Source organism: Mytilus californianus, unplaced genomic scaffold (genome assembly GCF_021869535.1).
Source record: "Mytilus californianus isolate M0D057914Y unplaced genomic scaffold, xbMytCali1.0.p SCAF_2, whole genome shotgun sequence".
Lineage (NCBI taxonomy): Eukaryota > Metazoa > Mollusca > Bivalvia > Mytilida > Mytilidae > Mytilus > Mytilus californianus.
Window position 1 is genome coordinate 79,126,472 of NW_026262668.1, and position 72,089 is coordinate 79,198,560.

Consider the following 72,089-nt stretch of genomic DNA (forward strand, 5'->3'; position numbering starts at 1 on the left):
TGTGGACAAAGTTGATAACGCGGCCCAAAAATCAAAAATATAAATACATGGTTAGATTCAGCATATCAAAGAACCCCATATATTCAATTTTTGTTGAAATCAATCAAAGTTTAATTTTGGACCCCGATTTGGACCAACTTGAAAACTGGGCCCATAATCAAAAATCTAAATACATGTTTAGATTCAGCATATCAAAGAACCCTAAGAATTCAATTTTTGTTAAAATCAAACTAAGTTTAATTTTGGACCCTTTGGACCTTAATGTAGACCAATTTGAAAACGGAACCAAATATTAAGAATCTAAATACATGGTTAGATTCGGCATATCAAAGAACCCCAATAATTCAATTTTTGATGAAATCAAACAAAGTTTAATTTTGGACCCTTTGGACCTCAATGTGGACCAATTGAAAAACGGGGCCCAAAATCCAAAAACTAAATACACGGTTAGATTCAGCATATTAAAGAAACCCAAGAATTCAAGAATAAAACCCCATTGAAATTGGTCAAGAAATAAGCAATTTATATGAAGTATCTTCTTTTGCACAATACTGTGCAATTAAATATGTCTTGCTATTGCGCAATACTGTACAATTGACAATTTCTTGCTATTGCGCAATATTGTGCTATTGGATATTTCTTGCTATTGCGCAATACTGTGCAATTGAAGATTTCTTGCTATTGCGCAATACTGTGCAATTGAAGATTTCTTGCTATTGTGCAATACTGCGCAATTGAAAATTTCTTGCTATTGCACAATACTTATTATATAATAATTTACACATCCTGTTTGGTGTGTATCTCCTACCATATCATTATCATTTGCTTTTAAATATAAATCAGAAATAACCAACTTAAAATGGAAAATTTTAAAAGAAAAAAAAAAGGAAAAAAAAAAAAAATCCCTCCCCCCAAATTTTTTGAACCCCCTTATGATTCATCACCCCCAAACTCAATCCCAGCCTTCCCTTTGTGGAATGGTACCTTGCAGTACAATTTCAGAGAGATCCATACTCTTGAACACAAGTTATTGTCTGGAAACTAGAAAAATGTGTTTTTTGGCCCCTTTTTGGCCCCAAATTCCTAAACGTTTAGGGCAATTACCCCCAAACTCAAACCCAGCTTTCCCTTTGTGATATGGAACCTTGAAGTACAATTTCAGAAAGATACATACACTTACACACAAGTTAGTGTCCTGAAACTAGAAAAATGCTTGTTTTTTGCCCCTTTTTGGCCCCTAATTCCTAAAATATTGAGGCAATTACCCCCATCATCAATCCCAGCCTTCCCTTTGTGGTATGGTACCTTGCAGTACAATTTCAGAGAGATCCATACACTTGAACACAAGTTATTGTCTGGAAACTAGTAAATTGCTTATTTTTGGCCCCTTTTTGGCCCCCAATTCCTAAACGTTTCGGCAATTACACCCAAACTCAATTCCAGCTTTCCCTTTGTGATATGGAACCTTGTAGTACAATTTCAGAAAGATCCATACACTTACACACAAGTTATTGTTATGAAACTAGAAAAATGCTTGTTTTTTGCCCCTTTTTTGGCCCCTAATTCCTAAAATTTTGAAGCAATTACCCCCAAAATCAATCCCAGCATTCCTTTTGTGATATGAAACCTTGTGGTACAATGTATGTCAGAGAGATCCATACACTAACACACAAGTTATGTCTGGAAGTTACAAAAATGCTTATTTTTGGCCCCTTTTTGGCCCCTTATTCCTTTACTGTTGGTACCATAACCCCTAAAATCAATCCCAACCTTCCTTTTGTGGTATTGAACCTTGTGGTAAAATTTCATAGAGATCCATTCACTTAAACTAAAGTTAGAGTGCGAAAACCAATGTGTCTTCGGACGACGCCGGACGACGCCAGACGACGACGACGACGACGCCAACGTCATACCAATATACGACCACAAAAATTTTTTTGCGGTCGTATAAAAAGCTGAATACTGATTTTGAGTGCAAGAAACGTGTTTCTTGAAATAGTAAATTGATAATGATTATACATCTCAACAGAGATACACTATCAATACTGGTTATATGATATCATATTTGTTTTTATATAAGATGTGTTATCTTCCCAGGGTCATGATATCAGCCTTACAACCAACAGGAAACATTCTGATAAAGTGGTATTTTAATCATGTTATGTGGAAACAAATTCAAAGAAAATTTCTTATCATAATATTTTATTTTTAATTTACTTCTACATGAATATATCACTGCATAAAAAAGATTTAGTTCCAGAATTGTCAAAATCAACTATGTACTTAATATCCACATTATACTGCAAATCAACAACTAAGATTGCTTAATACATAACATTATTCTTTTAGAGATACTAAATCTGAGAGCATTACTGAAAAAAATTAATTGTCGAAATGCTCATCTGGTGCAATAAAGTTGGTACCGTTTATATTATTACTGACATTGGGTCGATACCTCTGCTGGTGGACTGTTAGACCCCAGGAGCCAATTCTTCGATATTGTTCAAAATTCTTTGGATGTTTAAGATAAATTACGTGCTTATGATGGTCCTTTTGTTTCGGTTGACAGTTTTGACTTTTCAACTCTCCACACTACAATTCCACACAATCTTATCAAGCAAACGTTTTCTTATTTAATTAAATAGTCGTTTGAAAAAGCTGATTGCAAATTAATTTGCTGCAACTCATATCAAGCCTTATTTTCTAATGAGAAAAGTAAATATGCTGGATATATTTACTGGAGGTATGGGGAGATGATAGAAGCTGTATATGTTCTCCTTTACAAAATTTATTTACGTTTCGACAGGTAGTATGTTTTTCTATGAGCACCAATTGCGCCCCTATAAAGCAGACTTGTTCTTTTACTGATATGGATCTCAGTTTATGGCCAAACTAAGTAAAGACCCGTCTAAATTGCATTTAATTGATAGATTCATCAACACTTACCGTTATCTTGATGACATTTGTTCGTTGAATAATCAATAGTTTTCTTAATATGCTGCTGAAACTTACCCAAAAGGAACTTACTTCAAATAAATCAAAATAAACGGTAATAACCGTCCCTTTCTAGATTTATATACTTCAGGTTTACACGGGAAACTCTACTCAAAACTTTCCGACAAAAGGGATGATTTTTCGTTCCCTATTGCTAATTTTCCTTTTATCGACGGTGAAGTTCCGTTGGCACCATCTTACGGTGTTTTTATCACAACTCGATCGCTATGCCCGTGTCTGTAGTGACGTTTTGGGTTTCAATGAAAATAATTTATGTATTACTGGTAAATTATTGAGGCAAGGATTTCCTTACCACGATTCAATTTAGAAGTTTGGCTGTACCTGTAGAAGACTTATTACAAACGGAATAGCACATCCTAATTTTTACGGTGATGTTGTTTACCGAGCCCATAAATTTAGATATTCTAAAAGGTTAAAATTCAATTGTAGTTAGATCTTTAAATATTGTTTTAATCGATAAAAATATTGATTATCAGTAAATTTAAACCAAACAAATATTATTGTTGTACCCATACGTATATTCATGGTTATATAATCAGCCGATGCGTATATTTTGGCATTGCACAAGGTCATGTTCTTCTCTGACTGTTAATGACGTCTTTACACTAAGTCCATTGGATGTTGGGTATGTATTGATTGATATTTTAGTTTTAGACAAATGATTTTTTATTAGCTTTTAGTAACTGCGAGTACTCTCAGATCTGTACTGTATGTGCTTTGTATCGATTTGATGAGTTAAGCCTTTTTCCACTGGTTTTTATAGTTTGTTCTTATGGCATACTGTTACACAAGTGTCCCAGGTTAGGGGAGGGTTTTGGCGCCAGCAAACATTTTTTACCCGTCACATTCTGTGTGTGCATGTCCCAAGTCAATGGTTACCATTTGTTGCTATAAATCATATTTTTTTTCGTTTTTTTTTTGTACTTAAATCAAGCCGTTTGTTTTCTCGTTTAAATTGTTTTACATTTGTCATTTCGGGGCCTTTTATAGCTACCTATGCGGCATAGGTGTTGCTCATTGTTGAAGGCCGTACGGTCACCTATAGTTGTTAAACTCATTTGGTCTCTTAAGAAATATAAAGTACATTGGCATATTTTCAGGAAGTTGCCAATTTGCGAATAGAGGAATATTGTTGCACACAGTCATGTGATAATAACTTGAAGCAAATGAGTATACTTTCATACTAGTTAGCTAAGCTCATTTGTCGCAAAATATAGAATTAGGTTATCTTTTAGTGTTAAAATCATTTTATTGTGAAATTATAAGTTATTTACTATAAATTCGTGATAAAATACAAATAATGATTTGCTAATGTAATGATAATGAACTTGTATTGTCACGAGTTAGTTATTAATAAGGGTTGGGAGAGTATGCAAAGTGGTCTCAAAGTAAAAAAACAGGTTTATAATTTGTAAAATATAATTGTAATAAATATATGAACAATAAAGTATAAAAATCTGAAAATTACTACTTTACAGAACATTTAAACTAAACGACTTACAATTTTACAATTATAAGGACTTCTGATAAATGTACAGCTTTAGTTACTTATAAATAACTAATCCAAGAATTCAAATATAAAAACAAATATTCATCCTGAAACTTACCAAAACCTTTCCTAATGGACGAGCGTAGCGTGCGTTAATTACACTGTTAAAAAACAAATAAAATATTTTTCCATATTCGAATTCTTGGGATTTTTTTTGTTTTTTTTTTTTGTTTTTTTTTCGTAACATTGAATTTTAATGTTACTTAAATAGAAAGTTTACGGAACTATCCTTTTCTACTCGTTCTTACTACGTTTTGATGCAACTTCATATATAGATATAAGAAGATGTGGTATGAGTGCCAATGAGACAACTCTCCATCCAAGTCAAATTTAATAAAGTAAACCATTATAGGTCACAGTACGGTCTTCAACACGGAGCCTTGGCTCACACCGAACAGTAAGCTATAAAGGGCCCCAAAAAATTACTAGTGTAAAACCATTCAAACGGGAAAACCAACGGTCTAATCTATATAAAAAACGAGAAACGAGAAACACTTATGAACCACATCAACAAACGACAACTACTATATACATAACGTCAAACTATTATAATACATATATGAACAGTTATTGTCATATTTGTGTAAGAACACTCATCAATTAATGAGCAGATGAGCTTAAATTGCATAATCATAGACTGTTATTTCTGCTTTGTCGTAAATATGCGGTGGCTCAATGATAGATTTGTCGTAAATATGCGGTGGTTCAGTGATAGATTTGTCGTAAATATGCGGTGGTTCATTGATAAATTCATGAGTGCCTTCGTACCTAAAACAAATAAAAGAAGAAAACTATTAGATATAAGAAGATGTGGTATGAGTGCCAATAAGACAACTCTCCATCCAAGTCACAATTTGTAAAAGTACATCATATTGTTCTTTCCTGTCAATACCAGATGTATAAACATATTTTTCCAGTTATACGTCAGTTAATGTCGTTAGTCATATATAAATGTTGGTTGTTATTAAAGAATTTGGTATTGGTGACAGAAAGTCTATGTTAATATTACAAAATTCAAAGCCCATGCATACATACAAATACTTTAACACTAAGACACTAAGGTGACTGCATATTTAAGTTTGAAATAGAAATAAATACTACGAAAATTGTGTATCTGGTTGTAAAAATTGCGTATTGACCTATTATCTATCAGTAACTTAATCCAAAATTGAATTAAGACATCAAAAATAAAAAGAAGTTATATGATTAATACAATGAAAGCCTTTAGTTATTTTTTGTTAAGAAAGAAACTCACCATTTGCTGTCAGTTACGTATTTTCCTAGACCTACAAAACAGAGGCAACAGATACAAGGAGGTTATCAAAAATCGTAAGTCGAAAAAAAAAAAATTGCAATACTAAGCCCAAAAGTAAAAGAATACGAAAAGTGTAAAAAAAATCTACACAGAAAATTAAATATACAAACTCAACCAAAAACCAATGATGACGTCAGGTGTTCCTGAATGGTAAGTAGACCCAACTTCATTAATGGCACTCGTTGTGTTGCTCAATGAAAAGAAAATATTATGTGATAAGGCGCATTCTGTGATAAGTCATATTCGATGATGTCACAATCGAAGAAAGCACGACGGGATTGAGGCGACGACAATAAAAGCCTACACGTGGTCATATGTGAGAAACATATTCAATAATGGTCAACCAAATCATGATGGCGTCCGTTAAACTTTCGAAGCGTGATTTAACATTACCGTTTGGAACACATTGTTCAATAACTTCATTGTAAGGAGCAACATATTAAGGAAATCATGATAGGAAATATACAGGCGCCGATGTAATGTTGCTGCAAACGTAACAGCGTGTGATATTAAATGAATTAAGTAGCACATCGGAGAGGATAAAAACACGAAGAACGTCAGCAAACACCACACTCAAATGAAAAATGATGAATAGACAAATAACATTCCACATCCACTTCACATTAAACAAAACATGAACCCCATTATATTCTGGCGTGAATGTAGTTGCTCCAGAGCGGTAAGCATTTCCTTCTCCGCAAATGACAACTGGCGTGAGTAAAATCGTGTAGCATGATGCATCAATCTTCAAATATCTTATTTTTTTATTATGTTTCAAAATTAAAGACTCATAAAATGTATCGTGGGTTATCACATTTTTGAATTAGAATAAGGAACACTCATAACGACAGTATTACGTTGAACCAGTGAAGGAAAAATATGAACATGTACTGTGGTGTAACATGTTGTAGTAACTGTTGTTAGATCTGAGTGTAAAGACTAGTTAATGTATCATAGGTTAAATTTGCTTATTTTTTTTCTGTGAAAGTTACAATTACAAACTTAAGCTAATCGGCCACTAATTGATACCACTGATAAGATATTTTTCAGTTATTTAAAAACTTGATCAGCATCTGGTAATCTGTTCGTTGTTTCTTAGTCTAAATTATGTAGTAGAAATTGAGTGAAACGTAATGGTATTCTTCCCTCACGCTTTTTTGCTACACAGAGTTTTGTTTATTATAAGCAGACATAAACACACATACATCTTATTGAACTTCTTCAAAGGATGGGGTATACTGGTTAAGTTTGTCCATCTATCTATGTATAAGTCAGTCTTTCTGGCCATCCTATACAATGTGTGTCGTATTTTTATTAGAAACTACAATTCAATGCATTCTGAAATTTTGATTCAAGCTACACGTGAGTGTGCTTTACCATGCGATGAATTTTTACTTTCTGTTTACCTAATACATTTAGTTGTCCATCGCTGCGGATCGTAAAGTGGTATAAATGTTTGCTGCATTATTTTGTTTGTTTACAAGTACACTGAAATTTACTCAATATCTCCTTCCTTAAGTTTTTTCATCACAGAAGATAAATATTAGAAAAGGACGAGACAAGTTTTTCTAATTCACTTTAAATCATAATTTACCAGTGTCTTCTGAAGTGGTAAGCAACTTGTCTTTTGGAGTTTGCTTTGGTTTGCGGCATTTCAAAATGGCACCAACAACGACCAAAGTTACCAAGATAGCTAGAATAACAGCGCCTGCTATAATCATCCATTCGTAGAAGTTAAAATCTAAAAGTTATGCAAAGGAATAATTAATACATTACGGAACAGCATAGCATCAAAGTTACGTTTTGTCAAAAAATGAAAAAAATATATACATTATGTATGCACCTCTTACTGAAAAGAAAATGAATATGGACGTTACCAATTGATATAAAATGAAATGTAATATGTCAATATGAATTGTGTCAAAACATGTCTCCAGTTTAAATGATGTTGGGATACCCTCAACCTTTGTTAATGAATGGGAAATATTGAATTTTAAATATCACGTTAAATGAAGTTGATCATAAGGTCGAAGTTCAAGGTCAATACAATGGTCACGACACATGAAAATCCAGTGACACATTGCCTTGAGATGATTTTGATTTTAAATATATTATATTCATTAAGATATGAAAAGGATTGCGCAACAGGCAAGCCTATAAAAGCTCTCTGAGTCTCCATACTACATGTACAAGTTATAAATCAAGTATTTACAACTGTAGTTAAAATAATTTAATATAGCAGAAAATGCATGCTACTTATGAGCACAGACAAACAACTACATATTTACAGTGTTAATTACTAAATGTATAGTATATTTAAGTTTGTAGGCAATTACTCATTATGTATTCAAGTACCTTGAGACATGTAAATATCCTTTATAAGTCATAAGAAATAAATATATAAGGTTTGGAAGAGACAGTAAGCTTACTTAAGTGAAATAAATGAAGAAGGAAAGAAATGAAATGAAAAAATAAGCACTAAATAAAACAAAAATTAAAAAATGTCAAACAAAACGGTGAGTGTCACTGATATATTTCTGAACAGATTTGAAAATAGCAATATTTATATCATAAGAAAATAATCTGTCATCCAAAAATCTGTTTCCAAAAAGTAATAAGTCAATATGTATGTCAACATTATCATCAACAATTGAGTAAATGGAATCAAGTAAGATCTGTCTTACATTGAGATGATTGACACATATGTCATAAAATGTATGTTAAAAGCTTATGTCAAATGATTAAAATGTTATGTAACAGACACGGCTGTACGAGAATAACAGGAACAACAACATGACTTAAGGGAGAGCAATAAAAGTAGGCCTCTTTGCGCATGTTTCATCCTGATTTGATCTAGTCGATTTCCATGTAACGTCTTTATGATGTCATACGTATTAGACCTTGCCATAAAAAATCTAACCCAGACTTATCAATGTTATCATCAACAACCCGATGTTCATATGCTTGACCCGAACTTATCAATTCTTCTTACAGTCTTCGACTGGTTACTACAATCTATGATACTAAACATGAAAACCGCACATATAAAACCCATAAATAGATAGTTACATTTTCCTTCTCTATATTTTGTAAAATATCAGATGCTCAACAAAATACGAAGCTACTCTCAATTGCCAAAAAAACCTTTTGAGACCCTTACAAATCACTTCAGGCTTATGATTAAAATTAAATAAGATTGGAATGAAAAAAAAATTCTTCATGTACAAGCAAAAACTGTTGTTTATTCAGGTCTCTCTCTCTCTCTCTCGATCGATCGATCTCGAAGAATTGTATATTGGAATTCGAAACCTATGCTTAGAAAAGAGAGGCTAAAGATACCAAAGGGGTATTCAAACTCATAAGTCGTAAACAAACTGACAATACCATATAAATAGAAACGAAAAACGACCAAAAGACAAGCAGCAGTACACAGAACACAACATAGAAATCTAAAGACTGAGCAACACGAACCCCACCCAAAAAACCGGAGGTGATCTCAGGTGCTCCGGAAGGGTAAGCAGATTCTACTCGACATGTGGCAGCCGTCGTGTTAAAGCTAGCAGTTTGACCATTAAAAACCTTTTTATCCAAAATATTAATGCTTCCAATTTGCTCTCAAATAAATTTTTAAATTATTGCTTCAATACTGTCTCGCATTACAAAATGTTTTTGTATTGTATTTTTTTTGTGTGTTAAATATGATAGCATTATGTATTGATTGAAAATTTGTTTTAGTAGCATGTTTAATATGAAACAAATTCTTGGTAATAAAACAATACCGTTTGAAAACAAATCAATGACATGCTTTATTTTTCATACCATTTATAAATAAAATTCCAATATAAGTTACCATAAGAGTACAAAATAGGATTGTTTTAGTATCATATTAACATATTATCATCCTGATATACATCTATTCTTCAGTAGACATTAAACACCATTAATATTCATCTTTGTTAAATCAAATAGACTGAGTGTAAAAAGGATATATGGGATATTATACGCATAACCTTATTTTTTTTTATCAGAACTCCACTTCAGAACATTTACATATTCCACAATACTTCCTTTCTCTATATCATATTTTGTTATCAATTCAAATAAGTTACACACAGCCTTTCACTCATAAAAAAAAAAACATCAACTTGTGTGCAAATGTTCAATACTCATGTATGTGCTATATAAATACAATCATGTAGTAAACACTTATATAATACTGTAAAGAGACAAATAGCTTTTTGGAAAAGCTAATACTTGTTTAGCCTTACCAATCAAGTTGATCTTACCAATTTCCTGCTTCGTTGACTTTCCGTTTGTGTTTTTACGTGTGTGGTCATCTGAATATTTTATAAGTGGGTATGGTATACCCCTGTCAATGAGTTTGCCTGCCGGATGTGAACATGCAAGGATCCCTGTCGGTCTTGAACATTGAACTGATCCAGGATTCTCTCCATCTAAAGTGGCAAATAAATAGAAAACGTGAAATGTGAGTCCAAACGTACGAAAGTACAAAATGTCTTGCAGTTAAGAAGTAATCTTTATTGTGTGCATGCGTTATCAAATGTTTACTCTTAGAAGCATGAAATATAATTATTACTAATTATTTTTCATTAAAATAGTCTACAAATTAGTTTGTATATAATTTTGTCATATTTTGGCTAATTTATCAACTAATCGGTTTGAGCAATTTTCATAATTCAGTATATGTTCATGTTTCTCCTCTGAAACAACTGCATCAAATTGGATCAAACAATGGTGAGAAAAATGTATGGAATTTAATGCAGCAAAATTACACATTTCGGTGAACGTAAAAAACATGCAATTATTGCTTTTATTCGGTCAATTTTTCAACTTTCTTCTATGAATATCAAAATAAGGAGATATGGTATAATAGCGAATAAGAAAAATATCCTTACAGACCAAAGAACAACAGGGCTTCAACAAAAAGCAAAACCCATATAGTATAGTAAGCTATAAGAACCCCAATCATGACAAATGTGAACAGAACCAACGTTCTGGTTTATTTTAGAAACAACAAACGAAAAACAAATAAAGATATGACAGACAGCTTCATTTTATATACCTGAAACGTCATGAAAATAGACAGATTTCGGAAGAAAAAGACCGGGATTCCGAATAACATGCTGATCCGATGGTATAAAAGGTGGCAATTTTGTCACATAAGTAACCAACGCAGCATATCGAAAACTATTGGTCCTCCTGTTTAAAAAAAAACAGCTCGCCAACCAGATCGAATTATTGAAGAAACAATATATAAAAGTTCTAACTATTTCTCAATTCATAGCCATGTTCTATATTCCAATTTGTATTGTTTTGGGTGTGTCTTCTCTTTTTAACAGGTCAATTAAATCTACCAAGAATTTATTTTTAAAAGTTTATATGCATACAAAGAGGCATAGATCATACACGTATACAGGTCTTCATTTAGCCTTATTGAAAAAAAGTTTTATTTTCTCCTGTGAAACTCTGGTTTAATTGTGAGTACATTCGGCAGGAATATAACGTGCAATATCTGAAGCCCTCTTCATGAAAATTTTATTTGGTTCTAAATGAACGAAAACTTGATTGATAGAATCAAGTTTTAATTCTGAGTAATACAACAAATGAATAAGTCAATTTCATATATTTATATTAAAATAAATGCTGCGCTGATCATATCTTTCACTAGGGTCAACTAAGAGATAATGTTCATTTTAGTTCAAGTGTTTTTATTCTCTGTTACTTCTCTGTGATAGAAAAGAAAGATCTGGTTCAACCAAAACGTTACTTCTATTTTGCATAGAAATACAATATATCAGAAATTTGAATAAATATCTCAACAACTGAAGACATACAATTTTTACTTCAATGTTATTATCAAATTGGGCGTTCCATATTGTTCACTAATATTAGCCAAAGTTTAACACTACCAGTGAATTAAATAATTTTCGAATAGAATTAAACTGTACATTTTGCTTTTAAAATAGTCCCTTTTGTATATAAACTCGAATATTTTAAAGTGTTGGCATACGTATAGCCAATTTGTTGATTTATGATCACTAGAAACTAAGTCAATTACCGGTAGGTTCTATTTCAGCATAAAATACTGGTTTTTAATATTTCGATAGGAACAATACATGACTGCTTTGTGATGGATAGCAAGGATGCCGCTGGAAGTGACTTTAGAGTACCGGCGAATCCTTCATGCTTAACAGAAGATGCTACTGTCCCCTATCGAAGCTCTTGCTTAGAATTTATGAGACTTCGAACGTGTTAGTTCCCATTTTGTCTGTGTATATATATCTGTACATATGACATAACTGTACATCGGTACATTAAGATATGAGTAATTTATACAATATTGTATTATGACGTCCCAATAATAACTATAGATATTTCTTTTATGTAATAATAACGATAGAAATTAATAGTCTTTATTATTCCTCACTGTATAATTGAATAAATCTATTGGCTAATGAAAGATCACGTGGTGCGAATTCATTCGGATTTTTGTCCAAATAGGCAGGGTCGGTCAAATTGTACCGTCCGGTGAATAATATAAAAATAAGGAGATGTGGTTTGCCAATGAGACAACTATCCACCAAAATTCAAATGAAGTGGATGTAAGCAATTATAGGCAACCGTACGGCCTTCAACAATGAGAAAAACCCATACCGTATGGTCGGCTATAAAAGGCCCCGACATGAAAAATATGAAATAATTCATTGACAAAAATAACGGCCTAATGTATAACAAAACAGTTTACGAAAAACAAATATGACAGACATGAACCAACGACAATCACTGAACTACAGGCTCCTGACTTTGGACAGAAACATAAAGAATGTGGCGGGGTTAAACATGTTTGTGAGCGCTCAACCCTTCCCTAACCTGGACAGTTGTGTAACAGTACAACATAAGAACAAACTATAAAAATCAGTTGAAAAGGCTTAACTCATCAGATGGATACAAATAGAAATACATCTAACAAAAACATAAAGTGGGCGTGGATGGGTACTTATACATCCCAAAAACCAAAAGACACTAAGTACAGATCTGAGAGTACTCGCAGTTACTGACAGCTAGTTCAAAGCCAATAACTACTAATAAAAAAAATAAACACGTCATTAATAGTCGGAGAAAAACATGAACTTGTGCAATGCCAAACTACAAGTATCGACAGATTGTGCAGATACCGTGAAAGTACATATGTGTAATATTTAATATGGTTTTAATTCAATGATAACAAAATCAATATTTACACCAATAAAAACAATATTCAAAGATTGTTGAATAGGTAACCTTTTAGAATAAGTTTATTTAAAAGATTGATAAGTTTACCCGGATCGTATCTAAATTTCCGGGCTCGGTTTACAACATCACCGTAAAATTTAGGATGATAACCCTATTATTCACCGCCGATGAATATTTATTACAGGATTATTCACCGGACGAATATTTTTTTCATTATTTGTTAATAACATAAGTAATACTTGATGATTTTTTTTCTAATTGTCTTTTTCCAGAGGCCAAATTGAATGCCAGCATTTGTTCGGTATAATAAAACAGTAGAGGGTTAATGCTTCATAGTCTCAACACAAAAATGTGTATAATTCTATTGCTTTAACCTTTCATTAAAATTGTAAATTCTCACCATTACAAAAGAACCACAACTTTTCCCTGCAGGGTTTCCAATAGCTACCGTATACATAACACATTCCATCAGGCTCTATAAAAAGAGTACGTACATGCATATAAATTGTTATTGTTCAAATGCTTCATGTCAGCATTAAGAACTTTTTTGTTATTTTGAAAAATCCGTTTCCATTTAAACTTTTCATATACCTTTATAATTCTACAAAGAACAAAATACAAATGAAAACAAATCAAATTTCCTTAGAAATGGATAATATTAAAATTTTATCGTGGAACTGAATTGACCAATAGTTAACGCAAATATCAGTTTCTACATTAAATTATTTTCTCGTTGATAGTTGGAAGTAGCTATAATTTACAACATTATAGAATATCTTTGTTTTTAATACTTACTTTCCGAACCTAAATCTGGATCTGTCTGTTTTCTCTTATACCATACGTCACAATTGGTTAGCATGCACCTATTTCTTGCTAGCATGGCATCTGATAAGTTTGACAAAACACTATTGTTTTTGGAAGCGCAGTAATCTAGCGCGTCAATGTAGTCAAATGTTTGGTTAGGTAGGAATAACAGGCATGAAATACCTACAATATATAATGCATTTTTTACTAAATGAATCTTATATATATATATATGAATACCCATTTAAACCAAACATCTTTCTATAATGTAAAACGATAGAAGTATACTTGTAGAAATATGATTTTGTTTTTCTATATAAATGTTAAGATGGAAAACCACATGTTGTTCCAAACAGATGTAATGACTTTTTAATAATGGAATGGCGGCTGAAAAATCCAATATGATGACTTGGATACTGAAATTGTAGGAGTGTTGGAAATAACCAATATATAATGTATATTAGCTGTTTATTTGGCTCCGATTACTCTGTTCTACGTCTTTTCTCTCGTGATATAATACATTTGTACGTAGTTATAAAATTAATAGCCAAACAAACTGCTGATTTTAATCAGATTGAAAAAAAGAGAATATCACCAATAAAATATTCAGCCGGCTCGAATTTAAAAAAAAAATCATATTTATAATAGGTTATGGAATCATCTCTGAACTTTTTGCAGGTTTTAACGAACAGTCTTCAGACATTAAAATTACGGATCAATTTATCTAATTACACAATTTCTCGTTATTTCAGGTCTCGTTTTGCCATTGGAAGAATTCTTTACTTGTTTCTCGTAAAACTCGTATAACTGTTTATACCATATATCTTCAAATTGAAAATTTTCTGCAGTAATTTAATTTAACTGTTACCCATTTTAACAGGTATATGAAATGAGATATGTGTCCTTAAAAAAAACGAGATTATGGGATGAAACCAAAAATGAAAGAGGAAAATATAAAACAGAATTCTTACTACCTGACATTACAATCATGAAACTTTGCTATTCTAAAATTTGAAGGTAAAAAATATCGTCCCAGCTGTACACTCTTCTTTGTCAAATTAATTTAAGTAAGACTTTTAAAACTTAATCTTGGAATTTGTTGTTATTGACGTAATGACCGTCAACATGATTTCAATTTTTAACAGGGATCAGCAGCAAGAAAGAAGATGACATTTGCCACGAACTGAATGTGTATATTCAGAAAACTGAAATGAATGATCAATATCTTTGCACGTGGTTCCTCAATTATTTACCAAACTATAATTGTAGGGTTTTTTTTTCTCTCTTTTTCTCCGTCACCGGAGGATAAAAATATTAAAGATTGAATTATAACTATTTTCTATATACTATTGTTTCAAAAGACATTCTGAAATAAAATATAGTATCATGGTCATGTATTTAGTTTTCAATTTTATTTTCAATGGCTTGTTAAAAAACTGTATGTTTTACTTGGGTGATATATTTTCATATAAATGCTGAAAATGCGTAACAAACTATCATACCCTAACACAACATCTAATTTAACTTTTTCTACAATAATTGATCAAAATAAAAAAAAAAAGAAAGAAATAAGTAAAATGTGTTGTCTTTTAGATATACAAGAATCTATAAAACCAACCTTGGAAAAAAGAAACAAATTGAATCCATGCTATTTCCATATTTAGACCTCTAATTCTGCCGATAGAATATGTCTTGGTACAATATTTGATCACACAGGAACTATACAGTAATATTATATAAAATGCATCAAGTCAAATCACCAACAATTAATAATTGTTGTTTCCTTTTCGAAACGGGAAGTTTTTAATTCAAATAATACTATTATAATAATTTCAACGAAATATATTGTACAATTTCCGTTATAATGTTTCAATTGAAAAACTTAATTGTTTTGTTCTTGTGACTCTTATATCCATTTGTTTCACTTTCACAAGATATGGATGAACTTAACAGAGACTTTCAAAAACTCTCCTATCAACACCAAATCCGATAAAAAATAAAAAAAATAAGATTTAATTAAGGACAACCACTAAGAAGATTACTGGTTTTGGACAAACACACGAACATCCGTCTTGTTAAACCCTCCCTCCGTTTACTCTCTTATAGAGGTATAGCAAAATGTAAACATACGAATGTACAATAAAACCAATTCAGAAAAAGCTCTTATTCTATAATATCGATATAGAAATATTACCAATATAAGTAAAACATTACTACTTAAAATCGTAGTAAAAAAATACTCGCAGTCACTGAAAACAAACTCTAAATCGTACATATGTTTATATAGAAATCGTGACTTCGTACACTTTTATATCAGAGTCTATATGAATAGAAGATTAAAGATACCATACAGCAAACACATGAACAGTATGTTAATACACTATCACGTAAAATTCCAAATCTTAATAGTCAAAAGTTCAATACAAGGAATACAAAAAATTATTCTAATTTTTTTTCAAATTAGGAATAATTATTAACCTCCAAAATACAAGAAAATTTTTTTTTACAAATTCTAAGTAATGAATAAATAATCTTCATTGAATAGATATAAGAAGATGTGGTATGACTGCCAATGAGACAACTCTCCATCCAAGTCACAATTTGTAAAAGTTACCTAAGATGTCACAAAAACACGTGCATATTAGAAAAAAAACTGGGAAACATAAAACCAAAAACAAGGAAATAATGAAATGTAACGATCAAGGTAAGCGAAATTTATCAAGTTTATCCAGAACTTTGGGTATAACATTTCCGTAAGAACTTATATAATATCAAGTTCAAAATGCTAGGATTTTGTTGGCAATTGGAATACCTTCAGATTGATCAATTACATTTGTATGTTAAGAAAAATCTTGGTTACATAGAAAGCTTATGTCGTAACCAAAAATTGAGATAAAAACCTCAGCGTGAAACAAGATGACGACTTTCATGCATAACCCGATTTATTTTACCATGCCCTCTTGTATTCATCAACATGCATCCCTTAAGTCTTAATATAATCCCTGTCTTACAACGAAGTCCGTGTTTGTTCCAAGACGAATACTAAGTTTTAGTATTTCTCTTTCCGTCCTAAAAGAATCCCCATAGGTTCCTGTAAATGAATGTCTTCTCTCAATTCAATCGCTTTTTATATAACTTTATTACTATTCATATATTTTGGTAAGGTTAATGTCGTTCAATCTTTAGTTTACTTTCGTGTACTGTTTTGTGTGTTGTTCGTCTTTCCTTTAATTTGATCATTTTGCTGTCTGTCTTTCGTCGACTTTTTTTTATTCCTATTATTTGTTTCTTATTAAATTTTTTTCAGCATTAAGGCTTTGCTCTTTGTTTATTTGTTGTCAAGGTGCTTTCTTTTATTTTTAAAGTTTATGACAAGATTTTGAAACCAATGAAGAAGAACTAGTAATTACATAAACAAATGACTGAGATATAATGGATGAACGAGGGTGAATGATATCTGCTGAATATAGACCTATGGGGAATTTATTTTTCAGGAATGGAGTCAATTACCTGAGGTCAACACAATAACTGTTGGTTTGTATTTCCACCCGACCTACAGTATTATAATTACGGCCAAAACGTACAATAAAAAAAACCAAACCTAACTAGTTTAAATATTCCATTGGTATCTTCCCCATCCAATAGTTTGAATATTCCATTGGTATCTTCCCCACCCAATAATTTGAATATTCCATTGGTATCTTCCCCAACCAATAGTTTGAATATTCCATTGGTATCTTCCCCACCCAATAGTTTGAATATTCCATTGGTATCTTCCCCATCCAATAGTTTGAATATTCCTTTGGCATCTTCCGCCTCTCTTTTAACAACCTTGATTTTTTTCACCACGTGACAGCAAATCCATGTATTCTTTATTTGCCATACCATATTTTATGTGTTCTAGTGAAACATTTTTATTTCTATTCTGAGACATTCTATTTAGTATTGATATGTTTTATCTTTAAGTCTATTTAGTATTGATATGTTTTGTCTTTAAGTCTATTTAGTATTGATATGTTTTATCTTTAAGTCTATGTAGTATTGACGTGTTTTATCTTTAAGTCTATTTAGTATTGATATGTGTTATCTTTAAGTTTATTTAGTATTGATATGTTTTATCTTTAAGTCCATTTAGTATTGATATGTTTTATCTTTAAGTCATAACTCTCCTCAAGTATTCAAGTAATTATATTCCAATATTTAGGTTTGATTTGTTAATGTTTAGGTCAACTGCTGACATAATTTATGAAAAAATGTCAACAAGAGTGTATATATATATATATAAACAACACTGCGAAGAACATCTAAAAACTCTTACTGGCGTGTTCAACACTCTTTTGAATAGCTGCAAAGAAGATCTAACATCGGACAACTGTGATGCTATCAATGCTCGCCTTAGATCAAAGCTACCATACAATCCCAAAATTTTAGTGAAAGGCAGAAAAGACAATTCCGCAGGGATGGCATTGAATACATGAATCCTTCTTTACCATCTGTGGAAAAGAAGAAAAGAGTACGACGCTTCAAACGTAGGCCACAAGAGACTAACTCACCCTCCAATATTGTGGTCAATCTTTCCAAACACCAGTTGACGGAAGCTGAAACATCTCTTCTCTTGAGATGCCATAATTTCTGTCCTCTACCTGACCCTATCAATGAAACTAAATTGTCGGAAAACCTTGACAATTTTGCCAAAAGTCTCCACATTATTATATTTCGCGTCGAAGGAAAATAACAACAGAAGCTCGGATAGTGACTCAGAAAATTCAGAAGACGAGAACAATTATAAATTATCAAAAAAAAGTACTTGGATCCCTAAACCGAGCAAAAATGCCACCTTGGAGTCATTTATTGACAATTTTAAGTCGGACATGATTAGAAATACCAGGAAAAAACAATAAACCTTTTGACAATCTTACCCATGAAGAACGAACTGCACAGCCTAACTTACGATCCAACGACAATGTCGTCATTAAACCTGCAGACAAAGGCAGTACAGTGGTTGTCATGGATAAATCTGCCTATATTCAAGAGGCTGAACGACAACTTGGCGATGCAAGGTTCTACCAAAAACTAGACTCTGATCCTACAACATATTTTAGCAGAGAAATACCTGATAGTTTGGTAGAAATGCACGACGATGGTTTCATCGATGAAAACACTCTTGAATATTTGAAACCAGAAAATTCAAAACCGGGCAGATTTGATCTTTTACCAAAAATTCATAAGGCCAATAACGCAGGAAGACCTATTGATTCAGCGAACGGTCATCCGACGGAAAAAATCTCGGAATTCGTTGACTTCGTCAACATGTTGAAGACTTACCATCTCACATCAAAGACACAACCGATTATCTTAGAAAAATGCAGGCCTTAAATCCACTTCCCTCCGACACGACACTTGTCTCTATGAACGTCACCTCCCTCTACACGAATATTCCACATGCAGATGGCATTGATGCATGTAAAGTTTGGGATTCCCGACCAGTAAAATATCCACCTACTGAATGCCTGGTCAAAATGCTCACGCTGGTACTAAAGAACAACAACTTCACCTTTGATGGAGATCATTATCTACAAGTTAATGGAACTGCTATAAGTACAAAAATGGCTCCATCATATGCCAACATATTTATGGGCAAATTAGAAAAACAACTCCTTGAATCTTCAATCGAAAAACCGCTTTCCTGGTTTCGATTTATAGATAATGTGGATATGAAATGGAATAAAAGTGACGAGGATTTAGATACATTCATCACTCATGCCAACAACATACATCAAAGTATCAAATTTACTCATGAGAGATCTAAATCCAAAATCACCTTCCTCGATACTTTCAGCTCCCTTACAGATGGCATTATATCCACAGACCTATATTCTAAGCCTACTGATACTCACCAATACATGTCCCCTAAAAGTTGCCATCCTGCTCGTTGTACTAAGAGCATCCCGTACAGTCAGGCAAGCGAATATGTTCCAACACAGAAACAACTAAAAAACGACTGAGTCAACTCGAAACCCGCTTGAAGAGAAGGGGCTATAAACACCGAACTATTCAAAAAAGTTTTCAGAAAGCGGAAACTATTCCAAGGAGTAAAACTGTGAGAATACAAAGATAAAAAGAAAAATGAAAGAACTCCATGCGTTCTTACTTACCACCCATCTCTCAAAAACAGCTTCGATGTCATTCGTGAGTTTTGGAAAACAGTTGAAAAGAATTCCAAATTATCCAAGATTTTTCCCGAGCCCCCCCCCCCCCCCCCCCCCCCCCCCCCCCATGATAGCTTTTATGCAACCCAATAGTCTGCAGAACCTGCTGGTGCGGGCTGACGTGTCTGATCATAGGATTACTTCTGGAGAATGTCGTTCGAGTGATGAAAAACGCTGCAAATGCTGCCTACATATGCATCACTCATCAACTTTTCACAATAAGGCAATCGAAAATAACTATAGGATATTTTGCAATGTAACCTGCAAAAGTATGAATGTTATTTACATTCTAGAATGTTCGGTTTGTGGCCTCCAATATGTTGGTGAGTCAAAGCAGCCTTTCCACAAACGCCTCAATGGCCATAGCAGTGATATCTCTAAGATAGTCAGCATTTCAGACAGTCGGGTCATAAATATGATGACTCCCAGTTAGTCAGCATTTCAGACAGTCGGGTCATAAACTTGATGACTTTAACCGCATGAAAATCCTAGTGATTGAACAGAACATTCACTGGAGTGATGCCCAGCGACAAGTTCGTGAAAGCTTTTGGATAAAGGAACTAAATGTACATCATCCAAACGCCATTAATAAGAAATACTAGCAGTTTTATTTTACACTCATTTTGGGATGTACATATTCACAGTCACGTCTATTTAGTATCGAGTTTTGTTTTATATTATGATGTTCAAGATTTGGGATTAAATCAATAGACCAAAACTTACCTGTATCATTGAGCTATTTTTACACATACAATTAGTATTGTTAAAATTACTGACACTGACGAAGGCTATTTGTTAAGCCGAAATATATGTCAACACGATTTTAAAACATCATCTACGTATATTACCAACTTATATTAGTACCGTTGTGCAAATCTTTAGACTTATATATACCCCCGTATATCGGGTTTTTTTCGCGTGTGTTAAATTTTCGCTTTGTTCGCGGCATCTAAAGAAACGCGAAAATTTGACCCCGCGTAAATTTCCCTGAATATTCCTTGATTTATCGCTGTCTAAACGTTTCACATATTATACTGTTAATTGTCGAGTTTACACGAAATTGATATGCAAACTCATTTCACCCTAAAGGTGAAATTACAATATCTTAAAAATCAGTCTTTTGTGTTTCGGCAGATCACAAAAGTGTGCATCATTAATTGAGATCTCTGTTTTCATAATAATTAAATTAACTAATCATACATGTCATCCCATTGTGACAACACAGCAATCAGTGACATGTCCAAAAAAACGTTACGGTAATTAGCGACGATCAATTGAGTGTTGTCATAACTCAAACCGTACGTGTATTTTGGTTTGAAGCACTCGTATTTATTTGTTATCGATTCTCTATCAGTCAAACAAGTTTATGTTGTTTACATGTACATCTTTAACAATTCAATATGGTGATTTTTTCGCGTGTAAAGCCAACACGAAAAAAAACCCGATATACGGTATATATATATACAATATGTAAAAAAAAAATTTATATAAAAACATATTTATAAATTAATCAGATTTGAAAGGAACAATCTGTTTTACTGCTTTTTTGTGGTCTTAACAATATTGGAAGGTCTTAATCAAATGAATTAATGCGGTTCCGGTTCACAACAAAATTTTGAATTCCTTGTTTTCCTATGTTGTTTGTTTGCAGTTCGATTGGCATTTACTTCGCATCCTCTATCATTGCTTTGTACCATTTTCAAAAATCATTACAGGGACTTTATTATATAGACATTAAATGATATTTTTAAACATCCGTTGTCATATATATATTTTTGAAAATCAAACATCCTGTCAGTTTTACATGTATAATCGGTGTGGGCATGGTTTCCTGCAGGAAAATTATTTTTTACGAGGTGACCTTGAAAAAAAAATACTACGTCGCTGTACAGGCATGTTTAATTTCCATAGAAAAGAATGAAAGTGTGTCACAAAGCAATTAATCTAGCATAAGATTTTCCTGTATATTAAATATTCTATGAAGTACGGCAACCTATATCAGAGTGTAGGACGGCATGGAGGGTAACTACTCTGAGATTTGCGTTCTGCTAGCATTCTTTTTAAAATATGTAATACATTGTTTATTGATTTGATTAATATTTCAATTGGTTTACATGCATTGAGTCCGTCAAATCAATAAGCAATAATAATTTGTGTTTTTGTCATCTTTGATATCGTTAGGAGTAGATTGTTTTTCCTATACTGATTTATCTTGAACGTTTTGTTAGTTCACTGGTCGAAAGTTGATACTAAAAGAACCTAGTTTTATCCCTCCTCCTAATTCCAGTGGCCGTCCTAAATCAGGAACCTCATTAATGGATTTCTTATGTCAAATACCATTGTTTTTTTATTAGACAAATCTGGCGTAGAGGGCAATTGTTTAATTGCTTCTGTTTAATTTATTCACAAATTTTGTAGACTCCGGATGATTTGGGGCTTGACATATTGTATGGACATTTGTTTTTTATTTGCTGTTTAAGAGAGGCTAGAAATACCAAAGGCATAATCAAACTCATAAGTTGACAACAAACTGACAATTCTATGGCAAAAAAACGAAAAACGACGGAAAGACAAACAACAGTGTACAAAACACAACATAGAAATTAAGGACTGAGCAACACGTACCTCACCAAAACCGGGTGTGATCTCAGGTGCTCCGGAAGGGTAAGCAGACCCTGCTCTATTAATGGCACCCGTGTTGCTCATGTAAGTACAAACCCGGTGATAAGTCTAATTTGGTAGGTCACATTCGAGGAAAAAAGGACAGGATTGTGTTTACGACAATTGGAACATATTTGTCGTCATCTGTGAAACTGACATTCAATAACGGCCAGCCAACTTGTGATGGCGGCCGTTAAATTTTCGAAAGAATGATTTGTATGAATGTATGTTGCCTTCTAGATGTCTTGTGTGTTGTTTGTTTTTTCGTATTGCGGTTGTCTCATTGAGTGTGCATTATTGTTTTTCTATTTACAGAGGATATTATCATTTAATTTATTTCAGTCTTATATACATTATTTTGTCAAATTTCACACAGAAATTGAAATTTTAACAATATTTGATGTTGATAGTGAACTGAATGATATTTTACGGAAAGACGTCTTATGGGAAATATTTTGACATTTTGAAGGTATATCGGGCATACTTAAGATGAATAATTTCTTTTAAAAAATCTACAAATACTCATGAATTTCTAAATATTAGTTATTGTATTTTACTGACGCATAAAACATATACAACATAGAAAGTGACTATCAACATAAGAGCATGGAGCTTATATGTAGTACCATGATAAAAATAATTTCAAAATCATAAATATGTACATGTATAGCTGTTCAGATCTCCCAAAAAGATGCCAATTGCAACCACACAATGTCAAATCTGAAAACTAGTTGTAACTTTACAACTTTAAGACTTGAAAGTTTTATTTAGATTTAGCACATTGATTAATAAATCAACGTTAGTTTGTTAAAAAAAATAGTGACTCCTTTTTATTCTTATAATGCACAAAAATTATGCGCAAATAAAATACAACTGACCCAATGTATCCGTTACACAAACTTTAACAATTGTTTTCATCGGAAACGTCGGAAACAGCACGCCTAAGTTAAGCTTTCGTCGCAGGCAAGACAAACCCAACCTGAATAGATTCTCAATTCTATTCTTAAATGTCGGTCAAAAAATTCCATAAATAAATGTCAATAAAGGTTTTACTTTATGGTGACACAATACGCTAGTATATATAAAAAAATCATGGAAGTTTTAGAAAAATAACGTAAACAATCCTGTTCATTGACGAATCGTGTTCATTTTTGCTTAATTTGAATCCTCTGAAAGTCGCATTTATAATATCTCAAGTTACTGTAATCACGGAAGTAACGTGCTGTAATTAACAACCCATTACAAAATGAACACATATTTTGCATATTATACGGATAATGTTCATGTTGTTTCTTTGTTCATGGTAAAATATGATGACATTGCATAGCTATAAAGAATTATCTCATGAAGAAATACTTCATTAGAAAATGAATGTTGTACTGGATTATTACTGTTATTGTGAAATAGTATGTAGTATAAGCCTGTGTGAACCTCATTACAGATTGATTTATATTATTATAAGATGAAATAACCGAAAATCACGAAATCACGAAAACTTTTACCCTATTAGTGGCGATGACAATTTAAAGTTTGTTTTATACAGGAGCTATAGCATGATGTACATTTTGCTGTAAATTTATAACGATAACTTTCTTCCAGACCTTTTTGTATTGTTTACGGGTGGTAAATATATTTATTCCATTTTCATTTTGATTGAGAAACATACATTCGTGTGCATTTCGAATTTGTGTCAAAAATGTATATAAGTACACGGGAAAAGAAAGCACATTTAGATGAAACGATTGGGTATATAAGTGTTTTTGTTAAAAATCCTCATATGAGTTATGTTGAAACATGTTTAAAGTACATTTTTCTACAAACTTAATGGCAATGATAATAATTATTAACATCTCTCGATAAGGCATTGTATACTTTAAGTGTTAGCACAGAAGTATCCAATCTGATAAGAGGTAGACAGACATATATTTACTATACAAATAAAATACAAGCAAAAGAAATAAAACCAGTCACCTTATAATGTGTTTTTTATTATTTGATTGATGTTAATGATAATAAATACCGCAAGTCTCTAAGTGAAAGGGAAGATACAGCATGAATATTAGACATTTGATTGTAATTTGCCAAATACTTATCTTTACATGTAGCGGTAAGCAAAACTAAAATATTTAATATTTCGTATTTAAATTTTGAAAACGATGGTGTTCAATTATTTTACAATTTTTATCACATATATTTGTATATCATAATGTGTATAATCGTTTTTATTATTGTTGTGGTTTTTCTGTTTTTATTTAAGGGGGTACTTGTATTAGTTTTGTACTTATTTTCAGTGAAATATCCCCCTCCCCCTTTTAAACACAATTGCTTTAATATATTTGACAACGGCGAATAGGATACCGTATGCCAAACCTGACATCTAAAATATGTATTGGGAAGTATTGTTTTATTTGTAGTTTTAATGCACCTTCAGTTTGTAAGTGTGTCGAATAACTTTCTCACTACACTATTATTAATCGATGTGCTTTTGACCTTCTAGGTACTTATTCCACAGTATACTATTCTGGTGTCGAAAAGAAAACATTTTATGATGCTGAAACAGCATGTCAAGAATTTGGCGGGAATCTTTTGAGTTTTGGACAACTATTCGTTAAGGCTTTGTTAACATGTCAACAATATGTATACGTTTGGAATGGGAGGCCAGTTTATAAACAATTACGTAAGTCAACGTACACATTAATTTTCAATATTATTTTTTAAGACAAAATTAACCAAAAATGTCAACGTTTTATGAAATTCCATGTATGGAATAGGCATAAACATGATTTGCACCAACACAAATAAATTATCTACTATAAGAAATTAAACACTTTAAAAAAATTAATTTTGATTATTGAAAAAAAATCATTAGTACAACATTCAAAACATTTCATGTAATTTCATGTAGATTATAAAGATGCAAGTGATTGTTTTAAGTTTAACTGTTATTTAGACGGTGTCCAAAAACGTTTATTGCAAAATGAATGTAATAAAAAAATCATTTGTGAATTTCATATTTCGAATATTTTAGAGGGATGTTATACGGGAGATGCAAGCAAGAAAACTCCAACAGATCTTCGGAAATCCGATAAACGCATTGCCATATGTGCTGATTTTTGCATAAGTGACAATTTTACTCACTTTGGAATAACTGTAAGTGCATTATGTAATCCTTGAACAGTTCATTAACCGATCTTTTTTGTGTTTGTTATTCAGCTTTAGCAGCTTGATTTTTTCCTCATAAAAAAGTCTGCTATGTGTCTCACACATTCCTCGAAAAAGGTTTGTTTTAGAAAAGGAAACACTTAAAACATGGTAACATAATTATTTTTGACAAACGTCTGTAGGCTTTCATGCAGTAAAGACCAATTCGGTGTGTCAAAATTTGTAATTCAGAAGTTAAAAATTCAAGAGAGATAAGTATATTTTTATTCACATTTTGTGTTAAAATATTTCACGGGCATAGTTGTCACACGATCCATTGTAGCACAATTAATGTTGTGAATTTCAATAGAACTGACAGGAGGTTCAGATGTTTATGATGTTTTACTTGTTTTAAAAATAAGTAAATGTGTTGGAATTGTCAATGAAACAACTATCCATCAGAGACTAAGGGATGTGGATGTTAGCAACTATAGGTCACCGTACGAGAAAAACACATACCATATACATGTAGTAAGCTTTGTGATCGCTCAGCGACCCCCTCCCGAACCTGGGATAGTTGTGTAACAGCAAAACATAAAAGCGAACTGTTAAATTCAGATCGACACGAAGAACTAAAAAAAAAGAACAAGAAGACATGAAGCACTCAGAACCAATCAAGGAGTATAATCTTGGTATCTTTGGAGAGCTTTTACTATAGTACTAAATTGATTACCTTTAAGAATGATTTCACTGTACACGTTTAAACGATTTGCTTCTAAATTTATGGGATCTGTAAACACCACCACCGTAAAATTACAATGTGCTATTCTGTTTGTAGTAAGGTTTCTAAAACTACAGCCAAACTTTAAAACAAAACCTTTGTACATATAAAATAATTAAATGAAATATTAAGTAATTTATTGAAATGAATTGTACATAGATTACGTTCATAGAAGTCTAAACGTCAGTTCGGACATGGGCATAGTGAACGAGTAGGGAAATCGTGTTGTAAATGTTTGTATACAGTTTCCCGTATGAAACTGATATATCCAAATCTATCAAAGGAAACTATTGTTGTTTATATTAGATTAAGTCAGTTCGCTCTGGTAAATGTAATTAGAGAATTCTTAACTATTCAAAACAAAAATTATATCAAGGTGATGATATGCGATATTAAATTACCCAAGTATTAATAAAATGAAATTTAGACAGATATTAAACATAAATTGTGATTCAAAACAATACAGGAACAAGTCTGTTATTAAAGAACATAATAAATAGAATATAGGGAAACCTTCAACCTGTCAATAAACTTTATTGCCGAAACGAACATTGATGCTGTCAAGGCAAAACAGCCAGCAAGCATGACTAGCATATTTACCTTTTTCTTTGTAGAAGAAAGCCTTTTTTGAGTTGCAGCAAATGAAAAGTTGCAATCAGATTTTTCAAAGGATCATTTGATTGGATAAGAACATTTTTGTTTGATAAGATTGTGTGGCAGTAAAGTGCTGAGAGTCGAGAAGTAATAACTGTCAATCAAATTTATAGGACCAAAAAAAGCTCTTACTGCAATTTATCTTAAACATCCATAGTGTTTTTAAAATGCAAACATAGTAATTTCCTTTTTTTCCTTTGCTTTTTACGAAGTTGAGCAAAGACGATGTCCAACTTGGCTTATAAATTAAAATTTATGATGAATGCCATCGGGTGTCTGGACGTCAAAATGTAATGCCTCATGGAGTAAAGAAGACCCCTATCGTTTTAAATGTCACTAGGTCAAAAGTCAAAGCAGCTAGTTATAGATTGAAATTTAAGGAAAAGTTTGGTTTCTGGATGATTTCTTTATAACCATCAGTCCTTCATTAATTTTTAACTAACTTGGTTTAATATTAATTTCGTTTTTTTGTCATTTAAAAAAAAAATCGTATGCATTTAGTTTAGACTAAAACATGAGAATATTGCAAAAAAAGTGTAACAAAAATACCGAACTCCAAGGTTAATTCAAAAAGGGTGAAGTCCATAAAAACTGACAAAATCAAACGTTATCAACAAACGGAACGAGTGAAAAACAACTGTCCTATTCTTGACTTGGTACAGGCATTTTCCGAAGAAAATGGTGGGTGAAACCTGGTTTTAAAGCTAGCTAAACCTCAAACTTGTATGGCAGTTGTTTAGAGTTCCGTTACATTGACAAAATTGGTCTATCAAACCCAAACAGATATAACATTAGTTTAATGTGACAATAATATGGATCAAGCAGCCAAAATTGTGTAAATATACATCACAGACATACATCAGAACTGACTAAAAATGTATATACAATTCTTAAATTTATATACACAAGAATGCTCAAGTTGAATTCAAAATATGATTAAGCTCTTTGGCTTTTGTACATTTTAGTACAGATTATATCATGAATACCGTCTTACCAATGTCCATGTGCTTAGTAGCTTCTTTAATGTGTTTCGTGTTTTACGTACGCGATGTGTAAGTGTGCGTCACTGCTTTGTTAAATTTGAGGACTAATTTCATTTGTAATATTATGTTTATAAAACGTTTATTTAGTACTTATGTAGTGTAATGTTACAATATGATATTTTCAGACAACAGAATGCTTTTGTTATGAGCTAGGAGACTTTGCCAGTCTGAATAGATCCGCCTCCTGTGACGTTTCAGTATGTCCAGGGAACTTATACGATATGTGCGGAGTAGATCGTCATCAAATTTTGTATGAGAAAGGTACGTTTGTAGTATATTTTCATTTCTGATTCAATTTAATTCGAAGAACCATTTCTACTGATTTTCAGGCAGAAATGTGTATAAACGTTCCAAATTAGATTATAGAAACCCCTCTTCATTAAAGCTACGCTAACACTTACAATGTTTATAATTGTCTCAAGCTAACCTATCTTTTATTTCAAGTGCTTCCAATTTTTGCAGGGAATATCAAAATAAAAACGAAAATGATCAAGAAGTAGTGTCGTTTGGTTTCTGACTAATTTATGAATACCTCACACTGCCTTGTTTTCATATTTAGATATTAAAGCAAGTGTAGATTCCTAACATGTCTGCAGTTTGTTTTATTTATTAAAAAAAGAGACGAAAATAGTAGACCCAAGTTGACTTATTGAAAATCTACTGGTATACTTCCGACGAAAAACTTCAGTGTTAATTAACTGTGAATTTCAAACAAACGAAACTCCAATAACTACTAGTAAAAGAATGGAAAAGGAAATTTATTTCAATCGGTTTTCGAATACCTTCGATGTCAAGAGTTTTCTTCAGTTAATATTATTTGGAATCATCCACAAGGTATAAACAAGACTAGACATGGAATAAAAAGTAAGCATGCAAAGAAATTATTTCACCAAATACGCACAGACGGGCATGTAAATCGTTAAACATTGTCAGGACCGATCGATCCTTTGAAGGAAGAGACTACAATGATATATGGTACTATGAATGAAAACCCTTTTTTTATTTTTGTAATCATAATTACATTCTTTTTTTCTTTATTCAAGCCGTGCTGTGTACTAGACCGGTTACGTTTGGTGGTTTTTTTTAACACAGTAGCGACATATTATTTGGAGTATTACTCTTAAAAGCCACGTACCTACCGGCGAGGAAGTACAACTTAATTTATAAGTTTTTGATTTGACCTGGCGTGATTAAAACTCACTGTTTCCGCACTCAGGGAGAATATAGTACAAATAGACCAGCGAAGCATTTTGATGCAGAAGATAAGATATCTTTGTTGTCATGACACTTTGTTTTGATACTTAGTGAACAAAAAGTAAATACCATGATTGCTATAATATGTATTTGGGCTACGAATGTCCGAATTTGTAGGAAATCCGATCATTATTTATGTACCTTCAAGAAGAATTGCGTCGATTGTCTGTGCTATCAAAAGGTATCTCAGACGACGACAATTAGGGCTGTCCAAATATTCAAAACCTTTTTATTGAAAGTGTACCCCCAATTAACTTCTCATCTCTATTTACTTAATACCATTTCCCGAAAAATGTAATCAATACTGAAGTTTATACAAGCAAATTCTTAATGTGTCAGATCGGAATTAACAAATATAAAATGTGATGCACTCATCAGATGCGTAATCTTTTATAGATAAAGAGTTTGATATAGGGTCATGTCATGCCAGGAATGTTCATACAAATGGATATAGTCACAGATTCATTGGATATTGCAAAGAAACTTTACCATATCTTTGTAAAGGTAATAAGATTTGATAATTCTATACCATTCTAGTATTTTGATGAGGTCAAGATATGTATTTTTTTCTCTCGACCAAATAAAAGAATTTACGGTGTAATATAATATTTTAGACATCAGAACAATAAGTAGTTCTTCTAATATCGATACACTAGACTATATTTGTCGAATAGTTGAACATTTCAAGCACCTTATTCATGTTAATTTTAAGCCTTATCTCCTTTAAACACATTTTTTTGCAAATTAAAATAATTCATAAAAGGTACCACATCTTCTTATTTTGCGTATTTTTCTTCTTTATTTTCATCTCTAAATTGTGCTAACACTTTCTTGTCAATTTCAGTTGGTGGTTCAGATGACGTCAGGTGCTCTTTAACCGAATCAACGCCTACAGTTATTACTTCTTCAACTGACAATACCGATACAGTAATAGTCAGTATGACTGTGGTCGATAATTCTAAAATTGACCGTAACACCACAGCAAGTGATAGAAGTTCTACTTTATCAACGTTAAGAAGTAAAGTGACTAATCAAGCCTTAACTAAAACAAAAGAATCTAACAAAAAAGGTAATCTATCATTCTATTATAGATCCTAACGTCTTGAATATTTGTATAAAGCGGTCTACATATTGGAAAACACAAACATAATAGGGTTTCTGTCAGTGGTAATGAGAAAAAAAAAAGTATTAACAAAAATACCGAACTCCAATGTAAATTCAAAAAGAGGGAAGTCCATAAAAACTGACAAAATCAAACGTAAGACTATATCAACCAAGGGAAGGAATGGAAAACAACCGCCATAAATTTCCGATACTAAACCAATCTCATCAAGTTATTCAGAATCAGATTGATTTTCCCTGAAGCATTACATATTTTCTACTCTGCCTTGTTGGCAAGTACGGTCTTATTCATGCTAAATGCATTGCATTACTTTCAAAAATTGAACACAGACTAAATTTCTAGCTCCCAAGCTCCTATATGTAGTTGAAGAAAGGCAAATAATCAATCATATTTCGTCATGCTCACTTCCGGTATAAAATGAGGTAGTGCTGCGCAGCTGCAACCTTCAGTGTGCTTGCGTCGCTAGCAGAGTTTGGACGTTGTCCATGAGCGACCATACACACATTTCAAAGTCAACGAAGTTGATTTTAATTGATAAATAAAATATAAACTATAATTTTATTATAGTTTAATGACAATAATTTTCATTTATATATATATTTTTTACGCTGTAAAAAATTAAAATACGAAAATTTTCTAGATACGAAAATTACGTCTAACTTTGTCTAGTGCAAAGGGAGAGTAAACAGATGGCGGAGTAGCTGATCCGCAAAAAAGGATCAGATAAAAATGGTCATAAATCCATTGTCGATGACAATATGGAAAAACAGGTAGCCTCAGATAAAGGCAAGAAACTTGAAAAAAATAAAGGTAAAGCTTCGGTAACGAAAAGAAGCCAGACAAAAGGGATCGAGTCTCCAATTGTACCTTCACCACGTGTTGACCGTGATCAATCCAATACCCAATCTGCCAGAACTGGCCCTAGTATTGATAGCAATAACAATGAAAACTCTCATATTGTAGCGATGCTAAAAAGTATACATGAAACACAGAACATTCAGGATCAAGAGATTAAAAATCTGTCCTCTACAATGATAGATTATGAGAATGATTACGACGAAGAGTACGAGGATACTCAATATTATGATAATGATTATGATGATATATATGAAGACCATGATCAGGTCAATGCCCCACCTAGCAAGCGTCAGGCTGATGACAATAGTTTGAGTAAATTTGCTTCAATGTCAAAACGAATTAAGACTCGTGAAACACTAGGTGCTAAAATTGATGGAACCCTTGCTGATAATGTTACAGAATTGTTTCGTTACGGCATAAATGAAGACCAGCTCGTCGAACTGACAAAGGACGAGAATATTCCACGTCCTAAAAACTGTGAAAGGTTAGCCACTGTAAAAACAAACCAGCTTATATGGGATATAATATCACCACAAGCACAATCTGTAGAGAGAAAAATGCAGGTAATACAAAAGGCTATAGTCAAAGCTTCTACCGTGTTAGTAAACACTGTTAACAAAATGGCATCGACAGATGAAAATAACAATGCTATAGATGAATGCAATGACGCACCAGCTATACTTGGTCATGCTAATAGGAAAGTTGACATCACTAGACGTGAACTCATGAAACCTGAAATGTGTAATGAATGTATACATTTATGTTCACATTCAGTTGAATACACCTCTAACCTGTTTGGAGATGGTGTATAAAAGAGAGCCAAGGAGATTGAAAACTGGAGTAAAATCAGTTATAAAATTCAGTCTCGCTCTCACATACTTGGCAACAGGTATGGAGCGAATTACATTGCAATATAATGCATTATATTTCAATTACTTTGACAAAACCATGCATAAAATTACAATTACAATTACATGCATTTATCAAAGTAATGCATTAAATTACAATATCATTTGCAAAGTTATACATTGAATCACACATTACATTTGTAAATTTTATTATCAAGTGAAAAGAAAAATCAAACATTTTTTAAACAACATGAAGTCACAAAAGATTCTAGTATATGCAGTAACTGTTCCATGTATTGAATTTAAGCATACATGTAAAAAGTCTATTCAATACGACTATTACATTTTAACATCATAAGGGTTTTTGAAGGTTTCATCCTTCATGTGCATTCTATGTTTCAAGGTAAACATCCCTGTGTTTTCTCTAAAAAGAAATTACAGAGATGAAGTTTAATACTTATTTAACTTAATGTTACCTTTACTTTCATAAATATACATTTGTTTTTTTTTTAATTTCAATCAAAATATTTACCGAGAATTTCTTTCCTAATTATAAAATAAACATAGAGCTTAATTTATGACCAAAATGTCAAAATGGTGAAAAGATTGATTGTAAAACAAACTAATTAGTGTTTTATGACAATGTTCAATTATCTGTAATATCTTTAATCATGATCTTTAGAGAACAATGGAACACTTTTACAGTAATGCTTTTCAAATATCAATCTTTTTATGCAGGAAAATGTATGAAATAAAATGAAATAAAAAAAAGAACTCAATCTGATATGTGTTGTGTTATCTATTTAGAATTGTAATTTGGTCATTCTAGTATTTATACCAATTTTTTCAAGTTCTACCTGGGGCAATGCTTAATCTCCAAATTCCCTCTGGTGATTTATGTAAAGTGTGAAAAATAAATATTAATTAGAAAATCAATATTCAAATGATTATGTTCTTAGTTAATCAAGAAATCTTAAATTCTGCTTTAGTTAAATCTCCAACAATCTGTTAAAGATGTATAGTATGTGAAAAAAGTAATGCTTGAAATTACACAACTTTTTTCTAAAGTAATGCATTAAATTACTACAATTACATGTAATGCAAAAATTGCTGCATTACACATTACATGCAATTACTTGGAAAAATGTAATGCATTACCATGAAACATCAACAAATATATTCATGTCATCATTGAAGCACTCCACAAACAAACAATATAATACATTCATCAAAAAATGGTTTATCTATTGTGGTAAAAGGAAGATTAATCAATTTCAAGCGTCTATAGAAAGTGTTATCGAATTTTTTCGACTTAGGGCATAGCAGTATCAATACAGTAAAAGGCGCTTTGTCAGCACTTGGACTAAAATTTGGTTCAATATTAGTTAGCCAGCATCCGTAAATTATCAGATATTTAAGAGGAGTGTTTAATCTTCGTCCGTCACGTCCGAAATATACTTGCATATGGGATGTTCAGATAGTATTGAAATTCTTAAGGACATTATCACCAGTAGTACTTATAAGTTTAAAAGACTTGACACTAACGCTAACTATGCTGCTTGCTTTGACAAACGCAACTCGAATTCATTTAGTTCATATGATATGTAAAAATAATGTAAATAAGTTAAAATCAGAGTTTGTTATTCAAAATTGACGATCTGGTTTAACAAAGTCGTCAAGGCTAAAAGTAGCCAGTTATAACTTGTAAAGCTTATCCTCCAGATAGGAGATTACGTGTATTTACGGTTTTAAAAGAGTATATGTTTCGGACTAAAAACAAGACTTTTGATAAGCTATGTGAAACCTCACAAACATGTTACTAAAGACACACAGGTGGTCCTTAATCGTTCAGGAATAGACACTAAGACATTTGGCTTACACAGTGTTAGATCGGCCTCTACTTCTGAAGCAAAATTTAATGCCGTTCCAAAGATGAAATCTTAACGAAAGCAGGATGGTCAAATGTCAAAATATTTGCTAATTTCTATGATAAGAAGATTGTGAAAGATGGTTTTGCAGAAGGTGTACTGAAGCAGTACACAGTAAGCATTTTTAATTCTGTTACTTTCTTTTGATTGAGGGATATTTTTGTTAAATTTCCTTTAAAGTCTCATTTCATACCAGAACTGAGCACGACGAAATTAAATTTCTAAAATATAACGAGACTTACCTTTGTTGAGTTGTAGTTTGATTGGAGTTTTATGAGGCATGAGACTCACTGAGGTATAAAATATCCTCCCTTCTCACACTGTTGAGAGGGAGTAGTAGTTCATAATGTATTTTATTTCGTCATGCAGTTTGTTATTTAGATGGTTATAATATACTTATTAAGAACAATATAACACAATTTGAACTGTATTTATATATTAATGCATAAAATTCAACAAAAATCTTTTCCAAACTGAAGGTCGCAGCTGCGCAGCACTATCTTATTTTATACCTCAGTGAGTCTCATGACTCATAAAACGCCAATCAAACTTCGACTTAACAAAGGTAAGTCTCGTTTAATTTTAGGAATCAATTAAGAAGATACAAATCAAGGTAAAAAACTAAAACGGAAGGAATCTCATAAACTCATAAAATGAAATTCGACCGGGTGCCTAGCAGGGTAAGTGTCTCTCCCTCTCCTTCACTTTTAAAAAAAATTAAATATGCTTAACTGAAGCAACAAATAACACATAACGTTGCTGGTAACCTGTGTCTACATTGTTATTTAAACTAGTCAGATATTTGTCTCCAGCAATTCTTCAAACACATATACATACATTTTATATATGTAAAAGATACATATACTAATTTTGATATTTTCATCGTTTCTATCTGTTACAGATATAATCATTGGCGTTGCAGTATCAATGGCTTCTTTCTTGTTGTTGTTCGTCGCTTTTATATATATTAAAACTAGGTATGATATATGTATAAAAATAAAAAGGTTCGGTATGAGTCAACTTGACGTTGATGTAAGCCACTATAGGTCACCGTACGTCCTTCAACAATGAGTAAACCTAATACCGTATAAAAATCCGACAAAAATCTAGAAGAATTCAAACGAGATATCATTTTTTATTTCAATTAATTGGAATTTTAAGAAATTATTAAACTAATCAACAACACATAGAATATTTATGTATAATCTTTTCGTGGATATTTCATTAAATGTCATATTTGCATATCGTCTGCATTTTAACAAAATTTAAATTTTTATAAGAAATGCGTAATCAATTTGTTTATTCAACGGAAACTTACAAAAATGTATAGGTTGCATATTTATCAAAAAGTGCATATTTCAAGAATATGCTAAAATGAAAATGTTGTTTTCTTCATAGATATACCTGCAAAAAAAAGAAGAAAAGGAAATGAGATGCAAACTATTTAGTCAATGTACAAGCAGTTTTCAATGTACATAACATTTTAAACAATTTACATTAATTTCAGGAAAAAGAAGACGAAGACAATGGAATCGAGTGACAATGCAGTCCCAAACGTATATTTCACGAACACAAAAGAGGACAGCGGAGATATATATTATACTTCAGTGCAATATAACAAGTTCTCTGGATCATCTGAAATCAATCCATTCAAAGCTAGAAATCAAATGTACGACGAGGAATACCTAGTCTTCAATCAACCTACAATGAATGATTGAAAATAAAATAAAGCAAACTTTTGAGTTTTGTACTGTTATGCTATGTCTGCATCGTTTTATCGTGTCATTCCCGTAATAACATTATTCTGGGGGGATTCTACATTTCAATTGTGAAAGTACAACAAAAAACATGCTATTAAAAAAATCATTTTGAATACTTTCAATGTAAAATTCTTACAAATGGCAAATCAAAAACATATATAGACGAAAAACTGACAACAAACATGATGACCATAAGAAAAAAACAAGAAAAGACAAACAACAATCCACAAAACATTACATTTGTACACAAAACACTAAAGATTGAGCATAAAAATAATTCAAGTCATAGGGTTTTTCTACTATGTGAAGGAACTGTGTGTTACGAATTTATACACGATATCTCTCCCTTTTAATAAAGCTGAAAAGGTACAATTAAAGTAAATATAAACTCCAAACTTTTACTAAGTCTTTTATAGATACTAAAACTTTGGAGTAGGGGCATTAAGGCCCGGTTTTGGCCCAAGAAAATAAAATGTTTGACAACTATTTCAAATTGGCACATAGTGTTTGGAAATGCATAGAGTGAAGAAATATAAATGAAAAAACATAAGATTGCTTATATGATGACGTCACAGTTACGTCATAATATGTACCGTTTTCATGAAAAAGATGAAAAATGTAGAATTTGTGCAATTTTCCATCGTTATTTCCATTACGGAAACATCGTGCGCAGCCAAGAAACAACAAAATAATTTAAGAGAAGCTTTATTATAACTATTGAAATAATCTCACCAAATATAAATTCTTGGGTGCGCACATACTTTGCCAATCTTAAATATACTTAGAATTTGATGAAAAACAAGGAAATTCCAGAAATTTTATAAAATATACAAATTTCGTCATGGTTTGTTGCCATGGTAGCTCGTTTAATGTGAAATTTGTTTTTATTTTCTGAAAACCTTGTACCTTAGTCTAGTTAGGACAAATTTAAGGATATGTATGATAACTTTTAAATTTGCAGTAATATTTGGGCCAAATAAGGAGCTTATTGCCCCTGCTCCTTTGGTTTGAAAGTTTGGCTGTAGCTGTAAAATTCTTATTCAAATGGGATGTGACATCCTAATTTTTACCGCTATGCTGTTTATAGAACCCATAATATCAAAAAACGATCCTCGTAAAATCATTGATCCATTGAATTAACTTATTCACAAAGTTACCAATTAAACACCGTAGTAAAATATTTTTTATCGGTACTGACATTGATTTTAATTCAAAAAGATGAAACATAACTAGATTTTAATTGCTATACATATAAAAAGAAAGAAGATGTGGAATGATTGCCAATGAGACAACGCTCCACCACTTACAACTATAGGTCAACGTACGGCCTTCAACAATGAGCAAAACCAGTACCGCAAAGTCAGCTGTAAAAGGCCCCGAAATGACATATGTAAAACATTTCACAAGAGAAAACTAACGGCCTGATTTATATACAAAACAATGAACAAAAAACAAATATGATATATAGCAACAAATGACAACGAATGAATTACAGGCTCCTGACTTAGACTTAGGAAATGCACATATAGAATGTGGCTAGGTTAAACTAGTTTGTTGGCGCCAAACCCTCCCCCTAACCTGCACATTTATGAGTTAATTGTTTCGAAAGAGCCTTGGTAAAAATAACTGGGGAAAGCCTTTATAAATACAAATGTCAGGACAGGCAGACAAAACAAGGAATTTGACAATACAACATATCTGAATGTTCTAATCGATAGTGTTTACTTATATTTTGGCATTCCATAAGGCTATGTTAAGAATGTTTATGGCGTCTGTACACTAAATCTGTTGGATATGTACCGATATTGATACCTTTGTTTAGAAATTTTTTTCATTAGTTGTAATTAGCTTCTAACTAGCTTTCAGTTTCTGCGAGTACTCTTATATCGTTGCTTTGTGTCTATTGTTTTTATGTTCGTAGTTGATTGTGTTCCGTTTATTGAGTTAGGCCAATTTGCAACTTGTTTGTAAACTTTGTTCTGTGTTGACCTATTACACATTTTACCTGCAGGTTACTGGAGGTTTGAATACTCACTTACATATTTAACCCTGACACATTCTTTATGTGCCTGTCCCAATCCAAGAGCCTGCAAATCAGTGGTTGTTTTTGGTTCATGTCTATCATATTTGTTTTTCGTAAAGTTGAATTGTTATAAATTAGACCTTGAGTTTTCTCGTTTGAATTGTTTCCCATTTTGTCATGTTGGATATTTTTTATAACTGGCTATATGCATACTTCACCTGCCATGCAAGTCCACACTCAGTCAAAATGTCAAAATCATGAAAAGGACACAACCGGTAAAATTACAGTTAAAACGACTATTTTCACTGGTATCTAAAGATTTCAGACTGCAAACACATGTCGCTATTGAGTTGAAAGCACAGGCATATCGTATCAGTCAACAAATTCGTGATGGTGACGGTAAAAGCAATGAAGTGACGATTTCAGACGTTCTTCCTGTTAACGTTAACTCTGTTGAAGAAGTTTGTGTGTAAGCAGCACAAACCTGATAAGGAATCCGTATAGTGTGAACATGCACAACCGTAACGTATCAATTGAGGTAATTAAACGACATACAATTGGACAGTTTGCAATCGTCATTCTGTGTCAATGTCGAGGAAAAGATCAAGATATGCATCATACCTATATCTAGTAACACATAAAAAGGGACAATGTTTTAACCAATTGGTAAACAGTACAACAATAAAGGGAATGCTCATGACTTGAATGTAAAACAAATTCCAAAATTTGTTCAACTTTTCATTTTTGGAGAGGGGTCAGATGTACCAACAGTTGCCGAGGTCCTGTCAAAGGACCTCTCAAATAGGAGATTTAAAGAAAATATTCTTGATGAGAACATTTGCAAAATATCAAGTTGTGAGAATAATTGAATCACAACCAGATTTGGTTAATTGTTTCGAAAGAGCCTTGGTAAAAATAACTGGGGAGAGCCTTTATAAATACAAATGTCAGGACAGGCAGACAAAACAAGGAATTTGACAATACAACATATCTGAATGTTCTAATGTGCATTACCAGTTTTTCATCCAGTAGAGGATATTTTAAGAATAAAGGATTTCGAAATATAAAGAGATACAGACATGATACGCGTACACTTATAGAGTAAATCGAAAGAAAATATTGTACAATATCGTCTATGTACGGAAGCCGATAAGGGTCATTCAAAAAAAAAAAAAAATGTATGTCGTAATTACGACATAGTATGTCGTAAGAACGACATCGCTATGTCGTAATAACGACATATTATGTGGAAATAACGACATCGCTATGTCGTAATAACGACATATTATGTGGAAATAACGACCTCGCTATGTCGTAATATCGACATATTATGTGGAAATAACGACATCCTTATGTCGTAATAACGACATAAGGATGTCGTTATAACGACATCTATATCGTAATTACGACATCGCTATATCATCTATAACGACAACCTTAGAATTGCTACTTTGTGAGCATCGACACACTATGGGAAACAACATTTGCATCTTTATTTTAAGAACCACTTATCAGAATTGAATCAAACTTGATATACTTGTGCACTATAAGGTCCTATTCAAGTGTTGCTTCTTAGTTACCCATTGGTTAAAACACATGACCGCCAAGGGACTTTGAAAAAATCAATGTTCAAAATCTTCTTCTCAAGATCGCTGAAATGACTGAGTTTAAACTTAGTATAAATATACAGTGTGTACCTAGTATCCAGGTCCTTAAAAAGAGTTTTTACGTTTTGAGCTGATCCGAAGTTAAAAATGGCCACCAGTGAGGGCAAAGTTTGTATCAAAACCATATCGTAAACATATTCATTTTTTGAGAATGATAACCACTGAATTTAATCAAACTTAATTAATATTAAAGTTAGTTACTCCATATGTCTGCACATAATAGAACTTTATTTCATGATCAAGTCTAATGGGACCCATTGAAATGGTGAACGATTCAGGCTTCTTGGAGCCTCTATTTATATTTGGCATGTATGTAGATCACATCAAGAAGAACTATGTGTGCTATTGCGATCGCTTGTCGTCCGTCGTCGTCTGTAGTTACCGTTAAACTTTTATTGAAGATTACAAAAATCACAAAATGTTGATAAAAGTTTAGCCGCCGTCGCCGAAAAATCAATTCCTTTGTTTAGTTATTTTTGACGTTCATCGCAGGCGAGGCAAAAATCTGTTATTTCGCTATGTGGTCTATTTGTATAGTATTGGGGAAATAATTGCATAAAGTTCGAGATTGCACGTGAGTTACGTAAGCGCGTAACTGTTTTTTATATCCTGTGGTGTTTGTCGTTGATGAAATATGTTCGTTGTTGTTCTGCAATTTACATGTTTTGCGACTATTACTACACTGTAGTATATTATTTGTTTGTGCGTTTCTCTGTGATGAATGTTCTTGCGTGTGTTTGATCTGTATTTCTGTCATGTAGTGTTATCATTTCAGCGACATTTTTAACATTGTCATAAAGCGGGAGGTTTGGCTAGCCATTAAACCAAGTTCAATCCACCATTTGTTCTTAAAATGTCCTGTACCAATTCAGTAATATGACAGTTGTTATCAAATAGTTCGTTCTATGTATGTTAAGGGTTTATTTTTGTTCACTTTAGTGTTCCTATTGTTCGTTTATTTTCCTCTTACAGTTGATATGTTTCCCTCGGTTTTAGTTTGTAACCCGGATTTGTTTTCTCTCAATCGATTTATGACCTTTGAAAACCGGTACACTACTGTTGCCGTTATTTAGTAACAGTGTCCATGCTGTTGGTTGCCGGTCAAAATCGACGGACTTCAAGTGATGACAGTACATGTAGCTATCCCAAAAAAATGTTTTAGAGGACACAACTCAGGTATGGGTCAAACTGATCTTTCTGAAATTTTCGGCATAGGTCCATTTTGTCATGATGAACCCTCAACAGATTTGAGATAAATGTAACGATATTCGAGACATTATCAAAAAACTAATGTGTGACCATTATGTCCTATTTTTTCAAGTTAATAACAGCGGCTGTGTTTTTAAGGAGTCGAAAATCAAAGCACGCCTTTTGTGAAGGAAACATTTAACAAGGAAAAATCAAACTAACTTTTAAAGAATTTTGAACATTAGTTTCAAAGGAAATTTTTAAAACACGCTTACGACAGACGACGACGGACAACAAACGATGGCAATCGCTCGCATACCACTTCGAGCACGAGACACAACTTCTTTAGGTGATAGGTGAAGGAAAATCTTCTCCTTAAGAACTACCAGGCCATATTGGATCAATCTTAGAGAATTGATGATCCTTATATGATGAGGATTAAATATAAAAAATGAAGATGTGGTATGATTGCCACAAGAAACCAAATGACACAGAAATTAACAACTATAGATCACCGTACAGCCTTGAACAATGAGCAAAGCCCAAACCACATAGTCAGCTATAAAAGGCTCCGAAATAACAAATGTAAAACAGTTCAAACGAGAAAACTAACGGCCTAATTTATGTACAAAAAATAAACGAAAAACAAATATGTAACACATCAACAAGCAACAACCACTGAATTACAGGCTCCTGACTTGGGACAGGCACATACATACAGAATGTGGCGGGGTTAAACATGTTAACGGGATCCTAACCCTCCCTCTAAGTTTGTAGGAATAGTTGTCCTGGGGAACATTGGTTTAAAGAAATTTGGGTCCAAATTTTAATACAGGCTTCAATGGGGAGGACGCTGTAAGAATCTCATTAAGAACTAACAGTAGCAATGCAGTTATAATTTGCATCAAGCATCAGTAGGCCATTAAGATGCTATTGTGTACAAATGAAGGTACATAGGTCCATGGGTCTGAGCACTAGGAGTCCAAAGTTTAACATTGTTTTTATTTGGAAAAGCTTAAAATTCATCTTCTTCAGAATCTGCAATGGAAATGCAGTCATATTTTACACGAATCTGTACTTGCCAAATATAACTAGAGGCTCCAAGGAGCCTGAATCGCTCCCCTGTTCAACTGGGTCTCATTTGACTTGATTATAAAATAAAGTTCTAGTATGTGCAAGTAACTAACTTTAATTAAGCTTGATTGCATTTATTGTTCATTATTCTCAAAAAAAAGATGAATTTGTTTACGCTACAAACTTTGCCCTCACTGACGATCATTTTGAATTTTCTATCGCCTCAAAAAGTGACAAAGCTAGGTTGTCGTAATTATGACATAGCGATCAGGAGCCTGTAATTCAGTGGTTGTCGTTTGTTGCTGTGTTACATATTTGTTTTTTGTTCATTTTTTGTACATTAATAAAGCCGTTAGTTTTCTCGTTTGAATTAAATTCTTCAACATTTGTCATTTCGGGGCCTTTTATAGCTGACTATGCGGGGCTTTGCTCATTATTGAAGGCATTATGATGACCTATAGTTGTTAATTTCTTTGTCATTTAGTCTCTTGACAATCATAATACATACTCTTTGTTTATATATATAGCGATGTCGTTATAACGACATAAGGATGTCGTTATTACGACATAGCGATGTCGTTATTACGACATAGTGATGTCGTTAAATTACGACATGCTATGTCGAAATTACGACATAGTTATGTCGTTATTACGACATGCTATGTCGTAATTACGACATAAATTATTTTTTTCGAATGACCCTTATCGGCTTCCGTATCTATGGGTATCATTACAGCTTTTTGTCACCATAGGCTGTTTCTCCGTTTTTATAGACACGAAGATCATAAAAGCCAGTTTCTAAAGATAAAATACATTAACAAAGATATCTATTTTATTAACTGGGTCAATATCCCTAATGCGCCTCAAAGTGAGGTACTTAACTATAAATAGAAATAAAAAAATACCTGTATATAATGATATTGGACAAAATTCTATTTTTAGTAATTGACTAAGCTTTTTGTAGAGCAAAAGACAACAATAAAAGTGTAAAATTTTTGGAGTTATTATATGTTTATAAAGAACTGAATTTCCAGAGAATTTAACTGTGTGAAAATAGGGACTTTTCACATGCTGAAGCAGCAATCACGTTGGGTCTTTCGCATCTTCGCTAGCCAAGGGTTACGATCCACTTCCCTCCTCTTCACCCTTGGCAGAATAAGCCAATATTTGTGATAACAATGTTGCGTCATCTATCGGTAGATAAAAGTCACGCCCATTCCTAATACATTATTCTTGACCAATGGTAGCACTTGAACTCTTCAATTTGGAAGTAAAAACACGGTAGCGTCTAGATTCTAGACACTTGGTAAAGCAGGAAACGAAAATATACGTTGACATTAATGCATTTGTGCAAGAAACATACACAGGAACTTCTATTAGTTGATTAAAAACATTCAAATTGTCACTAAATATAGTCGTATGTTTAGGGATGTAAAGACTTGTTGCACAATAAGCACGTGGCAATTGTTAACATACACTTTCTACATTTACACGTGATCATGTTATAGGCGCTTTTTGATTGGATGCAGTGAGTTTCGACTGCAACCAATGAAAATCATTACCTTGTGTCTCTGAAATTCTATCTCAATCCGCCAAGGGTGAAGAGGAGGGAAGTGGATCGTAACCCTTGGCTAGCGAAGATGGGTCTTTCGGGGTTGCCCAATTTGTGAAAAAAATTATTTCACTTCGTACCCCTAAAATTGAACCACATCTGTGAAAATGTCTCAGCTTCGAAACAAGCCATCATACATATCCAAGATTACGATATGGCCAGAGGAATGGAAGAAAAGGCTACCATTGTCGCCTACCTGAAATGAATTGCGCATCTTGACCTCATGATCTAGTATATTTAATGACTACCTTCCAAAACCTTAAACATCCTCATTTTTATTCATAGATAATTCATATCAGACACCAGTATAGAAGATATTGCTCCTTCAACATGGCATAACTCATTAAAGATCTGTCAAAATTCGGTTGAATTGAATTTTTTTTATAACTAACAGTTTACTACCTTGATGATGTGTTTGCTTTAAATAAGCATGAATTTTCAAATTATAATGCGGAAATTTACCCATGGAAACTGACTTTAAAAAAATCTTATATAAAAAGTAATGATTAACTAGATTTGCCGTTGCAAGCAATAGCGGATGTCACCCTTTCCCCATTGCCACTAAGCGGCAGCCATTCAAAAAATTTCAAACAGTGAATGCACATATATGCTTGGCTATACATCTTTTTGTAAATTTTCAGAATATTAGGAGCATTTTTGAAATTTTACACATATTTGCTATTTCCATGGCAACGGTGGCCATTTTGGGAATTGCAAAGTCAAAGGTCTTATCTACACTTGCCAGTCAACATACATAATAAGTTTCAGTAATTTTGGAGCATTTTGAAATTTTGGACGTTTTTGCTGTTTCCATGGTAATAGTGACCAATTCCAAAATTTTAAAGAAAGGTACCCCATTGGTACATGAGAGGGAACATACCATTAAAGTTTCACTGGGTTTTACCTACCATATTAAGAGAGGAAATGCTACTTAAAGGTTTTTTGAGCATTTTGACATTTTTTGCATTGTTTCCATGGTAACAGCAGCCATTTTGGAAATTCCAACGCCACATACCACATCTACAAATGTTGCTCATCATTACTGTGAAGTTTTATCAAGTTTGAAGCATTTTGAAATTTTTGAAATTTTTGCTGCAGTTTCCATGGCAACATAGTAGTTTCAATCATTGTCAAAACCATCCAAAACCTGTTTATAGTGGACAACTTCATTGTATCAAAATTTGATGATTTTAAGTTTAAACATACCAAAATAAATCACCAATCCCTAAAATTTTATTTTTCACATTTTTTCCGTTTCCATGGTAACGGCAGTTCCAATGATGCACTGCAACTCGAAATTGTGTGTTCCTCATTATAGTATACAATCATCAAGATTGGTTCCTTTAGCTCCAAAAAAACTGCCGGACAAAAAAGTTGGAAGAATAAGAATAATAACTAGATTTACCATTGCAAGCAATAGCGGAAGTCACCCTTCCCCCAATTGCCAATAAGTGGCAGCCATTTCAAAAATTTTAAACGGTGAATGCACATATATGCATGGCAATGCATCTTTCTGTAAATTTTCAGAATATTTGGAGCATTTTGAAATTTTCATATTTTTGCTGTTTCCTTGGCAACGGCGACCATTTTGGAAATTCCAAAGTCAAAAGTCTTATCTATACATGCCAGTTAGCATTAATATACAGTTATATTAAGTTTGGTGCATTTTGAAATTTTTGACATTTTTTCTGGTTTCCATGGTAACAAAGAGCATTCCCAAAATTGTAATGACAGGTGCCACACATTGGTACATGGGAGAGAACATACCATCAAAGTTTCAATTGATTTGACCTACCATTTTAAGAGAGAAAATGCTACTTTAAGGTTTTTCCCATAGGATTATAATGGGAAACCTTTCCCCAGTTTCCATGGCAATACAGAAGTTTCGATGATTCTCAAAACCATCCAAAACCTGTATATAGTGGATACCTATGTTGTACAAAAATTTGATGATTTTTAAGTTCAGGCATTCTCAAATTAGTCATCAAAAACAAAAAAAATATTTTTCTCATTTTGCTGTTTCCATGGAAACGGCGGCCACTTTAAAGTTACAAAGTTTCACTGCAACTCCACTGATGGTGGTCCTAATCATGCTCAACAATCATGAAGATTGGTTCCATTGCCTCCGAGAAAACTGCCGGACAAAATTAGGTGGAAGAAAAATAATAATAATAGGGAAAAAGAAACAGAGGAAAAGCAATATGTCACCCGACATTGTCGATCGGGTGACATAACTAGATTTTTAATTGCTAGCAATAATGGATGGCACCCTCGTTCCCCAATTGCCAGGAAAACTGCAGCCATTTTGAATTTCAAAAGCCAAAAAGGGCATCTACACATTCCAATAAACACTATTGTAAAGTTTCATTAAGTTTGGAGCATTTTGAAATTTTTGACATTTTTGCTGTTTCCATAGTAAAGGCGGCCATTTTGGAAATTACAAATTCAAATGGGACATCTGCATATGCCAGTCAATATTTGTGTGAAGTTTCATTAAATTTGGTGCATATTGATTTTTTGAACATTATTGCTGTTTCCATGGTAACGGCGGCCATCTTGAAAATGCCATATCCCGATTGCAAATCTGCACATGCTGGTTAACATTATGGTACAGTTCCATTAACATTGGTTCATAAAATTCCGAGATATAAGCTGGTCAAAAAAAGTGGAAGAAAAATAATAAACAGAAAAAAAGAAACGTAGAATAACAATATGTCACCCCAACTCCGTTGAGGGTGCCATAATAACAAAGAAACAGAGGAAAAGCAATATGTCACCCGACATTGTCGATCGGTTGACATAATTGATTAACTGTGACAACTCTTAGATTGGTACGTTTTGTCTTTTGTCTTTTTGTGTTTTTGATTATTTATTTATTTTTTTGTAATTCGATCTGATAAGTCAAGCTCATTCCAACTGATTTTTACAGTTTGTTCTTATGCTGTGCTGTAACACCACTGTCTCATGTTAGGGAAAGGTTGGATGCTCCCAAAATAACTTAGATCAATCTTAAATATCACGATTCATGGTTCTTTTAACTTTACTTTTCCAGTTAACCTAGTAAGCCATTTAATTGAAATGTAAATTAAAAACTAAAGCATTTTAAGATTTAATCATAGAACCGTAGTCATATATCGTAACAAATACCAATCTCATAAAATGTACATTATAACTTTAATCACACGGATCATAATGCTAAAAATTATAATGCAATTGAATTTTGAATACTCATCTTAAAGTTCAGTATCACCTTGCTCTATGTTACTGTCATCTAAATATGTAGAAGTAAATAAATGATTATTTAAAAATACCAAGATAAAAGGGCGACTGACACACATCGCTTTTACGAATTCTTTTTTAGAATGTTCTTTAAAAACAGAACTTATATATGACGAATTTAAACAAGTCACAACAAGCAAATCTGACAACAAGATATATATTCTGTGTGTTTTATTAATTTGAGTGAAATATGTTTTTTTAGTTTAAGCAAGTATTGATTACTCGAATAATTTTATATTTTTATCTTACTTGAAATGTTGACATTTTGTATTGATTAGTAATTATACACATGGGCTTGCATCTGCATTCAAAAATTAATATGCTGCAAGAAGTTGTGCAATATAAACGAAACAGATTTTTTGTGTTGTTTCTTATAATGCTAATTTGGCGATCTGTGATTTGTTTCTATCTGTCATAGTCTTTTTTCCTCTGTCCTGAAAACATCGTATTTGTCCAAACACAATTTCGCAGTTGGAGATGTTTTAGGGTAAAAGTATTCACATGTACTGGTTGACTATGGGTTTGGTAATATATTATGGTAAGACAAGTGGTATTTACTAATCCGTTATCATAATGGTTAAAGTCTTCTCACTGACTATAACTTACTAGATTTCATCGAATATTTAGGGCTTATAATCTAATACGTCCCAATAACCTATGTGAACATCCTACCTATGTAAGTAACGTTAACATTTGTACCATTAGTGACAATTTTACTGGACTGTTTATCTGTATTACCATTTGGATAAGTGACAGGAAATGTGAAAAGTGATGATATTCACTAGCAAAGGTGGGGAATTTTTTTCTGTATTTTTGTCTCTCTCTCGTCATATTTACCCGAACATCTAACAAAGTCAGTTATATTCTTAAAAAACTGTTTATTACCATCTCTCACTCTATCACTATCTTTTAAAAGGAATTAATCTTGTAATTATTATAGTTTTACTTGTGAACTACAGTTTGCTTCCCCTCCTACAGATACAAGTGTGATCTAACCCCGCAATATATGGGGTTCTGAACCAATTTCGGGTAATTCCATCTAAACTTGGATGTTCTGTTCGCCATCTTACTTGCTTTTAATTTAAGGGATAGCAGATTTTCCTATATTTCAGAGTTAAGGTTAATTTAGTAAACGGATGATGTGTTTTAAGTTTTAGTAATAATAATTCCATATGTCAATCAATGAAGGTTTAGCAACTATATGAATAGACATCAATGGTAGTGAGGCCATGTAATTGCAATTTTTATCGAGATGAACGTCTCTAAAAGGCTAAAACTTTAATAAAATTATGACAATATGACAACGAAAACAATTTAGAAAAATAACAAAATAGTTAGCGTCTTAATTCTAAGATTGATAGGTGTTTGTTGTTTGCAGTCGAGTTGCAAATATTACATTCATTTTAAGGACGGAAACATGGGTATAAAAAAGGTATTAGATAAACAAAAGAGCGGTCAATTTAACTGCATCTGCGAATAAAAGCTTACAAATAGTCATCTATGAGTCCTTCTTGGGATTGGCGGGCTCTGGTGCTGTATGTGCAGAATATAGGTCATTTACCAGCATATATATTATTCTCAGATAAGAGAGATGTATGACAAGTGTAACTGAACGTACGTTTGTACCATCAACATCATTGTACATAATGTGATGTATGATAAATCCATTAGTCTTCAAATGGTAAAATCTAGGTTAATTGTTGATCTTTCAACCACCTGACATATTTTTAAAATGGTTAGTTATAATTCTATAACTGTTTATTTGTATATAATATAGATATCTTTGATACATATACATGAAGAGGTATGGCGTTCCTTCTGATACGAGATAAGATTTTACTCATATGCATTTTGTATAGTAAGTATTAAGTAAAATTATATCATTGTTATTGCTGATATATATGTTATTGTCATGCACAAATAGTCCGTTTCTGTAGGACCTGATTTATAGAGAGGATTCAACAACGTTCGATGTGTAAATTCTCATTATATTTTCAATATATTAAAACAAATAATTTAAATCCATGCATTGATGACCATTGGCGGTCCAAGGGGCGTTGGAACCCCCATTTATTTTCGATATTTTTTTTATTCTTTATCTATTTAATTTTTTTTCCTAATTACGTGATCGTTTCATTGTGTTTCGTATGTTGAAACCCTCCCGCCCCCTCTTTTTTCTGTTCAAAATGGCTGGATCCGCGCCTGGATGATGTCATTCTATTATATAGGTTTGATGATTATATATCTGTAATATATTAAATTTAACTTGCAATATATAGCTAGTGGCAAGCATTTTTCTCTCCCTTTGAATTTGTTTTAGTGCTTTAATTTGAATATACTAGCCTAGAAAAAATAAACAGTTCCACAATAAAAGTTGTGCATCAAACAGTACATGATTATAAGACCAGCGGTAGAAACATAACAAAATAATTTAATGCCCCCATCGAACACACGGGTAAATTATATATCACTGAAAAAAGAAAAATTGTAAACTTTCAGATTAATGATGCCGTAAGCCTGAGAAGTGGTCAAAATTTTGCATGATGGGGGTCAAAGGTCAATAATTGTATATTTCCAAATAAAGTCTAGGAATCTGATGTACAGTAGTTGTCGTCTGTTTATGTAGTTCATACGTGTTTCTTGTTTCTCGTTTTTATATAGATTAGACCGTTGGTTTTCCCGTTTGAATTGTTTTACACTAGTTATTTTTGGGGCCCTTTATAGCTTGCTGTTCGGTGTGAGCCAATGCTCCGTGTTGAAGGCCGTACCTTGACCTATAATGGTTTACTTTTATAAATTGTTACTTGTATGGAAAGTTGTCTCATTGGCACTCATACCACATCTTCCTATATCTATTAACTGTAAATATCGGGTTAAATTCAGGACTTTAAAATATATTGTAAAATCAGAGGACATAATTCTATGCAGCATGAAACCTCTAAGTGATACCAATTTGTTCTTAAAATAACGTTTTTTAACGTTAAAATTGACGTTTTTCATTAGCTTAGAAATTTTATTTATTTATGACTTCATTTTGTTTCCATACAAAGATAACCTTGAACTTTGATTATACAAATTTACATAAAAATCGTGCAAAACTTTAACGTCAAGTAAAGGGGTGTTAAAAATAATTTTATTGATTTCAGTCCCACTGGCTATTTTAGTAAGTTTTTTACATTTTCATTTCACACAAAGCTGTCTGTGATATTTTTGATGTAACACCAAAATATATTCGTATAAAGTTGTTTTTTGTATTTGTATTTGTATTTGTATTATATTATCGTTTTTTAGGCGTTTTTTGACGTTCGGAATGTGACAATCGCACTATCAAATCAAATGGAAAAAGATTTTGTGTCCGACTAACAAAAATGTATTGAAAACAGAAAATAACTGGATGTTAAAAAAAATTTGTATAGTCTTTATGATGTTTAAGACTTAAATAGATCAGATAATGAAGCATCATCATTATTATCATCATCATCAATATCTGTTAGTTGTGTAATGATATTTAGACAAAGGTCTGATGCTTGATATTGACAAAGTTCAGTACAGGACAAATTCTATTCAAAACACACCTAACCCTTACTATACATCAATTTTCTATGCATGTGCACACCAAATCTTGAAGGAAATCAGATGATATTTGACCTATAAACAAGACCGGTTCAAGACCAAACTTTCCTTCTTTCCAACCAAATTGTAGACGCGACATAATAATCGACTTGGCTATATGCGCATTTATTCATACTTTAGTTTGAAAAGAAGACCGTAAGACGTGTTGTTTAAATGCTGCTTCACAAGAGGGAAGTCGGACCAAGCTAAAATCTTTACAAGTAGCCAATTTAACACAGAACCTCTTCAGATTGTTATGGCAACGTTTGGACTTTCCCTTCGGATCATAAAGCCTTGCTATCAGTCTGTAATGTAAGACCAATTTACAATGGAGCAATTACATTCATACTCATTGGGACTATGCTTTCTGAAAGCGACTTGCATTTTTTGCATTTTATCTACAGAAGTTGGATTTTGGTTTTCAACGGCTAGAAAAGATTTTTCATCTTTTAACCAACATATAAATTTGGTCAGGTTGTGTGGCATTGATTGAATTGACAATGGAGGAGAACATTCACAAGGCGACGGGTAATAATAATTTTTTTAATTCAAGGCTATGCATATCACGTCTTAAAATATATTAGCAGCGGTGTGTATAATCTGTTCTTCGCTTATTGTATTTTTGGAATCTCTAATTTCCAAATCTAGCCCAACTATCTTGAGTTTATATTTTAGCTGACTTGCAGCTTTGATGTCATCGCCGATAGATATGAAACTGCTGATTACGTTGTTCGATTTACCCTGACCTGGTTGTGGTTGTATGATGATTGAATCGCCGAAATAATTCGACAACCTATTTTGTAATGTATACGTTGTGCATTTATCGGCATACTCCTTCGGAAGCAAGGCACGAAATTTTCATGTAACTAAGGTCGATATTATGAAAGCCTTATGCTTACCAATCAGTTCAATTCTGAAACGAACTTCACAAATGCAGTATCATGGTCAGATGATTATGTTTTCACTTTTTGGGGTGTGTTTTAATAGATATTCAGTTAAACAGGCCGAATGATAAAGGGCATTTTCATTAAAATTTTCATGTAAAACCTTTGACTCAATTTCATGATCCGAATTATTTCTGGCTGCTTCTAGTATATTTTGCATTCTGTCTTCTGATTCCACTTTGTGCAGTCTGGCGTCGTTTTTGTAGGTTTTTATGTTCTTACAAAATATACAGTAATACCAGTCAGATCGTGTTGTAATTCTAGAAGTGCTTGCAGGAGGTGAATTTATGCAAGCTCTATCGTTTTTTTCTCCGTTTCCATAACTTTTTGTTTATAACGAGTAAGATTTTGCTTACTGGTGTATGATTTACAACAAGATCTATGGTATTTTACCTCTATTTGTTCCGAAATGATGTTATTAATAGAAGACAACTCTTTGAATATATCTCATCCTTCCGTACTTCAGTAGCTTCAATAAAACTTACTTTGCCCTTGTCAGTGAAAATATAATTTTTTCTTGGGGTTTTAGTTTGACAAATAATGCATTTCCTTCTCTAGGCCACAGGCACTTGTCTCTGAAAAAGATTTCCTTAAGGTATATAGGAGAAATAAATCAGAGACAAGTGCCTGTGCTCTAGGCGCTAGTTGGGGAAAGTTTTAAAGGATAACTTACATTGTAACTGTGACATTTTCCGGAAATTTTTAACAACAGATCTTGAAGAATTTTTAACGATTAATGAAACACAGAGAGTGTACACAATCATAGAAAACAATATTAATTACCTCTCTGGTTGTCAAAAATAAAATAAAAAATAATGAAATTAAAATCAAAGCATTTAACAGAATAGTGTAAAGACAGAAATACCCACTAAAAGCGATCTAAAATAAACGATTTCAATGTGAAAATGCTAATTGAAATTTGGCTTCCACAGTGATAGAACTGAACGGATTGAAGATTAAATGAAAATAAAACTTTCGGACCACAATTCCAGATTTAAATGCATTGTGTGACGGATTTGTGTATTCTGCTTAAATTATAAATTTCTCGTTAATAGAATGAATAAATGTTTCAAATGAAAGGTGTTTTGTATAAAGTATATATCAAAGTGTATTTATATGCAAAATAAATACTTATGAAGCTAATTGTTATTGTCCTGTCATAATTGGAAACAGGTGAATTTCGTATTAACTACAGCTAATGAAATAAGTTTATAAAATTTGAATTGTAAAGATCTAAAAAAAATAATCATCGTCTCTTTTTGTCATTAATGTCTTCTTACATTTGCATGATTGAAAATAGCCGTGATTTTGTGATTCGTAGTAATAATTAACATTTTAGTGTATTAGTGATTTTTGTTTTATTCACTACATATCGCAAAAAAACAACATTTCTAAGGAAATTTGACCATACGATTTTCTTACGGCATGTTTCAAAAAAAATAAGTTAAACATTTATTCTTTTATTTTAAATAATTGCAAGGTGTGTGTTCTTTAAGTAGAGGTAAAGGGTTAAAATCATAAACTGTCAAACAAATCATTACATAAAACGAAGAGGCAATGTTCCATTTTATTCTTAAGCCAACTCATTTTTATCAAAGAATAAGAAAGAAAATTGAAAAGTATTAAAACGTGCGTTTTAAAATTGAACATTGTTCTATTATAACAGTCACATCTTCAAATTTGTTTACAAAACTTAACTGAGATTTTGTTTTTCTAGACAAAGAAAGTTAACTAAAAGTTGAATATAAAAAATCCTACGGATGATGTAAGCTATAACAATAATTATCAAAAGTATGAAATTATTTTGAAATACACATATTCAAATTAAATATTAATTAAGAAAACAGTATAATATCAGAAAAATTTAGTTTTACTATTATTCAAAACTAACTTAAATTTCTGAAAGTTTTTCGGTAGTTTTATTTGAAGCACAATGGTTTAAAAATATGAGATCAACAAAGTAAACTGTTATGTTTAGTAATTATTAACCCTGATTTGACCTCTAGTTTCAGATGTAAGCTCAACAGTATATTACTCGGAAAGTTTCTCCAGTTATTACGACGCAGAGTCCCACTGTGCAAGTTTTGGAGGAAGCATGCTTGAATACGGGCAGCTATTTATTGATACAGCAAAAACATGTCAATATCTATTTGGAGGTATTTGGACTGGTACACCGTTTTATAGAAAAGTGGGTAGGTACAAATACATAATATTAGTGTTGTGTTGTTGGATATGTTTTTTTTTTATAAAACTATTCATTTTATTCTGAAATAGATTTTTCTTCCTATTGAATCTGATTTTCATTTTGCGTTAATTAACTTAATCAGATATTATTTTAGAAATAAATTTGAAAAGACGCGATCGTTTTTAATTACCAAGGTCAATGCAGAAGCATTTATGATTTTTCAAATTTATTTTAAAACGATGCCCCCTCATTTTTCTTTGTTTAAAGTGTTTTTCGTGGTTTAGCTTTAGTGCCCCCCCCCCCCCCCCAAAAAAAAAAAAAAAAAAAACCAAACAAACAAAACAAAAAAACAACGTAGAAATCATACAAAAAAAAGTCGAAATACAACTATCCAAAAAATAAACCTACGTTTGCTAGTTAATTGAAGCATACCATCATCTTTCTTATCAGCTATAAAGAAGCAAACCTCTTTTGGGGAAATTCCTTGTGACGAATGTGACGTAATATTCTTGAAAATATAACAATGTGCAGTACTATCAATAACGTTAAGTGTTTTTAAAAAAGATATGGTAATCTCGTAAGGTCGATCGTTGTAACAGAGTCTATAGCCAAGTCTTTTCTGATGTTTTTATACGGCAGACTGTATATACTCATTTCGTGGTAGAAGTTGATTTTTTCATTCGCAGGTGTGGAAATGCAAAACTAAAAACAATTGCTATCAATCTGAATTTCATCCAAGATTTTTGGCAATATCAGTATATATTCATTTAAAGTGAGCAAATATAAAAATAATTGCCAATGAGACAAATCTCCACAAGAGACCAAAAGACACAGAAATTAACAACTATAGGTCACCGTACGGCCTTCAACAATGAGTAAAACTTGTTTGGGACATCGACCATAAGTATATTGAAACATTGAATAGCACTGTTATGTTACTCCCTCAGGCAAATTTGACCTTAGATTAGTTTGGTTGTTATTAGTTATGCCCTTTTTGGTCATAAAGCTCTTCAACTGCGTTGGTTCTTTTACATCTTTGGCTTTCAAATATTCGTCTTTGAGCGTCTTTTGAACATATGAGGTATGTTATTTGATAGATTCATAAGACTTATTTGATTTTCAATTTCAACTGTCTTATCATATATTCTTCTTTTTTAAATTTCACTTTTTATCCTACATTGTGAAGTTAAATAGAGTCGGGGAAGAAATGCATTTAGATTAAGGGTAAACATATAGTTTTCCATCTTAACAAGGAGAAAGAGAAACTTGTATGGTCTGTTGGAATAATGTTTGGGATATTTATTATTATATTTGCGAATGTAAAAAATAAAACAATAGAAATTTATTTTTGAAAATAGTTTCTCTGGTTCTTAGCCGATTTATCCTTTACATGACTTGTTGAATATATTTATTTTATCAACGTGTGGTTGGTTTGATCTCAGTTCTTCATTGGTCAAAATTCAATTATGACGTCAATGTTCTTGCTTTCTTCTGAATTTCCTACTGTGACCTCACGAAAAAAAGGCGACCAGGCCTGATGAAGTTACATAGAAAGAACACATTTTATTGCAGATCATTAGAAAAGAAGGATAAATGTGTCTGCATATCGTCTAAAAATCATTAAAGAAACAGATTCTACCACCAAATCAATGCAATACGATATTTCTCATCTTTCGACAGTTGAATTTTGAAAAGAAAATTTGCTGTATAATTTATAATTTTTTATCCAAAAGGTAAAAATGAGGTAATTTAAGTACAGGCAATTTCAATATCATATCTGTATAGTAGATTTTAACACCTATATAATGTATTGTGTGTCATATATATACCGAATTATACTTCTGTCCCGCGGTTTTCTGATGCTGAGATTTTTTTCGAATAAATTATTAAAACTATTAAACTATGGCTTAGACAGTAGGAAAGTGGAGTTCTTTATCTTATCTTTTAAAACTTTATGACATAACTTACTTTTTACTATTTCAAAGTTGTCTTCTTTCATTTGTACATCTTGTAAGGACAAAATATAATTATATCCAATCACTAGCATAGTGAATTGGTATGGTTAACGGATTTGTTCATGCATGTTTTAGCGACTTTTTTATATTTCAAAAAGATGATGATCAATGTAGAAATGGGATTTGGAACAAGCAAACACAACCTGAAGAGCAGACAGAGGATAAACATATAGCTGTATGCGCAGATTTTTGTACACATGATAATTTTACATACTTTGGAATTACGGTCAGTACTGCTATTTTGTACTTTCAGTACAATTCAAAAGAAGTATGAAAATGTTAAGTTTTTTTTTATTCTCCGTTTTAGAAGTCTCCTTTATATACTACTAGTAAAACATCGTCGTTTTTGATGAAATGATGCAATATAAGAATGTACAAAAAATCAAACCAAAATTGAATATTCAATTCTACAAAAAACAAATGCTTAAAGAAATCTTAATAATTTTTTCCCCTGTAGAATATAAGATGTATAATACTTTCCCTTAAAGAGGCATTAGCTACGAGATTTATTTTATTATTATTTTTTTTAAATACTATCGTTTTTTGTTCAATCATTAATGAAAGTGAAATTGTGAAATAATAATTCGCTTTTAGCAGCCAGTTTGGTTCAATTTTGTTAAAATAAGCTAAGAAACTGCGCTGCTGAATTATTCACTTGTAAGTAAATAATTTGACCTCATTGAATCCGTATTCATGTGACCTTCAATTTAACCCCTTAGCTAGAGACGGGTTACGAATAACCCGTGCGTGTTCAGCTATTAAAAGAAATAGAATGTCGACATTGAAAGTGAAACAAGGGTAAACCATTTAGTTAACTGATTCGATTCACAAAAAAAAACTATTTCTTATACAGGTAAAAACGGTGATTATCATATTTTTTAACCTATAATCTGAAATCAAACAGACCTAGAAAAATCCAATTGCACGTGTTCGCTATCTATTTTTATCTTACCTCCTATACATTTCTAGGAATATGATTGGTTGAAAGCAACCGCGTGTATACCGTGTATATTCCATATTGGGTTAGTAGGGTTCCATATCGGGTAAGTAGGCGGGGCTTATTTCAATACACGGCTAGTAGTGGTGTTACGTCCCTTTATAAAAACAACACGGTGTTGAGGAAAAATCTTAAAGGTTTCAACAGACGAAGAAATTGATGATGAACGATTGAAATAAATTCATAAAACACATTTAAAGCTGACAAGTTGTTATTGTTGGCATTTGTTTTTGTATAGACCAATGGAAGAAGGTTGTTAATACTAACGGTATTGAAGACTTGATCACTTTGATAGGCCACTAGTCTAAATACCACATGTTAAGATAGTCGGTAAGATGAATTCGTTACATAGTGTGCTAGTGACCTAATACGATATATATGGGGTCAGTAAATTCCATATGGGAATTCGAGCTTCGCTCTCACACCATATGGAATTTACTGACCCCATATATATCGTATTAGGTCACTAGCACACTATGTAACTAATAATATCTATATTTATGTTTATATCGGGTTATATGACCGTCGACAGACTTCGGAGGTCACCTCGATGGTTGTGATTAGATGGCGTCTAGACTAAAATACACACGAAATGCTGATAGATATTATCGAGTCCATGCATCGTAAATTGTTTATTTTCAACTTTTTATAGTTTGGATATACTATTTTTAGTATGTTATAAATCAAATATGTGAATTTTAGCTAAATCGGTGAACATGAATTTGACAGCTGTTGCCCCTTTAAGTTTGATCACTACATACAAACATGTTTAATTCGACGAAACAAGACAAATACGAAAACCGTTTAGCAACATTTCTGATTGACGTCGCTCAAATGCATAAAAACATATTTACAGAGTTACTTTTTCATGCAGACAATGAAGCATGCTAGTATTTTCAGATACAACCAGGTTCAAACATTTTTTCAAAATATTTTGATAATGTAGAACGACGGTTATTTCGTTGTCATATAAACGTTCTAACAAAAGTCATCTGCAATGTTCGTCCTTTACATCAGACGTAAATATTGATGACAATTATAAAGAAACTTAAGGAAGTAAAGAATGAATATTATCTTAGTACCAGCCGATAACACATCAAACAATGTTTGACGTAGGTATTACTTTAGTATTAATTAATGGGTGTTTTTATAATGGACCTGTTATTTGTCCTCGGTCAGTAATAATGGCCTCGGAGGCTGTAATGTCCCTCGGCGTTGCCTCGTGTCATTACAGACATCCCCAACCATTATAACAGACCTTGGACATATAACAGGGTCAATTTGAAAACACCCATTTCTTAACACTTTTATTAACCAAACCGTCAATGTGTAATATTTGACCAAGCCAAATCCCTTTTTTTTGGTGGAGAAATTGTATATATATATATATAATTATACCAAATGAAATATTAAAAAGAAACTTTAAAAATGATGTGATGGAATAATTAACATGTAAATGTAAATATAGTTTTATTGTTGTCCTATTCAAAGCAGTTTATGGCAAACAAAATACAAGATTTTATTCTGGATTTTAAAACTCAAAATTAAATAATTTGATAGAATATATTATGTAATTATTAACTTGATAACTGGGTCAAATAAGATAAGACATTATTCTATGGAACTTTCAATTTCTTGATGTTTGTGTTTCCCAGAAATGTATTTGAATTGATAACAACTGAAAATCCGTAATAGCCCTGGGCTGATATGCATACAACTACTTAAGTTAAAATTTGTTCCGAACGGACGGATTTTTCTACGTGTCCTACGATAAATTAGTACTACGATTGAATATCATAACTTAAGTGGTTTTATGCATATCAGCCCTGATTATTCATAAAGACCCTTTTTTCATAATGGCCCTGTTTTTTTTCATAATGGCCCTGTTTAGTTATAATGGCCTTGTATTAATGACCTGTTAGTCTGTAATGAACCATTTTTGCCTTTATTAATAAAGGGGCAGTTTCATACATAATGCACTAATCTGGTTGATAAATCGGCGTCTTGCATAAAAAGTGTTTTAAAACTCTTTTGACCAATTAATCAGAAAAAGACGTATTGAAAAACACTGAATCGAACAGAACACCTTCAAGTATCAGGGCACGATCACAGTGTCGTGACTATGTACTTTCCTTATGTAATGAAGCTTCGTTCTTGGAAAAACTTCAGAAAAGGAAGAAATAAATTTCTGACAAATTTATAGACAGAAATGTTTTGGTACAAAATGGAAAAAATTAAACTAAAGTATACTACGAGAGGGACAATATCAACTTGCCATAATTGCTTCTTTTGTAGTTCGAGTGTAAGATACATGTATTATCTTTCGCACTTTTAACTGCCATCGGATTAAGTTGTAAAATAGTAAATCTATAAAATCTTTGGGTATTTGAAATAAAGAAACATTATATTTAAGAATAATGAAACATTTTAAAACAAGACATATTCAATTTAAAACTAAAACGAGAGTTCATAGAAATATCCAATCTTAAACGAGAGTTCATATAAATATTCAATCTAAAACGAGAGTTCATATAAAGCACTTTTCGAATTATGGTAAAAGTTCCCAATGTCACTTTTCTTCCGGTTATATTTATATAAAAGTAAAATATAATGACAACATAGTAATATAGATATGATTGGATATTTTCGAAAAGAGAAAACATTAATATTGTTATCTAGGTAATGATTTTCTTTCACCATGTCATCCTAATAAATGTATTTACGTTGATACTGAATTCTATAAAGACTAAACTGTATAATGCATATCGAAAACGTGTTAGTAGTCTATTGTATTTATTGTCTTAGTAATGGAATATCTATTCGTAAACAAATTATTAAATCGCATATTATTGGTATTGCAGATTCTCTTAATGTATAATTAGGTGCAGACAGGTGTAGTTTCTCTTCAATTTGCCTATGGAGTATCGATAGATACCAAAGGTATATTCAAACTCGTAAGTCGAAAACAAACGGAAAAAAGCCACTGCAAATGACAAAAATGACGCAAAAAAAAAACAACCAACAGTTTACAAAACACAACATAGAGAATAGAGACTACACAACAAGACCCCCTCGAAAAAAAAAAAAAAAAAAAAAAAAAAACCGGGAGGGGGGTATTATATATATCAACAATTATTTCACCATTTCACAGCAACACTTGTTATTGAAGACTGCGCAACAAGAACCTCCCTCCTCCAAAACATTAAAAAAACCAAACAAATAAAAACAAAAAACAAAAAGCCAAACCGGGGTTATAATGTTTGTCAACTATATAGTTCATAATTTCAGAGCAACATCTGTTACTGTTATGATGAAATTACTTACAACAATTTGACCATCGTCGGTGACTGTCAACCAACACTTTGTCCAGGAAATTCGTTCGATACTTGTGGAGTTACTCCAAACCCAGTTATTTACCAAAAACGTAAGTGTAGTTGTTCAACCTGTTGAAAAGTAATCTTAATTATTTTGTTTATCTTTTCGTAACACCTGAGGTCACCTCAAGTATTAGATTATGTTCCTGTTGCTGAGCCTTTTACTTTCTGTGTAATGTTTTATATGACACTCGTTTGTCCTTAATATCGTCTCTCCCGTTTTATAATTTATATGTTAATCTTGAACTTATTACGAGTTTCTGTGATCGTACGTATACGTAAATATTGCATATCTACTTAGTTATTATATTAATAAATATCATATTGTAGGCTAATGAATCACAAGTGGGGTGAAGCATAATCCAAGGAAACTGAAACAAATTACTTGTTGTAAGCTACTAATAGGGTTTACTCTTTATATATGTAACGAAAAGTTAATGTTGTGTTTTGTGTACTGATATTTGTCTTTTCATCTGATTCTTTTTTTACCATGGGTTGTCAGTTTATTTTCGAGATAGGAGTTTGAATGCCCCTTTGGTATCTTTCGCCCTTCTTTTAACAAAAACTCCAGACAAATCTCCAATATAAGTAAATTACAACCCCATTGTTTAAAAAAATTAAAGTTTGAGATTGTGTAATTATTCAAAATTGCACAGAAGAGAAGTTGACAGTTGTATTGATAAATGCAAACGCAAGTACGTTTTCAGTAATAAAAAGACCAAAGGTACATTCAGATTCTTATTGGCACGAGATGTCGAAAGTTCAGTTCAAAGATAGAGAATATCGTGTCTTACTGTTTTCGATTAACGTCATTAAAACAATTCCAAAATGTAACTGCAAAATATCATTCAAATATGTTAGTAGATTAGATTAAGGCTAAAACTACTGAAACCGAAACTCGAATTTGAGATTGATTATGTTACAGGGGCTTAAACTTAGTAAGTAAGTAAGTAAGTGTATTGTTTATTATAGTGACATGTGTATAGTAATATTTATTTCAACTTTCATCAGTAGGAAATCTAGTGACGAAATATTCCCTCCCCTGTAAACACTAAAACTAGATCTTTTCAATGTTTGTCCCATTTTAGCAAGGACGCAATCAATTATAAATTCACGGAAAAACATTCTGGTAAATAGTGAAAATAGAAATATGTTGAAATAAAAAAAACCTTCCATTTTATGTTATTATTTCCCTCCTTAAATAGCAAACGACGAGTATAGTAGGCTATAGGAGCTTGGTGAAAAATCGATTTAAAATGGTGCTATGCGAATAAATTCCTAGAGTACCAACTTCAATCTATTTTTCAACTGGCTGTATACCTCTCTGGAACATGCTCATTATCCGTATATATATGCAGCTAGATTAGAATAAAATCAGGGGAAAAATTCCAAAGGAATCAATTGATATACAGCAAAAATTAAAACTTTTGAAATTAGATTACTAAGCAAATTCAAACGGACCTTATCCCAATGTAAACATTGAATGTGAATAGATCAAGAAGACCGCAAATCCATCTACAAAAATCGAGAAGATCTTTTCTTAGAATTGTATTAAGATAGTAAAAAGATACCTACTTTATAAAAATATTTTTCTTTCATTTGCTAACCTGCACAGACAGACTTTTATATTGTTATATTCACGAAAAGACAATATTTCTATATTGAATGTTCATGTGAAAAGAGCAGACCGGTGTACTCAAAAACTTATATGTGAAAAATTAGTATATTTTGGAAAATTGTAACATGCTAAGGACTTTGTGGAACACTCCGAAAATTGGTGACCCGAAAGATCTTTTGATTTTTGAGTTTCAGTTTCACAAGCTTTTAATGCAATTATCTCAATAAATACTGAACATAAAACATCGTGTATTTGCATGTATGTTTCCAATAACACAGTTTCATATTTTCTTTAAAATTTACAATTGTTATTTAGAAATAAATTTTGATCAGTATCGTCACCGGCATTGTTTTATTATTGATTCCTATACACATATATAATCAAGCTGCTCACGTTATAACTATTGACCTTACATTGTCAACAACACTTCTCTACGAAATGAATTAACTAAAGGGTCGATGTGACCAAAAATCCATAAACTGGAATTACAACTTTCAAATACTAAATGGATACAATCGAAGATTATGATAGAGTATGGGCAGTACGTGAAAAATAAGACTTAGATACTCTTTCAAAACTGAATTCGTTGATACAAATATTGATAAAAACATCTGGTCTATGAAGACTACTGCTATATCTATATTTAGATACTCAAATGTTGCTAAGCACGTGTCCTTCCTCCATGTGTTGTAACCCTCATAGACAAAACCCAACCAGTTATAATTATTTTTTGTTTGCCATTCACGTTGTCTAAACTGCTAGATAAAGGAATTAAGTGTTGAAAATTTACTTGGAAACCCAACATTTAGTACTCTTCGACACTTACTAAAGAGTAAATTGCTTTGGAATTTCAACAAAAGACGAAGAACTCTATGCTTACCAACTTTTTCCTATATACTTATAAGGCGGATTTCCTGCAGGATCTTCAAGAAAAATTTAAAGAAGCTAAAATGTTTACTTTACATTCCGATTATAGATGATGTACTTTCACTGAATAATTCAAAGTTTGGTGACTATTTTGACAGCATCTATCCCAATAAACTCGAAATAAAATCTGCTTCATATCTTAACTAACCTCTAGAATTTGACAATGAGGGTCAATTAAGAATGAAACTTTACGACGAAACAGATGATTTCAATGTTCCCATTGTGAACTTTCAATTGTACTGCTGCAACAAACCAGCAGCGCCTATAGGCGGAGTACATGTACATATTTCCCAGTCCATACTATTGCTGGGCTTCCATTTCCAATATTGATTTCTTTGAAAGCGCTGCTTACCATAACATTAACGATACTAATTTTAATGCAATAGATATAGGCATTCAGCAAAAAATGTCTCTTCATTGATGCCCGAGACCCAAAACTTTGAAAATTTAAAATGGTTTGGATGACTGTTATGAAATATCTGTGTCAAAAATGACCACGGATATGTCCCACTTGTCGTAACAACAATTATGTTCTCTTTTTCTCGATTGTGACACCACCGAATGAGACTTATCAAAGTATTTCGATTGCAATCAATAACACGATGGTTTCAACTATTGGTGCAGAACAGTAGGTACGTACCGTTAATGCGATTGGAACAAGGACTGCTTTCTTTTGGGGGCACCGAATACACACACAGATTTAAAATTCATGCATCTACCTTTACGATAACACAAGTGAACAAATTTATATAAATATCAAACTTGCCGAGACCAATATACCTGTTTTGCTATACAACTATTTTTTTTATGATTTGGCAGTGTTCCCGTTGGGTAATCGTAATGATATGTGACAGTATGAGGATTTGATAATAAAGGTATATTTCCATAAACTAAACACTCTGAGGAACTTGTGTTATAGAAAAATATACGTGAATATTAACTAAATTATTTTAACCTGCAATATTCAAACATTTTCTCTCTTAATCAAGAAATATGAAGTCTGGAAGATCTTTTGAGTCAAGCCTTTTTCAACTGATTTTTATAGCTTGTTATCATGTTGTGCTGTTACATCACTGTTCAAGGTTAGGTGGAGTGGTGGGCTCCCGCTAGCATGTTTAACACCGCTGCATCATGTATGTACCCAAAGTCAGGAGCTTGTATTTCAGTGATTGTCGTTTGTTACTGTTTATGATATTCATTTTTTGTTTATAGTTTTTCTTACATAAATAAGGTCACTGGTTTCATTGTTCGAATTGATTTACACTTGTCATGTCGGGGCCTTTTGTATCTTGCTATGCGGTATGGGTTTTGCTGATTATTGAAGACCGTGCGGTGACCTATTAGCTGCTAACTATTATGTAATTTGGTCTTTGGTAGAAAGTTATCTCATTGGCAATCATACAACATCTTATTATTTTCATAAACTCTTGAAAGAATAGACTGAAACTGATACAAAATAAGATTATTAATGAGTGTCATTATAGATATCTTACAATGAAGGATTGACATGTATTGATTGGATACTTTGGGTACTGAAACAGCAATTAATATATTGAGAACTGTTATTAAACCCATTTGAAACATGTACATTTGATAAGGCTGCCAATAAGATCCTTTTATTGTTTGACTGCAAAAGGAAATCACGAATTCACCAATATTCCAACATAAACTTTTAGCTACCTCTTTACAAGCATAACCGAATAACATGATAGTTCCAACTACGTACTGGCTTCCTAAGCTGCACAAAACACCTTACAAATATAAATTTATTTCGTCATCAAACCGTTGTTCTTCTACTAAACTGTCTTTTATATTTACTAGTACTGGTACAATCAAAAATCTAGTAATACATTGTTTAAATAAGGCCTTGATAAATTGCATGCTCATATTGGTGATTTCGAATCTGTTCAAATTTTTGATTTTCAACCACTAAAAGAAAAACTCACATACCTAATTAAATGGGCATTTAAAAAGTCAGAATGCGAATATATATGTTCAAACCCTTTTAGGTCATTTTTAGTAACAGCAAACAAAAGAACTATGTCAATTGGACCTGCTTTGATATGATAACTGCACTTGAATTTTTACTAAATAACATTTTTGTTCGCTATGGAGATTTCGTATATCGGCAAGATATCGGAATTTCAATGAGGACTAGCTGTGCACCACTAATCATGGACCTGTTTCTGTATTGTTACGAGTTATAATTTCTGACTCAAATCAGCAAAAACCCATCGAAACAACATCTGATACAAAAATTTAATGACACTTTTAGATATTTGGATGGTATATTAGCTCTCAATAATGACGACCTTAAATATGTACACTCAAGAGATGTATCCTGCTGAACTGACTTTAAATAAAGCTAATACTAACAACGAATACTGCCTTTTTCTGGATCTTGACATCTATATCTTGAACGGGAAGTTTAATACTAAAATTTACGATCAAAGAGATGAGACCATCTTATGGTGTTTATATATCTCAACTTGTTCGATTCGCTCGTAGATGTAACAACGTATTTGATTTTAACGAAAGAAATCTCTGTATTACTGAAAATTTACATCAAAAACTTGTCAAAACATTCACTAAGTTTTATCGTCGGTACAGGGACATCATTCGTAAATATAAATCAACGTGCAGACATCTTATACGTTCAGGTATTTCACATCCCTGTTTATATGTTAATATTCTATACAAAGCACACAATTGTCGACATTCACCTCAAAAGCTAACCAAACCTTTAAACAGACTTATTTAGAAGGGATATAGTTACGATACTGTTGTCAGGTCATTAAAGGTGGCATTTTTTTTAGTTAATATTGATTAACTATTGGGTCTTTGCATCGGAAATAAACACATTTATTCTAAACCAGTTGTTTGCATGATACGCGTTATGTTCTCGTATATTTTATGATACTATGATACTAAACCCCTTACGGGAGGGATTGTGCTTGATTTCATATGATGAAGACATAATAATTCAATCAGTTTAATTGAGGTCTGGAGCTGACCTATCAGTAATTGCCAATAGTCGTTTGTTAATTTATGCTGATCATTGACATTTTGCTTAGTTTCTTCTGTTACCTATTCTAACAACAGACTCGGACTTATTTCAAACCGTGTTTTACTGTGCGTATTGTTGTGTGTTTGTTTATTCCACATCGGCTAGAGGTATACGAGGGGGGGGGGGGTTTGAGATCTCACAAAACACTATTTTTGTATTTTTGTACTCGCGAAAGTCGCGAAAATTAGTTGGTTTAGAGTAACTGTTTACAAAACTTTTAACTTTTCGAAAAACTAAGGATTTTCTACCCCAGGAATAGACTACTTTAGCTGTATTTGGCATAATCTTTCGGAATTGTGGGTCTTCTATGCTCTCTTTCTTCGTACTTGATTAGGCGTTTTAAACTTTTTTGATTAGAGCGTCACTGATGAATCTGACGTACACAATTTTTATCCTGGTATCTATATTGAGTTTATTTACAATATATTTTACAGAAACAACCTTTACCGCGCTTGAATGTGTGACTGCGTTTATCTATGGTTATGGAATAGGACAATCATTTATAACGGGAAATTGCACAGCTGAACTTTCATATATATGTAGAGGTATTATTTTATTATATTGTTTATTTTACTGATATTCCAACAGAATGTTAAATTTTCACCAGTGAAGTTTTTAAGTGTTTATTTCACCTCGCTTTAAGTTTCAAAGTGGCATTGGATGTCAAATTTGAAAAATAATCATCGTTTCCATTGTAAAATGTGATTAAATATTAGGAAAGAAGCCTTTTCTCAATAAAAAAAAAATTTTCTGTTGGCTTCTCTGGTGTACCTTTCAAAGCTGACTTCTGTTTAATAACCGTATATGTTGAGCAAATACGCACTCTTTGTCCAATTGAGGTCACATCATAAGTTGCATGCATGTTTAAAAAAAGTACCATCATCAGCGAAGTTTTCGTTAGCTTATTTTGACAAATTTGAACCAAACTGACTGATAATAGCGAAACATTTTTTCATTTGTTCCATTCATTTAAATGATTGAAACATACATGTAAACAAGACTTACTTTTAATTTGTTTTAAAAATTATGCTGTCGAATTCTTAACTAATGCCGATTTAAACCACATTTGTGCTTTTGATAACTATGGTGTTCATGGGATTTATTACAAAAACATGTTTTATAAGTAATTTAATTTCGTTATTTGTGTGTATTTATGCATTTTTTCTATCCTTTTTTTAATTGGCATTATTTGCTGATATTTAATGTGGAAAAAAATCATCGCTTTTAACATAATTGGACCTTAAATTCAAAATCATCAAAGATACCTGGCTTTTGATGCGCCAGAAGTTCACATAAGATTCAACATTAGTGCTTGAATTAAAACAGTTGGAAGTCCAACTCAAAATACTAAGTTAAAGGGCATTTAAAACCAAAATATTCCGAAGATTAATGCCAAATCTTACTTAAGTCATATATGTCGGGGTAGAAACACCTAAGTGATTTGAATAGTTCAACATTTAAATTTATGACCATACACAGGACTGCTGAGTCCTGGGTTGGTGAAACCATCGGGAACTTCAACCAGCAGCGCCATTGACCAGATTGTTTTAAACTTCATTAAAGTTACCAGGCTTATCATTTGGTACGCCAGATGCAGTTTCCTCTCCATAAGACTTATCTGTGGCGTTCTAATCGAAGCATTTGGCACGCCAAATCAAACACCAAGTTAAAGAGCATTGAATACCAACAAATTGAAAAAAGTGATACAAAATTAGGCTGAGGCCATTTATGTGTGGAGTAAGAAATATATTTGGGTAAAACATAAACCGTTATTTTTTTTTAGAAATTTGAATGATTTAGATAATTGATGTATTTCAGTTGGTGGTTCTAATGACATTAAATGTACGTTTGATGAACTTACGGTAACGACCGAACAACATCAACAGCAGACATCGTTAATTATCTCGACAACTGAAATACCTACAACGGTTGCAAAAGATACACAAGAGGGTTCTAAAATCTTTGACAGGTCATCAACGATGGATTACACCAGTGTAGCAGTCAATAAGAAATTTTCCAATCTAGATACAATACATTCAACCGTGAAGGCATCATATACATCCTCTCTTACTGAAAATATTGATACGAACATATACCATACAACACAAAGTGCCAAATTAGGGCTAACTGAAAATAAAATATTTTCTACAGTAAAAGGTACGAGTGAGAAATTATTTGTTGCTTCTACAAAGAATGAATATACGGAACAAACTACAACAGAGAAAGTAACTAATGTTGAGAGCGAGACATTTTCGAAAGATACTTCTCATGTCTCAAATCCGCTTTCCATCGATACTTTTACAGTATTAACATCTTCTGCAGATGATATTTCAACAAAAGTGACAATGTCATTTTCAAATTCTTTGTCAATCACTGAAAGCCAATATGTTACGTCAAGTCAATCCACAACGGAAGGCACTGCGTATGAATCACAAATAACTACTGTAGCTATATCTTCACAAGATACAGTTCGTTTGCCAGATATTGCTCATTCAACATATCCTGCATCATTTATAACAGAAGTATCTACCTCTTCAAAGTCAAATGAATTACAAGTCAATAAAAAGGTAGTTTGGGCTGAAAGTCCGAGCAAAAATTATCAAGGTATGCCATATTTTCCGTTTGCATCTGTTATGAACTATTTTGTTTAATTTTCGGAAAAAAGGGAGAATACGCCAAGTGGTAATTGAAAGTCATAACTCTATTAATAGAAGACAACACTATGGCCAAAAAGAATATACGAATAGACAAACAACAGTCCACAAATAACTAATTAGAAGACCGAGCAACACGAACTCCTACAAAAACAAAGGTTTAACTCAGATGTTCAACAGTTTCTGCTCCACTAGTTACATTCGCCGTCAGAACTGATCAAATACTGTTTGCATGGATTTTATTTGTATTGGCAATATCACACAGGTAAGGAAATATGTATAAAAACAGACATTGAAATGATTCAAAACGACTTCATTTTCAAACGCCTATAAAAGAGGCAGTATTCCTATCGGCATAAATGTTACGTATGTAATCGTATAAGGCAGACTTAATTCTAAAAGAGGGGCGAAAGATACCAGAGGGACAGTAAAACTCATAGATCGAAAACAAACCGACAACGCCATGGCTAAAAAATAAAAAAACAAACGGACAAATAAAAGTACACAAAACACAACATAGAAAACTAAAGACTAAGCAACACAAACCCCACCAAAAACTGGGGGTGATCTCAGGTGCTCCGGAAGGGTAAGCAGATCCTGCTCCACATGTGGCACCCGTCGCGTTGCTCATGTTATTACAAATCCGGTAAATAGTCTAATTGAGTAGGTCACATTCGTGATGAAAAAGGAAGTGGATTGTAATTACGACATAAGGAACATATCCGATATCATATGTGAAACGGTTATTCCATAACGGTCAACCAACTCGTGATGGCGTCCGTAAAATTTACGAAGGGATAATTTCAACTTCACCATTTGGAACTCTTGGCTTAATAGCTTCCTTAAGAGCAGCAACCTTATATCAAGGAAATCATGATAGGAAATACAAACCCGGGAATATTGTATCAATTGGCAGATATATACTCCGTATGCAGGCGCTGCTGGAATGTTGCTACATAGAAATGGAAAGTTCACAATTGGGAAGCTGAAATCATCTCTTTTGTCGTAAAGTTTTGTTTTCAACCGACACTCATTCTCAATTTCTTGTCAATTTCTAGATGTAAGTCAAGATATGAGGCAGACTTAACTGTATCTGTTGTATCCTTTATCTCTAGTTCGATGGGATAGATGCGTTCAACATAGTCACCAAATTTTGACTTATTTAGTGAGAGAACATCATTTATATAGTGGAAAGTAATTAAAAGTTAAAGGATATTGCTAACTTCTTATCTTTCATCCTAAGAAGTTCCTGTATGAAGTCAGCCTCATAATAATAAAGAAACAAGTCGGCAAGAAGAGGGCACAATCGGTTCCCATTGGAATGCCGACAGTCTGTTGAAAAACACGTCCTCCAAACGTAACAAATATGTTGTCAGTCAAGAAATCAAGCATCTTGATAATGTCAGTTTCAGAGAATTTTTTGTTTGAATCAGAGTGTCCCAAGTCAGGAGCCTGTAGTTCAGTGGTTGTCGTTGGTTCATGTCTGTCATATTTGTTTTTCGTAAATTGTTTTGTTATAAATAAGGCCTTTAGTTTTCTAAATCGAATTGTGTCATATTTTTCATGCCGGAGCTCTAATGTGCCTGTCCCAAGTCAGAAGCCTGTAGTTCAGTGGTTGTCGTTGGTTCATGTCTGTCATATTTGTTTTTCGGAAATTGTTTTGTTATAAATAAGGCCTTTAGTTTTCTAAATCGAATTGTGTCATATTTTTCATGTCGGAGCCTGTTAAAGCCGACTATACGGTATGGGTTTTTCTTATTGTCTAAGGCCGTATAGTTGCCTATAATTGCTTACATCCACTTCTTTGAACTTTAGTGGATATCATAGTTGTCTCATTGGTAATCATACCACATATCCGTATCCTTATTCTGTTACTGGTTTTGAAAGACAGATGAAAACTTTTGAGTTTCTTCTATCGCTATAAATGTTAGATTTCATGAAATATTTTGATGACTATGTTGATTGACTGTTAAATGTCATGAAATAAAATATATCGAACACACATCAAGGTCTGGTTTTACTTAAGCCTAAATTTCCTCTTGAAATGACTATGAAGTTCTGTTCTAATTAAAAATAGAAATTTCCGTTTTCAATTTGTAAAATCTCGCTTAATGAACAGCAACATTCAATCAGCACCATCACACAAAATGTAAATTTAGAAGTTGATTATCATGACTATTTCTTGTCCAGCTTTTCTTCATAGATAGTTATTGATAAAAAGAATCTTCGTAGCCAAAGATTCCTAATGAAAAGGTCGAATTCGTTTCTATATTGTGACCATCAAGACCTGGATAACCATAACAAAATATATGTACTGCATTCACCTCCCTTCTTCGTTTTTAATGGACATGCGTATTATATCACAATGAACACAACAGCTGTTGAGGTTATCATTAGTGGAGATGTTAAAATTCTTTACCATTTAATTCGGTGCATAATTGTTTGTCAATGGCGTGTTTTGTTTCGGGTAGTTTCTTATTTGTTCTTTATTCATTATGTTTTGGTTAGTATTTTATATTTTCAATTCGTTCTTATGTTCCCGATATCAGTTTTCTACTTTAGATGTGTTCATTTATAAATCTTGCAACATAATGGTATACATGAGCTTTGAATAATCAGACACCTTTAAATAATCTTTAATAGTAAGAGTTGTAAAAAACATTTAAAAACATTAATAAGACTAAATGTATAACTAAACGTGATGTTGCACTTCTGTCAAGATTGATTATATAAGAAAAGAATTATGAACCTTCATTAGAATTATACAAACACAATCGCAATAGTCTTTGCCAACAGGAAGTTAGACCCCTACTCCAGGAGTAGATGCTATATTGAAATCACCTTATCGGTCCACCGTTCCTCAAACATATGTTTTTGTTACAATTATATCAGGAACTACTGAACAGATGATCTTTTTTAGTAAACGACTTGGATGTGTTGAGTTGTGACATGTTGTGACATATGGGCACTTTTTTAACTGATGATGATGATGGGTGTGTTTAACGACCTTGATTGGCTATAAAGCCCTCGCACGGTCTGACACGTACTGCATATTCGCAGATACTTTGAATATTTCAATATGTTGAATGAAACAAATACTTCAGCTTTGTTTTTATTTTATTCATATCTGTCCAAGGAATTACTTGATATAATTTCTTCTTGATTGGTCAGCAGCTTGTCAGGTATAAGTGGAAAAGTTTGAACGCTTTTCTTATCCATCAGACACATACTTCTTGTTTCCAATGCTTTGAATTACGAGTTTGGTATACTTAGCACACGTTGTTGTGCTTCTTGTTTATACTGATATTTTGAGAATGTTTAATGACCATTTAAACACTTCTTCAATATTTTTCAAACGATCTTTTTATCAAAAATTCGTTTTAATTTTTAGAACATTAAAAGAACTAAACTTTTAAAGAAACAACATGGAAGTTTTTTGTTTGTGACTTTGAAAGTTTTTAAATAATTAGTTCTTTTTAAGAACCGGACATAATTAATTGTTTCTATCCCGGTGTCTATGCCGATAACCCCCGAATGCATGCTCAAAATTGACAATAGATATAAAGATTTGAATGCTTTTATTTGAAAACCGTGTGAATATATGATTTCGCCAAAAAATTATAAATCCTTATATAATAGATTTTAAACTGAAAAGG

The 72,089-nt window shown here is 32.4% G+C and overlaps 2 protein-coding genes across 4 annotated transcripts; one reads left to right on the forward strand and one right to left on the reverse strand.

Annotated features, from left to right (window-relative positions):
• Positions 1 to 2,185: 2,185 nt before the first annotated feature.
• Positions 2,186 to 23,704, reverse strand: LOC127728260 (uncharacterized). Of its 2 annotated transcripts, none has more exons than XR_007994062.1 (7): positions 23,686 to 23,704; positions 13,929 to 14,120; positions 13,534 to 13,608; positions 10,166 to 10,333; positions 7,474 to 7,620; positions 5,820 to 5,850; positions 2,186 to 5,332 (listed from the first exon to the last, which is right to left on the reverse strand). XR_007994062.1 is itself a non-coding variant. In XM_052235545.1 (7 exons), exons 1-7 carry the CDS (start codon positions 15,593 to 15,595, stop codon positions 5,182 to 5,184), a joined length of 804 nt encoding a protein of 267 aa, XP_052091505.1. In that variant the 5' UTR covers positions 15,596 to 15,701; the 3' UTR covers positions 2,186 to 5,181. The 2 variants fall into 2 exon arrangements, 1 of the variants encoding a protein (XP_052091505.1); XM_052235545.1 differs by lacking the exon at positions 23,686 to 23,704 and adding an exon at positions 15,556 to 15,701.
• A 1,105-nt stretch (positions 23,705 to 24,809) lies between these two features.
• Positions 24,810 to 36,179, forward strand: LOC127728252 (uncharacterized). Of its 2 annotated transcripts, XM_052235532.1 has the most exons (8): positions 24,810 to 24,914; positions 25,305 to 25,484; positions 25,836 to 25,957; positions 28,552 to 28,687; positions 30,077 to 30,184; positions 30,525 to 30,749; positions 35,339 to 35,414; positions 35,945 to 36,179. In XM_052235532.1, the coding sequence occupies exons 1-8, from the start codon at positions 24,860 to 24,862 to the stop codon at positions 36,153 to 36,155; spliced, it is 1,113 nt and encodes a 370-aa protein (XP_052091492.1). In that variant the 5' UTR covers positions 24,810 to 24,859; the 3' UTR covers positions 36,156 to 36,179. The 2 variants fall into 2 exon arrangements, with proteins under 2 accessions (XP_052091492.1, XP_052091493.1); XM_052235533.1 differs by lacking the exon at positions 35,339 to 35,414 and having other exon boundaries at positions 24,825 to 24,914.
• The last annotated feature ends 35,910 nt before the right edge of the window (positions 36,180 to 72,089 follow it).

Excerpts from the sequence above, each read along its gene's own strand:
- LOC127728252 (XM_052235532.1), top strand. The coding sequence starts at position 24,860 with ATGAATATTAGACATTTGATTGTAATTTGCCAAATACTTATCTTTACA. Across the intron at positions 28,688-30,076 it reads TCAAATTTTGTATGAGAAAG|ATAAAGAGTTTGATATAGGG; the intron begins GTACGTTTGTAG and ends AATCTTTTATAG. Across the intron at positions 35,415-35,944 it reads TTTATATATATTAAAACTAG|GAAAAAGAAGACGAAGACAA; the intron begins GTATGATATATG and ends CATTAATTTCAG.
- LOC127728260 (XM_052235545.1), bottom strand. The coding sequence starts at position 15,595 with ATGGAAATAGCATGGATTCAATTTGTTTCTTTTTTCCAAG. Across the intron at positions 10,334-13,533 it reads GTTGTGGTTCTTTTGTAATG|ATGGAGAGAATCCTGGATCA; the intron begins GTGAGAATTTAC and ends TTGCCACTTTAG. Across the intron at positions 7,621-10,165 it reads GTCAACGAAGCAGGAAATTG|ATTTTAACTTCTACGAATGG; the intron begins GTAAGATCAACT and ends CATAACTTTTAG.